Below are 70,931 nucleotides of genomic sequence, written 5' to 3'. Positions count from 1 at the left end.
CGTCATGGTCTAGGGGGCGGTGTGTCACAGCATCATCGGACTGAGCTTGTTGTCATTGCAGGCAATCTCAATGCTGTGCTTTACAGGGAAGAAATGCTCCTCCCTCATGTGGTACCCTTCCTGCAGGCTCATCCTGACATAACCCTCCAGCATGACAATGCCACCAACCATACAACTCGATATGTGCATGATTTCCTGCAAGACAAGAATGTCAGTGTTCTGCCATGGCCAGCGAAGAGCCCGGATCTCAATCCCATTGAACACATCTGGGACCTGTTGCATCGGAGGGTGAGGGCTAGGGCCATTCCCCCCAGCAATGTCCGGGAACTTGCAGGTACCTTGGTGGAAAAGTGGGGTAACATCTCACAGCAAGAACTGGCAAATCTGGTTCATTCCATGAGGAGGAGATGCACTGCAGTACTTAATGCCGCTGGTGGCCAAACCAGATAATGACTGTTACTTTTGATTTTGATCCCCCCTTTGTTCAGGGACATTATTCAATTTCTGTTAGTCACGTGTCTGTGGAACTTGTTCAGTTCATGTGTCAGTTGTTGAATCTTGTTATGTTCATAGAAAAATGTACACATGTTAAGTTTGCTGACAATAAACGCAGTTGACTGTGAGAGGACGTTTCTTTTTTTGCTGAGTTTATATACCTATCATATGGTGAAGCCAGTGGAATAGTTTAGTGTAAAATAATAGGAATCTTACTCATGCAACCTGCATGCTCGTGTTGGGAGGGAATGAACACCCTATCCCCTTACATAATGAGAATGACAGAAAACAGGTTGTACACGACAGAAGCACAAACAAGACTCATACAGTCCCCATGATGGCTCATGAGGCTGCTACAGTCGCATCACTCCAATGGGAACAATTCACTATGACAAGGAAACAGAAACATAATGGCAGCCCACATAGGAGACAGACACCACAGCACCCACGTACCCACGTACATAGATTGGCACACAATAGAGGAGCTATGTGGGCAATGACAGTGATTATAGTGTGGTCTTCTAGCAATGATTTTTTTATTCAGGGGCATCAGTGGTGCCTTTACTGTAGATTCACTGAGGCAGAAGATCAAGAAAACTATGATTGTTTTCGAGATTTCCTTCAAAGAAAGACTAACATAGTTTTAAAGGTAATGTATGCTTGATCCAACATGCGCAGCATTTACCATGAATGTGATCTCTGTGAACGTCTGGGAAAATGTCTTTAAAAAGTGCATTGTCGGCCGCTGCCCCCCAGTGCAATTCTGTCACAGGTGTAATTAGTTGCCTAATTAACTAATGAACGCTCCCATTGGACAATTAATGTGTCATATGGTTTCAGATGTGTGTATTTAAACCCCCTTCTTTTATGTGTTCTAGGTCCATGGGAAGTGCATGCAGTGGATCCCTGTTTGTAAAGAGCACATGTCTACTGAGGCTTTCACTAGGCCATTCCAAGACATTTAAATCAATCAAATGTATTTATAAAGCCCTTCTCACATCAGCTGATGTCAGAAAGTGCTGTACAGAAACCCAGACTAAAACCCCAAACAGCAAATAATGCAGGTGTAGAAGCACTCAAGTGTTGCTTTAGCAGTATGCTTAGGGTCATTGTCCTGCTGGAAGGTGAACCTCCATCCCAGTCTCAAATCTCTTGAAGATTGAAACAAGTTTCCCTCAAGAATTTCCCTGTATTTAGCATCATCCATCATTCCTTCAATTCTGACCAGTTTCACAGTCCCTGCCAATGAAAAACATCCCCACAGCATGATGCTGCCACCACCATGGGGATGGTGTTCTTGGGGTGATGGGAGGTGTTGGGTTTGAGCCAGACGCAGAGTTTTCCTTGATGGCCAAAATGCTAAATTTTTGTCTCATCTGACCAGAGTAGCTTCTTCCTATGTTTGGGAAGTCTCCCACATGCCTTTTGGCGAACACCAAACGTGTTTGCTTATTATTTTCTTTAACGTTTTTGGGATAGGGGGCAACATTTTCACTTTTGGCTGAATAGCGTGCCCAGAGTGAACTGCCTAGAAAGGTTGAACACCTGCCCTAGAAAGGTTAAACAATATTTTTTTTGGCCACTCTTCCATAAAGCCCAGCTCTGTGGAGTGTACGGCTTAGTGGTCCTATGGACAGATACTCCAATCTCCGCTGTGGAGCTTTGCAGCTCCTTCAGGGTTATCTTTGGTCTCTTTGTTGCCTCTCTGATTAATGCCCTCCTTGCCTGGTCCATGAGTTTTGGTGGGCAGCCCTCTCTTGGCAGGTTTGTTGTAGTGCCATATTCTTTCTCTTTTTTAATAATGGATTTAATGGTGCTCCGTGGGATGTTCAAAGTTTTGGATATGTTTTTTATTACCCAACCCTGATCTGTACTTCTCCACAACTTTGTCCCTGACCTGTTTGAAGAGCTCCTTGGTCTTTATAGTGCCGCTTGCTTGGTGGTGCCGCTTGCTTAGTGGTGTTGCAGACTCTGGGGCCTTTCAGAACAGGTGTGTATGTGTGTGTATATATATATATATATATATATGTATGACACTTAGATTGCACACAGGTGGACTTTATTTAACTAATTATGTGAATTCTGAAGGTAATTGGTTGAAACAGATCTTATTTGGGGGCTTCATAGCAAACGGAGTGAATACATATGCAACTACCACTTTTCAACAAGTTATTTTTTTTCACTTCACCAACTTGGACTATTTTGAAGATGTTCATTACATGGAATCCAAATAACAAATATATTTTAATTACAGGCTGTAATGCAACAAAATGGGAAAAACACCAAGGGGAGTGAATACTTTTGCAAGGTACTGTAACTATATTTTCAGACGTTACACGTTTTAAATTTTGACACAGTGGTTTCATTTCAAGTTTGTGTACTGTTAGCTAGCTAACGTTACGTATATGGTCTTATTAATTGTATCTCAGAGCCATTGGCTTGGCTAGTTATAGCCTTATGTTAGCTAGCTAACATTGCACCTGGTTGGTTAGCTACCTGCAAATTCATGCAGGGTAGTGCCGTCATGAGTAGGGATTATGGTTCATTGTTTAGCTAGCTAGTTACATGTCTTAACAAAAGACTCCACTATGCAAGTCACCATTTTGGGTGCGTTCGTAAATTTTGTCTAGCCATCTACTCCAATTTCAGAGCACTCTCGTCTGACTGTGCCTGAGCGCAGAATAGCTGATGAATTTACAAACATTCAACACCCATTGAATAGGGCTAGTGTCAGTAAATGTCTGCAAAAAAAGCGTAATGCAATTCTTGCCAGCAGCACAGTTGTTCACCAACGCTAACATGAAAACAGCCTAACCAGCTCTGCTAGGGTGAGTAAAACGGTCAGTTTGGGTGGGGGCTAAAGCTTAAGAGGGTGTGAATGATGCTGAATGGGTGTAGACCTTGGCTCTCCAACCCTAATCTAGCGCACCTGATTCTAATAAGTAGCTGGTTGATAAACTGAATCAGGTTAGTTACAACTGGGGTTGAAAGGAAAACCTACAGGAGGGTAGCTCTCCAGGAACAGGGTTGGGCAGCCCTGGTGTAGACAAGGAGCCCTCCAGTAGGTACCAAAATATTCAAAGGCCATTTTCTCAAGTGCGTTTACAAGTTTATCAGCTTTCAAAATACTTTCCCATTATTCCTCAAATGCAATGGATGATTTTCCATTTTTGTAGCTGTCTCTGCTTATATCACTTTTTTTTTTTTAAAAGCAAGACTGAAACAAAGCGATTGGTCACAAATATTATTTGTTTGAAATATTTGTTCTCTACTTCACTCTGCCTGCTCAACCCAGATTCCAAAGAACCTGTCAATTTTCCACCTGACAGTTCCATAAAGTAAGCACTAAACCTGGTTTGTTGGTAATGCCCAGAAAGATGCAAATCATACTTAAAGTTTACAACTCAAATGGAAGAGAAGAGACGTGTGTGGGACGTGTGTGGGCTACGCAGTCACGTGTGTGGGAGACGTGTGTGGGCTACGCAGTCAACAGCAACATTCACTGTCATATCCTGCCCTGTTAGGGTTAAGGCTGGGTTATTTATTAGGGTACTATGGCTTGGTATAGACCATTAATTTATGCACATTAGACAGATAGCAGCCTAATCTGAATATTTGCAATAAATCAAGGACCAACATGTAAAAAAGATATTAACAACCTTTTTTTTTCTCTTTTTCACCTTTAATTATACAGGTAAGGCAATTAAGAACCAATTCTGATTTACAATTATGACTTGCCTCTGATGCTTGTCTACTGAGAGCTACTGAAGGTACTTTAAAAAATCCCTGAATGTGTTATCGCCAAAAGAATTGGCATGTACTTGTGTGTGTGTTAACTGTTGTGATTGGTGTGAGAGTGAGACGTGCTCTTACGACGCATGTGTGTTAGCTGTACATTGATGTGCTCTTACCACCAACCGTGCAGCCAGGTAGAGGCTATGTTTACATAGGCAGCCCAATTCCAATAGTTTTTTCCCCAGTAAATGGTCTTTTGACCAATCAGATCTCTCACATCAGATCTTCTTCAAATCTGATCAGATTGGTATTGAGACCAATTATTGAAAGAAATCATCCGAATTGGGCTGCCTGTGTAAACGCAGCCATGGTGAGATCATTTTCTCTGCCCTATTCTATTATCAGGTCTACTGCAGCCAGGTGGTGTATAATTTTAGATGTGATCAAATAAATTGGAGCGACAGTGTCAAATCACAGCTATGCCTTCCTTAAGCATGGCAGCAAAGGCTAGCATACACTGCTATCCCCAAATAAGGAACTCGCAACTGTACATTTACTTCCCCCTTAACACACGTCACACGCTCTCAGGGCTACCTGTGCCTTTGTCTGTACATGCTTGTGTGTATGTGATCATGCCTGATGAGGCATTATCCTCTCGTGTGTGTGTGTGTGTGTGATCATGCTTGATTAGGCATTATCCTCTCCTGTGTGTGTGTGTGTGTGTGTGTGTGTGTGTGTGTGTGTGTGTGTGTGTGTGTGTGTGTGTGTGTGTGTGTGTGTGTGATCATGCTTGATCAGGCATTATCCTCTCCTCTGTGTGTGACTAGTTAACCCTGTGTACCATATCCTACTCCAGGGGAATCCCATAGAGAAACAGAGTAAAAAGTAATAATGTGGTTCTCTATTACAGGATGAGTCCAAATCAATCAAATCATGTTATATTGATATGAATGGCCATCTACAGAGTGTATTACAGTATTACAGCCCTGCCAATGATATTAAACAAGAGGACTGGCCAGACTCACTGTCCCTTTCTCTCTCCTAGTCTTTCTCTCACACAATCTTTCCTCACTCTCTTTTTTTCCCCTTTTCCCCCTCTCCTACATCTTTCTCTATTTCACAAGTTTAATGACCAGACATGAAATGGGTTTAGAATGCTTATTGCGTATATGGAATGGATGTGAGAATGTGGATTCAGAGGGGGAAAGGAGAATGGACTGGATGAAGCCAAGGGTTGCAGATGAAGGATCAAGGAAGGCGGGGTTGACTCTGTAGGGTTTGACTTAGAGCCTCAGGCAGACATCACTGTCAGGCCGAAGTACTTCGGTGAAGGCGACCCCCCCCCCCCCCCCCCACAGTTTTTTATTTCAGCTCATGAAACATGGGACCATGTTGCGTTTATATTTTTGTTCAGTGTAGTTAAGTGTTGCATTCACCAAGTACAGGTAATAGACAAAATAAAGAAAACACCAACATAAAATGTCTTAAATGGGAATTGGGCCTCTACGATCCAGAGAAACGTTCATGTACCTTGGCATATATTCTACAAGTGTCTGGATCTCCATTGGATGGATGCGACACCATTCTTCCACAAAGAAAGACACTTGTCTCTGGCGTCACTCCAGAATCTCCCGTAAATGTTCAATTGGGTTGAGATCTGGTGACTAAGAGAACCATGGCGTACAGGTTATATCATTTCCATGCTCATCAAACCATTCAGTGACCACTTATGCCCTGTGGATGGGAACATTGTCATTGTCAGCTCAATATTTTTATATACATGACCCTAAGCACGATGGGATGTTAATTGCTCAATTAACTCAGCAGCCTGCTTTCAATATAGCACCTGCTTTCAATATACTTTGTATTTCTAGTGTTTCCATTATTTTGACAATTACCTCTCTCTCTTTCCAGTGAACTACCAAGAGAACAGTAAAATGGAATGTCCTGAAGATCTCCATGACATCAGCCATGGGAGATAGTCATCTTCATTCTGCTCCCGACCATTATAATGAATCAGAGTGCATCTCAGTCTGTCTCTTAAGGATCCAATTCTCATAGATGACGTGAGATTACATGGAACCACTTGTCTCGTATTGAGCCTATTCTGAAGCAGCATTATGGCATTCATATTGTAACATCAAAAGAGAGATTGATAATAGGAAGACCTGATAAAACCATGTGTGTCATACGATTTGAGAGGATCAAATGGTAGCGGTCATATGTTTCACTGTAAAACGTTAGACGGATTGTTTACAGATGGTGGAAATCTTCCAACTCTATTCCAAGGATATCTTCCAATATCTGCGTAAAGAGTAGCTGCTGTTTAAGTAGGAACTTTAATCAGAATTAACGTCAGCTCTCAGAACTCGCTGAACTTTTTGGATGAATCATTCTCGACAGTTTGCAGTCACCAAGTTCATCGTGAATTAATTCACTGCACTGAGAACACATGCACACAAATACACACTCAGCCCTCCCTGCTTGAGCTTGGGCCAGTCACGGTGGGGGTCTGTATCTGGGCAGTCCGATTTAAATAGGGTCAGCCACCCCACGGAGATACTGTAGCTCAATAGTAAAAGTGAGATAATGTACAGTAGCATCCTGTTAAATCCGTACCATTAACCCTAACTGCATGGCCTCTAACATGGCTCTAAATGATATAGTGTTGCCTTCCTCTGTGTGATTGTAATACAGCCCATGTGTTTTAGAAATATTTCCACACTATGAAGTTGTACTAATACTAATACTGTGAAAATTGTGACAATACCATTTTAGTGTAAGAGCTGGTTGAAAAGACTGTCTGAAATTCAAGTTACGGTGGGATGGAGTTTTGGTCTGAACATGAACATCCTTTATGCATTGTTTGGTCACTCAAATGACTTTGCCGTGATCTGTCAAAGTTTCTGCGTGCATTTCAGGGAGCAGCTGAGCAAGGAAACCCAGCACTTTTAAATAAGATCGACGCAGAGATCTACGTTACAGACGGTAAAAGTGGAGAGGTCAACGATGAACATCAAGTGAGACAAATTGAGGCAGCATCAAAGAAACCAGCGACACGGGTACTAGTAAAAATGAGCTTTTAAATCCTTACCTAGACAAGACAAACAAATCGGAACTGTGCTGACAAAGGGAGTCGCCGGCATTGGGAAAACTGTGTAGAAGTTAATTCTGGACTGGACAGAAGGAAAAGCCCATTCATTGTTCCACTTCTTTTCTGAGATTAACTTAAAGAAAGGGGGGAAAACACAATTTGATGGGTCTTCTTAAAGGCCCAGTGCAGTCAAAAATGTGATTTTCTTGTGTTTTATGTATATTTCTACACTGAGGCTGGAATAATACTGTGAAATTGTGAAAATGATGATAATGCCCTTTTAGCGTAGGAGCTTTTCAGTCTGTTGTGGTGGGATGGAGTTCTTGCATGCCTGGTGGCGTTAAATTAGTTAATAGACCAATAAGAAAGGACGTTACAAACCTCCCTGCCAATATCAGATCATTTTCAGGTTTCCCCTCCCCACACCCAGACAGTCCTAGTTAAATTCTTGCTTTAGAAATTGCCCTTTGCTAAGATGCTATTTTTTGTTTCTTTTTGATCATTTTAATTCAGAAATGATTTGATTTTGAGATAATTAAAAAAAAATGGCTGCATTCGGCCAGTAATGTTACACCAGCTACTGTAAGACCTGACCTGAGGTTGGGTAAGGACTTTCTGTTAAGTGGGTTTCCCATAGAATGGGCAAGTAAGTCTTAGAAAGGACAGGACAGACCTGCATGGCTTTGAATGAGAATGTCTATTTGATTACACGGACCATTCTACACAGATTTTGATTGATCTATATTGGAATTCAGATGTATTCATGATTTTGATGCTCTTCCTGAGTACTTGCATGCGTGCACTTTGCATGTAGAGGGCAGTCCCAGGCTCCCAGACCTTGTTCTATCCTTCATTAGTTTTCATGGTGATGTGAGTTGACATTTAAACTTATCACAGCGGACCCCGGAGCAGCACTTCCCCTCGATAACCACAGTAACAGGGTAATTTGTTTTAATCAGAAAGAATTGGTTTAGAAACCCAAGCAGACCAGGGCCCTATCGCCTACTCAGGAAAACACCTTCAAGGACGTAGAAGGACAACAGGAATGAACACATGCAAGCGCACACACAGATACAAACACACACACACGCTCACTCACACACACATACACACAAACACACTCATGCACTCATACACGCAACAATTAAGGATGCTCCCTCTCCGAAAGGACAATATGTATACGTGTGTGAGCTTGTGTTTGAGCTTGTGTTTGTGTTACCCATAAAGATTGAGAGTTCTGTGTTGTCATTTTTCTTTGTTTTTCTGATCTTAAAATGTTTGTCTTTGAACCACACACACACGTAGTCACACACAAAGACGTGCCATTCTCGTGTTTTGTGCTCAGACACCACACAACGTTGACATCGTTCCGTAGAGAGAGGAAAAGAGGGGACTATCACGACGTAATAGAAACGTGAAACTGGGATGAGAAGAAAGACAAAGCTAAAAGCAATAGAAATAAACAGGAACGTACTCATGTTCAAAACGAAAACAAATACAGTCTTCAAAGTGAGCAACATAACTGGCTCTAGTGCTGTTCTTGTGTGGACCAAAAAATGATTGAGTCTTCATTTTGAGCTCTTGGTCTCGAGACCACACACACCAAGGACTCTATTCAATCTGTAACGCCGATGCGTTACAGCGGACCCCGGAGCAGGTCCGCTGTAAATGCAGTCTCGCTAACGGGGGAACATTGTCTTTAAATTTCAATCACGCTGAAACGCTGAACTTTCACGATATGGATTGAATAGAGCCCTAAATGCGGCCTTGGACAGGATCCTGAGGGATCTAGTCACAGAGGAAATTTCAGGAGAGCTTGGTTAGAGGGCCCACACACACAACCTCCTGTGCCATAAAGGTCCAGACCACTTGGCAGTCTGGTGGCTTCCGTCTAATACACTTAGAAAGCAGGAGGCTACAGAAAGTTGTCGACTCACATGGCATGTGTTGATGTGATGAATAACATAGAAGTGTGCTTAGCGAGTTGTGTTTCAGGCAACATTAAAGAGATCCTTACCTCAGCTGTGTTTAGTACGTGACAGCAGCAACAGAACCTAGTGAAAGTGTGCAAGGGGGTGTGTAGAGTCTTCACATTTTGCTGCTAAAAATGTCATCTAAAAAGGGATTACATTGTTTTTTCCCCCTATAGATGTACACAATCTCCTCCACGTTTTCAAACTGATGATAATATATGTATATAAATAATTTCGTTATTAATAAGAAAAAAGAACATGCCTTGATTGCGAATATCTTCACACCCCAGAGTTAACACTAGGTGGAAGCACCTTTGGCAGCCATTACAGCTGTGGAAATGTTTGCATAAGATTCTACCAACTTTGCACAACTTATAGCAACATACCATTTATCTATGTTTTTTTTTCTTCAAAATTGCTCAGTAAATTTGGTTGGGAGTCATTTGTGGACAGCAATATCCTAACCACTCGGGAACACTTAACACCTCTTGGAAAGTCATTCTGGTGTGTCTTTGCCATTCAAATGTGGAATTGTCCTGCTGAAAATGTTTAATTCCATCCCAAGGTTAGGTTTTTGTCTAACTTTTTGCCGAGGCTTTGATCCTTTCATTTTTATTTTCATCCTGACAAACACCTCAGTCCCTGCCGGTGACAAGCATACCGATAACAAAATAGTGCCACCACAAAACTTGAAAATACAGAGGGTTTCACTCTGTGTTGTGTTGTATTGGATTTGACCTATACCTGTAGTGTTTAATTTAGGCCAAAAAGTACATTGATTGGCCATGTTGTCTTCTAGTATTGCTTAACGGCCTTGTTGCAAACAGATTGTATGATTTGGAGTGGATTGTTTTTTAAACACAAGATTCCTTCTTTTAACTTTGCCATACAGGCCAGTAATGTGGAGTGAATCTAATGTTCTTGATTCTCTGTATTTTCAAGTATTGTGGCGGCAGCACCATGGTATGGGTATGCTTGTTACTGGCAGGGACTTGGGAGTTTGTCATGATCAGAAGAAATTTGAAAGCAGCAAAGTTAGAGGAAAACCCCCCATGGTCTCCTGAAAATCTAACCCTGGGATATAGTTTTATTTTTCAGGGGGACATTTAGACACATTTAAATGACAAAAGCATACCAGTTACTTTCCAAGAGGTGTTGAGTGTTCCTGAATGGTCCAGTCTCAGTCCTGACTTAAATCTGCTTAAAATCAAAAACAAGGTTTGAATTTTGCTGTCATCAATGATTCCCAACCAAATTTGGTAAATACCTAACTAATCACAAATAATTACATATACACAGAATGGATCATACATTGATTACTAATTATGTCCTACAAGAAAACATCCCTGGGGACGGAACCTGTATGAAGGCTGTTTACACAAAGAGAGGGGGTTGGGCTTGAATGAAAGCGCGGGAGCAAAGGGAGAAGCTATGCTATCGTAAATACAGCATCTTATGCATTCTAAATAACCACCCATTTGGAAAAGGAAAATGCAATAAATATTTACTCTGAGCTGTGCCTCAATAGGTTGGTTGTAGATGGAAGGCCGTGTTGCCCAACAGAGATCTTCCTGTCCTCGGAAGAATGTCTCTGTTGGTAAATTGTATACTTTGGCAGTGTTGTTTGTTAGAAGAGATCCTTTGTCTCTCCTTTCCTAGCCCACGTTTACGGCGGCTGCTGCTCAACGGCTAGGAGGTATCACTTCTGTAGTGAATAAGAGTTCAAAGTTCATACCATTCGCAACCAAAGCTCGCGCTGAGGTTGGCTTAGTTCTGTAGTTATTATCTGAGTCCTTCTGACATTGGACCGTCGCCCTAATGTACCCAGAACAGCTTATTATCTGAACACTTTCAACATAGGACTGTCGCCCTAATGTCATCGGAACAGCAAGTTATTCACCCTTTTAACACAGAGGCTGCAGGCCTTGCGTACTCGGAACAGGAAGTTATATTTTCGTAAAAGGGCTTATATAGTGGACGGAGAGAAGGGTGTGTTTCATAGTTTATAAACAATGTTTCTTCACATGGGCAGGCCACTGAGTGAGCAGAGCTCTAACCTTATGAATACCCAATTCTCTCATTTGGAAGCTAAAATTCCATTTAATCTTTTAACAAATGGTTTCATATTTAAACATTTAAATTGCACAACAATTCCATGTAAATCTGGTAACTATAATATGTAGACTTTCCACGATACAGTTTATGTCATCCTATCATTAATAAGAATGTCTCAGATGACAACCGAAGTGACATCACATTCATTAAGTACCAACGCATATTTTCAACTGGTTGGATTACCAAAATATGGTTCCTTTCCCTCCAACTTTTGATGTTCCCCGACTCTCTATGTTTAACAAAGGCTTTTCAAGAGTTCTTCAGTAGAGTCAAGAGAGGAAAGGGAGAAAGGTATTTATGGGGGGGTCTTAAACCTTACCCACAGGCCAACGTCATGACACTATCACATACTAATTGTGTATGTAAACTTCTGACCCACTGGGAATGTGATGAAAGAAATAAAAGCTGAAATCAATCATTCTCTCTACTATTATTCTGACATTTCACCATCTTAAAATAAAGGGGTGATCCTAATTAACCTAAAACAGGGAATTGTTTCTTGGATTACATGTCAGGAATTATGAAGAACTGAGTATAAAGGTATTTGGCTATGGTGTATGTACATTTCTGACTTCAACTGTATCTGTATTCCTAGTCATATTCCTAGTCATGTGATGTCCATAGATTAGGGCCCAATGATGTGATTAGGGCCCAATGAATTTATTTCCTTACATGAACTGTCACTCAGTAAAATCGTATTAATTGTTGCATGGTGCATTTATATTTTTGTTCAGCGTAGGACTGGATTAGAACACCCTTTGCCTCCAGAACAGCCTGAATTATTTAGGTCATTCTACAAGGTGTCGGAAAGGGTCCACAGGGATGTTGGTCCAAGCTGACTCGATGGCATCACAGAGTTGCTGCAGATTGGATGGCGGTACATTCATGCTGAGAACAGCCAGTTCCATCTCATCCAAATGATGCTCTGTTGGGTTGAGCTCTGGGGACTGAGCAGGCCACTCAAGTAAACTGAACTCACTGTCATGTTCCAAGCAATGTTTTTCCACTCCTCAAGTGTCCATTGTTGGTGATTGCGTGCCCACTGGAGCCACTTCTTCTTGTTTGTAGCTGATAGGAATGGAACCCGGTGTGATGCAATCACTGTGAGAAGGATCGACGAGTTGTGCATTCCAAGATGTCGTTCTGCGCACCACTGTTGTACTGCAACGATATTTGTCTGTTTGTGGCCCGCCTGTTAGCTTGCACGATTCTTGCCATTCTCCTTTGACCTCTCTCAACAACGAGCTGTGTTCACCCAGAGGAATGCCTCTGACTGGATGTTAGTTGCATCATTCTCAGTAAACCCTAGACACTGTCGTGCACGAAAAGCCCAGGATGGCGGTTGTTTCTGAGATAGTGGATCCGCGCCTGGCGCCGATGATCATACCACGCTCAAGGTCGCTTAGAATGGGCAAAACAAGTGACCTAACGTTCAATCAAACAGTAACTGAATGCCTCGATGCCTGTCTGCCTGTTTTATATAGCAAGTCACTGCCACGTGACTCACTGTCTGTAGGAGCGATCCATTTTCGTGAACAGAGTGATGTACCTAATAAACTGTCTGGTGAGTGTATGTTGCCCCAAGAGTTGTGCAAGATTGGTAGAATCATTCAAAATGATTCACAGCTGTAATAGCTCACAAATTTCCTTCCACCAAGTGTTAACTCTGTGATGTGAAGACCTACGGAATCAACACATCTCTATATTTTTCTTTCACTTTGAAAATGTGGAGAAAGTTGTGTAGATTGTCAGGAAAGAAATATAATGTAATCCCTTTAGACGATTTTTTTTTTTTTATCTCAGCAAATTGTGGTGACTATACATTATTTAAACTGGTTTAATAATAAAAAACCCATCCTGTGAGATACACACTTTGAACTGGCAAGGCAATGAAAGGACTGTGTCCATACACACACACACACACATACACACACACACACACACACACACACTTTGCCATCTGGTACATTCACACACACATAACATTGAGGCAATCTTGGGCTTGTCCTCATACCCTAGCATCTAGGTCACTGATGCCAAACAACCATCATGTTGCTGGCCCGGCCTCCTTTTTAACCACACAATTGAATATACTAAGTATTGAAGCAGTAGAGAGTACTGTGTACAAACCAGCAGCGGAAGAGAGAGAGTGATGCTCCTCACGTTCTCATCCCTTCAGCACAATTATTAATATTACAGCCAAATGAAGCCTATACATCCTGTTTCCACAGCACTGCCAAGACTGAGACGACCATATACCCATGTTCCTAAAAACATGCGCGCGCGCACACACACACACACACAAACACACGCCTATCCCAAAACACACACACACATGTCCCTGAAAATAAACATACATGCCCTTGTCCCAAAACACACACACCATTTCACACACATCTCACAGACACTTCCCACTGGGCACAGACGTCAATTCAACATCTATTCCACGTTGGTTCAGTGTACTTTCATTGAAATTATTTGGAAACAACATCGATTCAACCAGTGTGTGCCTAGTGGGTGTCAGTAACCCACACACTCACCTACCATTTCAGTCTTAGTGTAACATACCCATACTAACGGATTCATGGAAATAGTCCATAGATCTTAACCTAAAGCAGAGAGATTTGTAAAGATGCACTGAAGCATGGTACTGCATGACACACACTTAGTGAAACACATCAAATAAACACCTTCGGTGCATTCATTTCTACAATAATCTGAAAGGCCACACACATCAAAAACAGGACAGTCCAGATACCCTTCCTGGCCTATGTCTGAGGGTCGAGAGAGAAAGAGGAGAAAAGAGAGAGTGAAATAAAAATGACCAAGATCCTTTTTTTTTTAAAGCACACAACAGTCAGTCAACATGTGGCGAAATCCTGCACGGCGCCTTCACCATGCGCTGCCACTTTAAGAGCGCATCAGCAGTAAGGAAGGAGGAAATAAAGACAGCTCTTTCAGCTCTCTGGGGAGGAGCTCTTGGTTGGCGCGACAGTTTGATTGTGTGTGCAATGCTGCAGATGTCCTTGTTTATTTTCAGCATGTGTAGTTTATAAAGTGTTTAACTCAATCATCGGTTTGACATACAAACCAACCAACTATTGGACGGTCAGACAGGACAACTGCAAGCCTGAAGGCCACAGCTAAGATCTCTCTTGCGCTCTCCCTCTCTTTCTTCCCTCTATCATTCCAGTGCTATACACTGCAGCAGACGTTCTATTTTTCAAATGCACTTCCCGTTTATGTTCATTAGAGCTGGACTATTATTGCCCAGACAGAATTATTTGGGTGGACATTATAGTTAAAAGGGAGGTTGCTTGCAAGTTGTGTATTGTTATTTGAACTGTATTGAGGTGGGCTGTACTAATGACATGTGGCCGAGAAGATTTTTTATCTTTTCTTATGAAGTTGCTGTTCAATTGCTCTGCCATTATTATTATTATTGTAGGAGGTATTCTTGGTGGGGTTACCCCTGTGCTGTGATGTGGGTTTTATAGGGTGTGTATTCTCTTTTCTCTCTCCTGGCTATCTGGTAAACAGGCTGGTAGTGGTACTCTCTCTCTATTCTACTCTTTTTCCTTTCGGCATGGTTAATACCTGCCTGGCGCCCTAACAAAATCTTTCTTTACCCCTCGCTAATAAATACCGCTACAAACATAATGCTTTTCTACAAACAGTGCATTCGTAAAGTATTGGGACCCCTTCCCCTTTTCCACATTTTGTTACATTTCAGCCTTATTCTAAAATTGATTAAATTAACTTTTCCTCATTGATCTACAGACATACCCCATAACAACAAAAGAGAACAGGTTTTCAGACATTTTTGCACATTTATTAAAAATTAAAAGAGAACCTATTTACATAAGTATTCAAACCCTTTGCTATGAGACTTGAAATTGAGCTAAGGCGCATCCTGTTTCCAATGATCATCCTTGAGATGTTTCTACAACTTGATTGGAGTCCACCTGTGGTAAATTCAATTGATTGGACATGATTTGGAAAGGCACACACCTGTCTATATAAGGTCCCACAGTTGACAGTGCACGTCAAAGCAAAACCAAGCCATGAGGTCGAAGGACTTGTCTATAGAGCTCCGAGACAAGATTTTGTCGAGGCACAGATCTGGGGAAGGGTACCAAAACATTTCTGCAGCATTGAAGGTCCCCGAGAACACAGTGGCCTCCATCATTCTTAAATGGAAGATGTTTGGAACTTCCACTCTTTCTGCAGCTGTTCGCCTGGCCAAACTGAGCAGTCAGGGGGAAAGGACCTTGGTCAGGGAAGGGACCAAGAACCCAATGGTCACGCTGACAGAGCTACAGAGTTCCTCTGTGGAGATGGCAGAACCTTCCAGAATGACAACATCTCTGCAGCACTCCACCAATTATGCCTTTATGGTAAAGTGTCCAGATGGAAGCCACTCATCAGTAAAATGCACCTAACAGCCCACTTGGAGTTTGCCAAAAGGCACCTTAAATGAAAAACAAGATTCTCTGGTCTGATAAAACCAAAATGTTACTCTTTGGCCTGAATGCCAAGCGTCATGTCTGGAGGAAACCTGGCACCATCCCTACGGTTAAGCATGGTGGTGGCATATGTTTTTTAGCGTCCTGGAATAGGGGTGTCATGACTGTCCTTGTAAGGATCCGAATGGGTGAGATCAGCTTGGCAGTAACCAGATTTTCTCTCACCTACAGAAAATGGGAGGAGGGATCTGCCGTGGGGGTTGACACCTCAGGAACGGAGATCCAGAGAACTTCCCTCTCCAATTCGCTATTCATCTTTGTCTCCAGAGTTTCCCGCCAAAAATAAATATGACGCAGTCCACGCAAAACTAGATAAATCTGACGAGTTATCTACAAACAGGGGCGCACAACTTAACATGCATGTTGCTTTGATGAACAACTCTCAAAGCAATAATGTTCTAGTCCAAATGCTGCCGAGCAAAGACGATCAGTTAATGAACTCAATTACCAAGTTGGGTGACAAAACAGTGGAACTCATTGAAGTCGCTGACCAAATGATTGATGAGAGAACCGAAGTGAGAGACGGAAAAATTGATCTCCAAGCAAGCAGAGGAAATCTCATTGCTGAATCTCTTGCTCCTCTCTCGCTCCTCACTCAACCTCTATCTGTAAACCATGACATATAAGTATGAGGCTGAACGGAGCCAGTGCAACACTCACGTGTCTAAACTAAGTACTCTAAGCACCCAAGTGGACTCTGCGATGAAGTAGAATACTTCCCTTAGGTACCATCTGGAGGAATTCCAGAATGGTCACGCGCTACAACGTGACTACCCAAACAAGCAACCAAGTTCACAAACGGAGCTCAGTACACAAAGGAGTGAAGACGACAGAAGGTTTCAGACTTTGCCTCTCAGGTGTCCCCCAGTCTTCTCCTCTTGGCCATTCGGCACAGAGTAATATGGCATCTTCTCGCCAACAAAACCAAAGCTTGGCTTCTCCTCTTGGCCTTTCAGCCCAAGTTTCCCCACAGGATGAAGCCAACCTTCTCCGCGCTCTTGGCACGGAATGCCTTGACAAAATTGTCAAAAACTTCTGCACCTTTGACCCCGTTCCAGGGAAGCCAAACGACACTCGGCAGACATAGACAACGCCTTGGATGGCTACCCGAACACTACGGGTACTGACAGGTTTTGCCTGCTGAAGCGAACATCGACTAGACACGTAAGAAGGTTCATCCGTCTACAACAGCAACACATGCAAAACAACTACACAACTTTCCACGGCTTTGAAAATAGAATTCAGGGCCTCCCGGGTGGTGCAGTGGTTAAGGGCGCTGTACTGCAGCGCCAGCTGTGCCATCAGAGTCCCTGGGTTCGCGCCCAGGCTCTGTCGTAACCGGCCGTGACCGGGAGGTCCGTGGGGCGACTCACAATTGGCCTAGCGTCGTCCGGGTTAGGGAGGGCTTGGTCGGTAGGGATGTCCTTGTCTCATCGCGCACCAGCGACTCCTGTGGCGGGCCGGGCGCAGTGCGCGCTAACCAAGGTTGACAAGTGCACGATGTAGCCTCCGACACATTGGTGCGGCTGGCTTCCGGGTTGGATGCGCGCTGTTAAGAAGCAGTGCGGCTGGTTGGGTTGTGTATCAGAGGACGCATGACATTCAACCTTCGTCTCTCCCGAGCCCGTACGGGAGTTGTAGCGATGAGACAAGATAGTAGCTACTACAACAATTGGATACCACGAAATTGGGGAGAAAAAGTTTGAATTTTTTTTAAAAATAAAACAAAAAACAAAAAAAAACAAAATAGAATTCAGTGGTTCTGCAACTCACAAACACAGCTCGGAATTTTGACTTTAATTTATTTTGGGCAACAGACATACAACAAAGTGCACAGTGTGGACCCAGAGGATATCATTTGAAAGTATTCATTTAAACGCATGTCCCAAAGTGGTCCTCGATGGAATGAAGACCCACAAGCATAGGCTTCATTCAGCTTACTTTGGCCTACGTCGTTACAATCCAGATTAGTTTGCCAATCTCAGAACTCAGAGAGCTTGTGAGCACAGCTTTTAAGGCATCAAAAGTGGATCGTTTGGTCCCACTGATTTATTGGGAAAAACAACCAATAAGTAACCGTGCTGTCTCCACTGACCACACTGTCTTCTAATGCTGTCTGCAACACTATCATCCACAAGGAGTATCTGTTGACAGGACCCCTTGGGAAAAAATGTATTTCGACACCTCTTGATTACTCGTAACATCCAATCGGCAAACCTGATAGACTATCCTTTTCATGTTTTCGCAGAAAGATATCCTTGGCTCAGTTCACATGTACTGGAACGGTTTCCACACGTGGACGTTGTGGTGACTGGCAGGCCACGACAGCCACTGAGAGTTTTGAAGCACAAACACCAGGAGATTTGGTTGAAAGGTTTATAGCCAATTGACTAACGCGGCTGCTGGCAACTTGTACAAAGGGTCCAACCTATTCGCTGGTGGATGGGTCCCAAGACACAAAGGGGGGAATACTAGCCCAGACCCATGATGAGCCTCGTCGAGGCCAGTGGGAAAGTTGAGACTGCATGCAACACTGTACGAGGCCGCCTGATCAGGAAACAAATCAAGTTGTAAAATTCCCCATGAGATCAGAGAGGAGCATCTGAGATATCACTGAGGTGTCCACACTGGTCATAACAGTCCAGTGGACTCTGATGACGTCAGACTCATTCTGAACAGGTTGCGGCCTACCAGGATATTTGGTACTTCTTTCCCTTGCATATGAGCTTGTGTAAGCATAAATGCACTTGTACAATGGGACATTTAGTGAGGATTTATACTAGGATCATTTAAGGGCCCGAGCAAAATACCAGCCTTGGTAAAGTTGTAAATAGACCCTGAACCCCGAAGCCCCTTTGACTCTACAGCTACAGCTCACCAGTTTCTCCCCAGAGGTACATAGGTCATCTCTGTAGACTGTCCGAAGCTAGTGCCTTACAGCTGTAGACTTATCATGTAGTTATCAATTTAGGATAGTGCCTTTAGCACACACCGCTAATAAGGATCGCCCCCCCAGATTAGACAAAATGCCATGCTAGTAATTTAGCCAAGACCGTGGACGTTTATAGATGATTAAGGTGTGGAAACTATATTTTGTTTATCTTTTGTTTGTGTTCATTTTTCTTTCATTTTCTTTTACACTTAGGAAGTGATACTGCCACAAACAAGTTCCCCATACAACCACTAGTTAGTGTCACATGTAATGATGTATTGCATGAGTGTTGTGCGTTATTAATGTCTGTCTAAGTTGATGCCTGGACAACTGGACGACGGATCAGGAACGACGATCCAAAACCAGGAGATCCCCTGGCCAATCTTGTGGTGGTGTGCAGCTTGCAGGAATCCTACCAGGGTAAACCACCAGAGGGGTTCATGGAGCCCCAGGCCGAGGGAGATTGACAGTTATTTTGTATTTCTTCCATTTGCGAATAATCGCACCAACTGTTGTCACCTTCTCACCAAGCTGCTTCGCGATGATCTTGTAGCCCATTCCAGGTCTACAATCTTGTCCCTGACATCCTTGGAGAGCTCTTTGGTCTTGGTCATGGTGGAGAGTTTGGAATCTGATTTATTGCTTCTGTGGACAGGTGTCTTTTATACAGGTTACAAACCGAGATTAGGAGCACTCCCTTTAAGTGTGCTCCTAATCTCAGCTCGTTTCCTGTATAAAAGACACCTGGGAGCCAGACATTTTTCTGATTGAGAGGGGGTCAAATACTTATTTCCCTCATTAAAATGCAAATCAATTTATAACATTTCTGACATGCGTTTTTCTGGATTTTTTTGTTGTTATTCTGTCTCACTGTTCAAATAAACCTACCATTAAAATGATAGACTGATCATTTCTTTGTCAGTGTGAAAACGTACAAAATCAGCAGGGGATCAAATCGTTTTTTCCCCATCACTGTACACTATATGTACAAAGTCGCCATCCACATTTAATTGTCAGCCATAGTGCTAGTTTGACCACCAGAAGGCATCTTTGAGAAGCATTTGATAGTCTTCAATATTGGCTGTACTAGAGAATTTATATCCTTTTTTGTAAGAACTCAGTATTTGGGATTGATTTTAAGTACCACCGCATATGTTCAATTGGTCAGATTATCAGAATATAGTTCATTTCTCCCACATACTGATGTTCCCAGAATCTCTATGTTAACCAACGGGGTTTCAAATGTAACATCAGTAGGGTAGAGAGAGGAAAAAGGGGGGAAAAGGTATTTATGAGTGTCATAAACCTACCCCCAGGCCAACGTCATGACACGTCCCTTCTCGGAGTTCAATCTAGTCTACTATATCAAATTGTTTCCTGCAAACCCACACAGACTTGTTCCCTCCTATGGTTGTCAATATTTCTCTAACTTACTTTGAAGCACACACACATATTAGATGTTTCCTTTCAATTATTTAGCATTACCTCAATGAATGAATGCTTTGTACAAGTCTTCTCCAAATTGTTATTGCTTATCATATTCTGCAACATGTTTCATAATCTTCTACAACCCTAGCGGTTTCTCGCCTCCCTTGGTGGGGAAACCTCCTTCCTTTTATCAGTTTCACAGTTGTCACAATACATTGAGTGGTTGTTTTAACTTCTTAATTTCTCTTTCACTATTCAAGCGATCAACTCACTAATGGATGAAGATGCGCTCGGCAAAGGCCATCAGAATTGCTACAGAAAAAAGGAAGAAGACCAAGCATCCCATCGAAGCGGTTGGATAGCCTTTCTTTAAAGGAGCATCGTACAGAGGGGGCAACAGTAGAAGAGACGGGTCCGGATCCCTTTCAGACAATCAGAGCCTTACCGACGTACCGCTGAAACGCCCATCACCCTTCCTATGGAGCGCTGTTTCTGACAGAGATCCACGTCAAACGAAGGCATTTAAACATAAATACATTCATGATTTCTAAGTCCAAATGGGCTGCACTTCATGTGCAAAGTCTATGATTACTGTGAGAATAGTTTCTAAAATGTATCAATGGTAAAGTCTCTTTTTCTCGCTCTCTCTCTCTCTCTCCCACTCCATGTCGTTGTGTAAAAAGCCACCATATTGTGTCAGTCCACTAGGGACCTTTTCCTAATGTATTAAGTGTGTATGTTTATTCTGTGTTATTATTTAGTTTGCTAGTAAATAAATACTTACATCTATTTGTGTAGTACTGAATAATAAGTAAGGCTGGGGTTTTTGAAGATGCAGGAGGTTACGACTGTTACGAATGAGGTTATGATTAATACATTGACTGTTTTATGGATGTCAAATCAAATGTATTTATATAGCCCTTCGTACATCAGCTGGTATCTCAAAGTGCTGTACAGAAACCCAGCCTAAAACCCCAAACAGCAAGCAATGCAGGTGTAGAAGCACGATGGCTAGGAAAAACTCCCTAGAAAGGCCAAAACCTAGGAAGAAACCTAGAGAGGAACCAGGCTATGTGGGGTGGCCAGTCCTCTTCTGGCTGTGCCGGGTGGAGATTATAACAGAACATGGCCAAGATGTTCAAATGTTCATAAATGACCAGCATGGTCAAATAATAATAATCACAGGCAGAACAGTTGAAACTGGAGCAGCAGCACGGCCAGGTGGACTGGGGACAGCAAGGAGTCATCATGTCAGGTAGTCCTGAGGCATGGTCCTAGGGCTCAGGTCATCCGAGAGAGAGAAAGAAAGAGAGAATTAAAGAGAGCATACTTCAATTCACACAGGACACCAGATAGGACAGGAGAAGTACTCCAGATATAACAAACTGACCCTAGCCCCCCGACACATAAACTACTGCAGCATAAATACTGGAGGCTGAGACAGGAGGGGTCAGGAGACACTGTGGCCCCATCCGATGACACCCCCGGACAGGGCCAAACAGGAAGGATATAACCCCATCCACTTTGCCAAAGCACAGCCCCCACACCACTAGAGGGATATCTTCAGCCACCAACTTACCATCCTGAGACAAGGCCGAGTATAGCCCACAAAGATCTCTGCCACGGCACAACCCAAGGGGGTGCGCCAACCCAGACAGGAAGATCACATCAATGACTCAACCCACTCAAGTGACGCACCCCTCCTAAGGACGGTATGAAAGAGCCCTAGTAAGCCAGTGACTCAGCCCCTGTAATAGGGTTAGAGGCAGAAAATCCCAGTGGAAAGAGGGGAACCGGCCAGGCAGAGACAGCAAGGGCGGTTTGTTGCTCCAGAGCCTTTCCGTTCACCTTCACACTCTTGGGCCAGACTACACTCAATCATATGACCCACTGAAGAGATGAGTCTTCAGTAAAGACTTAAAGGTTAAGACCGAGTTTGCGTCTCTCACATGGGTAGACAGACCATTCCATAAAAATGGAGCTCTATAGGAGAAAGCCCTGCCTCCAGCTGTTTGCTTAGAAATTCTAGGGACAATTAGGAGGCCTGCGTCTTGTGACCGTAGCGTGCGTGATAGGTAAAGACCTTTTAGAGTTTAATTCGGGAGATGGTAACTCTTTAAACAACCACTCTCGTTGTGCCCCAAATTCCTAATTGTTACATGATTAATTTAATCGGGTAACAATTTAGGCACAGTTAGTTGATTAGATAAATTACAGTCATAAGATTAATGAAAGTAAAGTCACGACAAGAGACCTGAAAATAGCTGTGCAGCGACGCTCCCCATCCAACCTGACAGAGCTTGAGAGGATCTGCAGAGAAGAATGGGAGAAACTCCCCAAATACAGGTGTGCAACGCTTGTAGTGTCATACGCAAGACGTTTCGAGGCTGTAATCGCTGCCGAAGCTGCTTCAGCAAAGTACTGAGTAAAGGGTCTGAATACTTAGGTAAATGTCGTAAAATTCTACAAATCAGTTTTTGCTTTGTCATTATGGGGTCCTTCAACAAAGTACTGACTAAATGGTCTGAATAATGTGATATTTAAGTGTTTTATCTTTAATATGTGAGAAAACAACAACAGTTTTTGCTTTGTCATTAGAGGTTATTGCGTTTGGATTGATGAGGGAGAACATGTTTTTTTTTTAAATCCATTTCAGAATAAGGCTGTAATGTAACAATGTGGAAAAAGTCAAGGGGGTCTGAATACTTTCCAAATGCACTGTAAATACCGTAGAAGTTTTATTTATTGAATTTTGTACAATACACCAGCTTGTTCAGTCATGGACATTTATGAAAACACATAAATAAAGATAATATTATGGGTTTGTTGGTTCACACGGAATTAGAGAATATGCATTCATAGGCATGCATTCTGTAAAACATGCAACCACATACACACAAACACACACACACACAGAGACAGAGAGGATTCAGCATTGTCTTGTCTCCAGGTAGTGCCTGGGCAATTAGAGTCTGTTTTGTGTCTTTCATCCATTTCACAGAATAGCTTTAATATTTTTTCCTGCTGTAGTATTCCCATTCCGGTTTTCCCGTTGTAGCCCTAGGTGTGCACAGCGCTACCATGCTTTTCCCAGGAGGAGGTAGAATGTTCCTGGGATCACAGCAGAGGATACACTCCTCCTCATTGCTCTGGGTGGTGGTTAACTCCACAGGGAATATTGAGAGGAGAGGACACTCCATACATCACAACACAGAACACACACCCCAGGCTAGAGAGAGAGAGAGAGAGAGAGAGAGAGAGAGAGAGTGTGTGTGTGTGTGTGTGTGTGTGTGTGTGTGTGTGTGTGTGTGCGTGCGTGCGTGCGTGCGTGCGTGTGTGTGTGGTCTTGTGAGTTCCTCATGCTCTCATCTTTATCTCAGATATAAAAAAAAAACACCATTAGAGATTTCCTCTGTTCCAGTAAAACCCGTAGGCCATCACACAACGAACACACACTGTATTTAATAACTACTACTGCAGATCCTCTCTAAACCCAACATATTACATTACTGAGGCATTGGTCATATCAAAAACCCATATTTCACTTTTCATGTGTTTACATTAATTTCATACTTATATTAAACCATAAAGGTGCATTTCTGACACTGAACACAAGACACAAATACAGCTGGGTTGTCCCCTTTAAAACATGTCCGTCACAGTGTATGAGTTCACGACAGAGGCCAATCGTCATCCAAGGTGTAAAGCAACGCTTCCCAAACTCGGTCCTCGGGACCCCAAGGGGTGCACATTTTGGTTTTTGCCCTAACACTACACAGCTGATTCAAATGATCAAAGCGTGATGATTAGTTGATGACTTGAATCAGCTGTGTAGTGATAGGGCAACAACAACAAAAACGACACCCCTTGGGGTCCCGAGGACCGAGTTTGGGAAACACTGGTGTAAAGGATGTAATGTTCTTTGTCTGTCCTTGGACACCTGGACAAACTCCCTTCACACACTACAAGTTCTTGAACACAGAGAACTCCAGGAACACATTCTACTGCACACGTTCTACCACACATTCTCCTTCCCAATCTCTGTCCTTGCGGTGGACAGTACCTGGTAATGTCTAAGAACACTCTCCTGATACTGCATCCTTGTAGTTCAGAGTGGCCAGTCACAAGGCTAGAGGTAATGGCTGTGGGAATCCAGATATACAGACAGACAAATTATTCAACAGAGAGCAGCCTTGGTTTGCTTATAGAGAGAAAGATGCAAGCAGTGATATACTTAAGCAATAAGGCACGAGGAGGTTTGATATATGGCCGATATATCATGGCTAAAGGATGTTCTTATGCAAGACGCAACGCGGAGTGCCTGGATACAGCCCTTAGCCGTGGTATATTGGCGATATATCACAAACCCCCAAGGTGCCTTATTGCTATTATAAACTGGTTACCAACATAATTACAGCAGTGCAAATAAATGTTTTGTCATAACCATGATATACCACGGCTGTCAGCCAATCAGCATTCAGGGTTCGAACCACCCAGTTTATAATGTAAATTGAGCAACATGTCCTCATGACTGATGGCCCTGTTTTGTTCCGATCACTAAACAAGCTGTAACAGAGTTTTTTTTTTCAGGTATATTGCGTCTCTCCCTCCCCTCCTCTCCCACTGCCCCCAATGGGAAAATCAGAGCATCTTGATCTACTCCAGCATTCCATAGTTCAGCCTTTTGTTAATCTGATCTAACGGAATGTTCAGCAAAGGATGGACTCAGCAGATTGTCTGTGGTTTCTTACACAAGAAAGCTAAAATCTATCCTTACAGTATATCCACTCTGGAAGTCATTGTCCTTAGTGTCCTTACACAGCATATACTCTAAAATAAGGTGTCCCTTCTACAGTATCCACTCTAGAAGTTTGTCCCCTTGGTGTCCCTACAGAGGATCTTCTTGAAGGCCTTCCTGAAGTCCTGGTTGAAGATGGTGTATATGACAGGGTTCAGACAGGAGTTGCAGTAGCCAATCCAGAAGAAGAACTTGAAGAGGGGATCTGGGAGAGTGCAGGTCTCAGGACAGATGGCCTGCAGCGAGTATGAGAAGAAGAAAGGGAACCAGCAGATGACAAACACCCCGATTACCACAGCCAGGACAAACGTGAAGCGCTTCTCGCGATTCACCATGGCCTTGCGCCGAGACATTGGCGTGACCTGAGCCTTCCCTGGCCTGTCAAAGGCCAGCTCTGTGCTGGTGGGTGTGGCAACAGTATTTTTGAACTTGTGAGAGGTCAGAGAAGAGAGAGGTTGAATTTTTAACCCTGCACCTCCAGACTTTGACCCTCCATTATTCTTAACTGTCCTGTTCCCTCCCCACCCCTTTCTTTTTCCACTCATCTCTGCCTCTGCCTCGGAGCCAGAGCTGAAGCTGTCATCATTGGTGGTGTTTCTCTGTCTCTTCTCCTGTCTCTCACCCTGTCTGTGGGTCTCCCCAGGTTGGGTGTCTGCAAGGGGGAGTGTGGGGGAGAGAGCTATGGTGGGTGAGGGAGGCTGGGGTGAGGTGGGGACAGAGGTTGGTGAAGAAGGCTGGGTCTGGGGTTGTGGTTCAATCTGTGGGCCGGTAGGGGTCTTGGCCTGGGTCTCGCTCTGGGGAGGAGGAGATGAGGGGGAGGAGACAGGGAGACTCTTCGAAGGTACGGCATTCTTGGATTGTCCGTCTGCTTTCCCTCCCTCCCCTCTGTTGTGCTGTAGTTGGCTGAGAGGCTTGGGCTGGGGGCTAATGACAGGTCCAGGTTCGTGGGCTGTTGGAGTGTTGCTAGACGCGTTGCCGGGAGTTGTGTTAAGGTTGGGTTTTTCCCCTGGCGGACATCTTGTGTGTTGCTTGGCAATCTGGTAGATCTTGATGTAGACCCCGATCATGATGAGACACGGGGCGAAGAACGAGCCGATGGTGGAGTAGAGAATATACCAACGCTCGTTGTTCAGCTCACACACCTCCACCCCTCCCTCGCTCTTATCCAGGGAGAGGAGGGGAGGGAAGGAGATGGCGGCCGAGAGAAGCCAGACCACCACAATGGCCGCCTTGATGCGCGCGGGGGTCCGTTGGGCGCCATAGGACACGGGCCGGGAGATGGACAGGTAGCGGTCCAATGAGATGGCACAGAGGTGAGCGATGGAGGACGTGCAGAAGAGGACGTCCAACGCCAGGTAGATCTCACACCACAGTGAGCGGAACGCCCAGTATCCCTGGAGCTCATTGGCCAGCGAGAAGGGGATGATGAGGGTAGCCACCAGGATGTCGGCTGCGGCCAGCGAGACCAGGAAGAGGTTCTGTGGGCCGCGGAGCGAGCGCGAGGTCAGTACGGCGATGATGACCAGGATGTTGCCCACGATGGTGAGGATCATCATGAGGGTGATCGCGGTGGCGAACAACGCAGTGGCCTCTGGGGAATAGGGTGCGGTTCGCAGTACTGTCTGGTTGCAGGGGGTGGGCCCGAAGGTGAAGCTGATGTTCAAGTTCACCCTTGGCCCTGACAGGCATGTAATATCTGGGATCATGGCCATGGCGATGCCAGCTGAAGCTAGAATTTTGGAGAAAACTCAAACTCACAGGGACAGGGAATTCTGTTTAGAGTGAGTGAAGGCGAAAGAAGAGATAGGTTTCTGTTATCTGCTAGCTTAATCCCTTGAGGAAGACTTGTTGTCCAGTGAGAGTGCAGTAAATGGAGGGGCTCTGACGCAGAAACAGAGACATGGCTGTTGGGCTCAAGAGGCGTCCACTTGGAACTTTATGCACTAGATGATTGAATTAAAATGAGAGAGAAAAAAAAGATTGTACCGCTTTGCCCAAGGCATCACCGAGACTAACAACTTTTCCCGTGTGAAAATATAATTTTGTTCCTCCAGTCACGCACTTTCTCTTTCATGTCTCTTTTCAACATCCAGGTGCGGATATATCCACTAAATTGTTATTGGATATTCAAATAAATAATTACTTTATTAATCTCATTTAATCAGGCAATTAAATGACTAAGTATCTATTAACTAACACACACACCGCTGATGCTTGGATAGTTATTCTTCTGGGGAAAATTATTAAATTGCTTGAACAAGCGCTAGAAAAATGTGTCATCCAAACGTAGTGCTTGAAGCAGTAAAGGTCCTTCAGGCAATCCATAGACCGTGTTCTATTTAAATTAAATGCATTGAAGTAAAACGTCCTTAATTATAGCCTACCATGAAATCGGAACACTCCCCGAATCTCACCAGCGCAATGAAGCGCACCAGGACGCAGAGACGCATGGAATGATACTTGGGCTGATGAAATGCCTTTTAAAAAGTTGCTATTCATTCACATTCGTAGTGAAACCATATCACGCAGTAGAGACAGTTTGAAGATGTAAAAAGTCACCCAACAATCTGCGCTCCTCAGCTTCCATCTGTCCAAAAGGACTAGGTGCCGAAACGAGACCCGCACTGAGCCGTCATCGTCAATAAATAAGGAATGAGTCCGAGAAGACTTCAGCCACAAATATCAGATCAGTTAATTAAATTGTAGGGAGAGAAAAAACAAACATATTCCTTTATCTTTCGATTGTTTGATATAGAGTATAGGCCTATGCTTTATAGTTCCTCTGAGCGCTGTGAAAGACTGGAATAAAAAGGGTGATGACAACACCTCACTGATTACATGATGATAATGTAATCATATTTATCCCCATTATACTGAATTATTCCTCTCTTTTTTCCCGGTCTTTGATTATGCGCAACTCGACCAGGTCCACTTTCTGTCAATGACGCACCGATAACAATAAAGACGCACTTATTTCTGATTCAACTTAATTTTTCCTTCAATAGTGGTTGAATAATAAGCATCTCTTGCGTATCCAGTTTGATGTTACTTTTTCTTTCACAAAGACGCACCGGCTTCGTGCCCCGTCCAACTGAGCCCCGTTAACTGCCCGAGCCGGGTTAATAACCGCGCCTCGATCTCCGCCCGTCTAACAGAAATGATGTCACGCAGCGTCAGGCAGTGGACCCTGTGACCATCACTGAGACATACACTCTACACAAACACACGCTACACACACACGCCTACGATGCCAATGCAACCAGTGCGACACAGCCTGTTGAGGTGCAGAGTTGAGATAGCTGTATTGATCTGGCTGGTAGTGTGGTTTTAGATGGGATGGCAGCAGTGGAGGCTGCTGAGGGGAGGAAGGCTCATGATAATGGATGGAATAGAATGGCTGGAATGGAGTGAATGGAATAATATCAAGCATGTGTAGGATGCCAGTCCACGGACTCCATTCCAGCTATTCTTATGAGCCGTCCTCCCCTCAGCAGCCTCCACTGGAGGGCAGAGGGCATGAGAAAAAACATCATATCTTCCTCTCTGAGACAGAGGAGAGAGAGAGAGAGAGAGAGAGAGAGAGAGAGAGAGAGAGAGAGAGAGAGAGAGAGAGAGAGAGAGAGAGAGAGAGAGAGAGAGAGAGTGTGTGTGTGTGATGGGCAGAGAGTAGAGGGCAGACAGAACCATTCGTCAAACCCAGCAAACACTCAAAACCACCTAGTGTCTTTACTGGACCAGGAAATGAGCAACTGACAGAAAACTCACACACAAGGTCTCAGGTAAGGAAGGATTATATTCAATGATACAGCGTAGTGCCGAGAAACTTCTTAACCATGAAGCACGAAGACATGGCCATGCTCCATTTCACCAAAGGTACAAAATAATAATGGCTAATAATCATTTGAATTATACAAAAATTGTTGGCCCAAGTTCTACGTCCAGTCTCTCCTCTACTCAAATTTCCCAATGGCTGAGAATAATATAGGATGTTATGCTAATTACAGTCCATCCCCAAAGCAGCCGTTCAGCTTTCCTTCAGTCCGTTTTTTAGGCTGGTGCTCCTCTGTCTCCTAGTGGTGGCGGCAGGCTCCTGCAGCCTGAGAGACAGGGTGGAAGACGTGGGATTCCCATGGACGTTAAAGCTCAATTCCGTTGTTGCTACAAACATTTTAGACTTAGAAGTTAATGATAAACAGTATGCCCATAGATTCTTACACAATAAAAACGTGTAAATACCTCATGAGCTTAGTTCAACTGTTGTACCCTATCAGAGCCCAAGAAATATGTTTGCTTTGCTCCAATGTTTGTCAGTAATGTAAACAAACACTGTATAGCCTCAAGACATGGTTAAAACTACACTGAACAAAAATGTAAAATGCAACAATTTCAAATATTTTACTGAGTTACAGTTAAGGAAATCCATAATTTGAAATAAATAAACTAGGCCCTAATCTGTGGATTTCACATGACTGGGCAGGAGCTCAGCCATGGGTGGTGATGGGCCCACCCACTGGGTAGCCAGGCCCAGGGCTTTATTACAGACAGAAATACTCCTCAGTTTCATCAGCTGTCCAAGTGGCTGATCTCAGAAGATCCCGCAGGTGAAGAAGCCGGATGTGGAGGTCCTGGGCTGGCGTGGTTACACGTGTTCTGCAGCTGTGAGGCCAGTTTGACGTACAGCCAAATTCTCTAAAATGACGTTGGAGGTGGCTTAAGGTAGAGAAATTAACATTAAATTCTCTGGCAACAGCTCCAGTGGACATTCCTGCAGTCAAAATGGCAATTGCATGCTCCTTCAAAACGTGTGACCAAATTAACTTTTAAGAAGGCACACCTGTTAATGTAAATGCATTCCAAGTGACTACCTCATGAAGCTGGTTGAGAGAATGCAAAGAGTGTGCAAAGCTGTCATCAAGGCACAGGTTGGCTATTTTGAAGAATCTCAAATCTAAAATACATTTTGATTTGTTTAACAATTTTTTGGGTTACTACATGATTCCATACGTGTTATTTCATAGTTTTGATGTCTTCACTATTATTCTACAATGTAGAAAATAGTCCAAATAAAGACAAACCCTGGAATGACTAGGTGTGTCCAAACTTTTGACTGGTACTGTCTATATCCATTGATTCTGGAATAATATAACTTATACATGCCTCATGAGCTTAGTTAGTTCAACTGTCACACTCCATGAGAACCCAAAATAGAAGCTTGTTTTTCTCCAATGTTTGTAAACATTGTACATGTAAACAAACACTGTATTTCCTCATAACATGGTTAAAACAATACTTTTGATATCGTGGATGGTCGGTCCTTGCATCCATAGCTCTGTCTATTAATCTGAGTGGGTACATTTCTCCAGGCCCATCCCTCAGATATTAACCAAAACAAAGGAGTGCCCACCATTTTGTTTTTGTTTCATCTGTGGATTTGCCTTTTAAACAGCTGCATATTATCAAGATATCAAAGTGTCACCAACAAAAAGGTAAACAACAGGCCGATAGCAAATGCAGCATATGGCATTCATTTTTCATATGTAAATATCACTTTTCAGTAGTTCTCAAAGCATGCCATTCCATGAGCACAGCATTTATTTTTCAACTGAAATCAATGATCCCAATCAGTCCTCCATGACAACACAATCATAAACAACAGAGTAGGGCTGGCTAATAAGTCCTTAGTTCTGGGGTTATGCTCAGGTTAAACAATTTGGCTAATCTATACTTCCATATTTCCAAATCCTATTCTTGAAGATTAAGGGGTATAACATTTATTGGAATTCTGATAGACTTTGGTTATTAATATAAAGATATAATTTAATAATTTATTATTATTATATGAAGGAGAAAGTTAACATGTTAACATGCAGATGTTTGCAAATGATACAGTTCTGTATGTACACTAAAAAAATAGACAGCTAGTTAAGCTATGGTACAGTGCCTTGCGAAAGTATTCGGCCCCCTTGAACTTTGCAACCTTTTGCCACATTTCAGGCTTCAAACATAAAGATATAAAACTGTATTTTTTTGTGAAGAATCAACAACAAGTGGGACACAATCATGAAGTGGAACGACATTTATTGGATATTTCAAACTTTTTTAACAAATCAAAAACTGAAAAATTGGGTGTGCAAAATTATTCAGCCCCCTTAAGTTAATACTTTGTAGCGCCACCTTTTGCTGCGATTACAGCTGTAAGTCGCTTGGGGTATGTCTCTATCAGTTTTGCACATCGAGAGACTGACATTTTTCCCATTCCTCCTTGCAAAACAGCTCGAGCTCAGTGAGGTTGGATGGAGAGCATTTGTGAAAAGCAGTTTTCAGTTCTTTCCACAGATTCTCGATTGGATTCAGGTCTGGACTTTGACTTGGCCATTCTAACACCTGGATATGTTTATTTTTGAACCATTCCATTGTAGATTTTGCTTTATGTTTTGGATCATTGTCTTGTTGGAAGACAAATCTCCGTCCCAGTCTCAGGTCTTTTGCAGACTACATCAGGTTTTCTTCCAGAATGGTCCTGTATTTGGCTCCATCCATCTTCCCATCAATTTTAACCATATTCCCTGTCCCTGCTGAAGAAAAGCAGGCCCAAACCATGATGCTGCCACCACCATGTTTGACAGTGGGGATGGTGTGTTCAGGGTGATGAGCTGTGTTGCTTTTACGCCAAACATAACGTTTTGCATTGTTGCCAAAAAGTTCAATTTTGGTTTCATCTGACCAGAGCACCTTCTTCCACATGTTTGGTGTGTCTCCCAGGTGGCTTGTGGCAAACTTTAAACAACACTTTTTATGGATATCTTTAAGAAATGGCTTTCTTCTTGCCACTCTTCCATAAAGGCCAGACTTGTGCAATATACGATTGATTGTTGTCCTATGGACAGAGTCTCCCACCTCAGCTGTAGATCTCTGCAGTTCATCCAGAGTGATCATGGGCCTCTTGACTGCATCTCTGATCAGTCTTCTCCTTGTATGAGCTGAAAGTTTAGAGGGACGGCCAGGTCTTGGTAGATTTGCAGTGGTCTGATACTCCTTCCATTTCAATATTATCGCTTGCACAGTGCTCCTTGGGATGTTTAAAGCTTGGGAAATCTTGTTGTATCCAAATTCGGCTTTAAACTTCTTTACAACAGTATCTCGGACCTGCCTGGTGTGTTCCTTGTTCTTCATGATGCTCTCTGCGCTTTTGACGGACCTCTGAGACTATCACATTTATACGGAGACTTGATTACACACAGGTGGATTGTATTTATCATCATTAGTCATTTAGGTATTTAGGTCAACATTGGATCATTCAGAGATCCTCACTGAACTTCTGGAGAGAGTTTGCTGCACTTAAAGTAAAGGGGCTGAATAATTTTGCACGCCCAATTTTTCAGTTTTTGATTTGTTAAAAAAGTTTGAAATATCCAATAAATGTCGTTCCACTTCATGATTGTGTCCCACTTGTTGTTGATTCTTCACAAAAAAATACAGTTTTATATGTTTATGTTTGAAGCCTGAAATGTGGCAAAAGGTCGCAAAGTTCAAGGGGGCCGAATACTTTCGCAAGGCACTGTACATGTTTCTCAATGGATTACTAATTCTTGCCTGCATTTAAATATCGACAAGACTGTTTGTATGTACTCCTCTAAGAAATACATTGATTCTTCTTAATGAGCTGTTCTTGTTCATGGGGAGAATCTGAAAGTTGTGTCTAACTTCGGGTATCTCGGTGTCATTTTGGACTCCAACTCGACATTTAAGGAACATGTGAAGAAGGTGGTTAACACGGTCAAGTTTGGATTTTCCAACTTTAGGTTTATAAGACCTTTCCTTCCTCTGGAGGCCACCAAACCATATATGCATGCTATGATCTTCTCACATCTGGGATATTGCCTCACATGCTGGTCACAAGCAGGAGCTACTATTTGGAAACCAATTGAATCACTATACAAACAAACACTTAAGATTTTTGATAACAAACCAAACAGTTACCACCATTGTCACATCATATACAAACACAATTCATATAGTTTGGATAGCTTTAAGCAGTATGTAGATGCAAGCCTTGTCTTTAAGATCCTGCAATGTCTTGCCCCTCCGCCTCTATGCCGGCATATCATGCTCAAGGAAAGCACCTCCAGGATAACAGGGAAGTAAACTAGAGGGGATTGCATTGTCCCTTTTCGACAGAGTAAAATCGGTCAATCGGTCTTCTCTGTTAGAGCTACAATATACTGGAATGCAATGCCCATGGACTGAATAGTGTACGTTTCATGTTGAATTGAAAACATGGCTAAAATCTATCCAAACCTGTACACATGAGTTATCTCTAGTTCCTCATATGTAAGACAACAGTTGATGATAGTGTTGTTGTTAGAATGATATGTTATTGGATTTAATGTATTTGTATTTTGTATTGCTTTCGTGAGTAGTTGTATTGTGGTTGTGTAACTGTCCTTAGCTGCCCTGGGACTACGGGTGCAAATTAGCTTTTGGCTAACCCCGGCACATTTACATGGATGTTGCATTATTGTAATATTGATGTTGATTAATGTGCATTGTCCCCTATAAATATATTTTTTAAAGATGTCGTTCAATTGGTAACATACATTTGTGTCTTCTAATGCCTCTTAAGGGGAAAGTAATCTAAAAAAGTAACTTAAAGTAATCCGAAATACATTACTGAGTTTGGGTAATCCAAAAGTTACATTACTGATTACAATTTGACAGGTAACGAGTAACTAACGGATTACATTTAGAAAGTAACCTACCCAACCCAGTCTCTGGCATATTTTTGTATACTTCATTCAAGACTACATTTAAGATGTGTGCAGAACAATGGACATACACTGAGTGTACAAAACACTAGGAACAACTGCTCTTTCCATGACAGACTGACCAGGTGAATCCAGGAGAAAGCTATGATCTGTAATTTATGTCACTTGTTAAATACACTTCAATCAGTGTAGATGAAGGGAAGGAGACAGGTTAAAGACGGATTTTTAAGCCTTGAGACAATTCAGACATTGATTTTGTTTTTGTGCCATTCAGAGGGTGAATGGGGAAGACAACAGATTGCAGTGCCCTTGAACGGGGTATGGTAGTAGATGCCAGACTCACAGTTTGTGTGTAAAGAACTGCAAAGCTGCTGTGTTTTTCACGCTCAACAGTTTCCAGTGTGTATCACCACTGAAAGGTTCCTGCCTTCCTAGGTTCCTGCCTTTCTAGGGAGTTTTTCCTAGCCATCGTGCTTCTACATCTGCATTGCTTGCTGTTTGGGATTTTAGGCTGGGTTTCAGTATAGCACTTTGTGACATCTGCTGTAAGTACATTTGATTGATTGTAGAGTCCATGCCTCAACAAATTGAGGCTTTTGAGGGCAAAAGGGGGTGCAACTCAATATATTAAATGTTTTGTCTACAATGTCTCAGGAAAGACTCTCTGGGTTGTAAACGCTTAGTATAGAAAACAGGCGGTACCGCATCATAGGCTGTGGTGAAAAAATATACACAAAAGCAAGGCGACGCAGTCGGATGCTGTAGCTACTATAGCCGGATGCTGTAGCTACTATAGCCCTTTAAGTAGAAAAAAGAGACAAGCGCAGATACAGAAACGTCTTTCCAAGAGAAGGAAAACGAAAGGCACAGAGACACAGCAAGGAAGACTTCAGGAGAATTGTTAGGCTAATTGATGTGTAATTTTTTATTTAAAAAAAAACGGACTGAATTTGGCATTAATAGGTTTTATGCACAACAACTTTCTATCCAAGCTGGGAGAGAGTGAGAACGGCTCATGCCGTCCAGGACAGTTGTATGTTTAACCTACGGGTAGACGTAACATAATACATGTGAATCCGGGACACTCCAATTAGTATTTGTTTCGTTTGGTATGTATTCATTTGTGGAGGTCCGTCATCCATTTCGTATGGTATGTTAAGAATGACTATTTGTGTGATATGTTACGAATTACAATTTGTTGTGGCTAACGTTAGCTAGGTGGCTGGGGCTGAACTGACTGATTTATCCTCATTAGGAAATGAGACTGAGAACGAGATTTGAGTCTTGGAGGCGTGCTCTGATGTGGGTGTCTCGTGTTCGCACGTGCAAAGCATTTGTATATTCACTCTGACAAAACAGTACAGTTTCAGTCACTCACTCCTCTACATAACTTGAAACAGTCTAACCAGGTCTTTTGTCTAGAAGTAGAATAGAAATCTAGCCAAGATCTTTTGCCAATTAGCTTCTGCGGACTATGTGCGACCATGGCAATATTGGTTTAGCTTTGGATAGCCCATCTCTATGGGGATAGTTAGGGACGTCATTAAATGATGCAATGTAAATGGGACAATATTTCATGTTGCACACCTTTTAGTTCTCATGAAATGCTTTCAGAATTAGTTTATGAATTTCTACAAATTATACTGTAGTTTAGGTTAAGTCATTGAAATTTGGAGCTATTGAAATGGTTTAATACTGTCCCATGTACCTAGTGTAATTTACTGACGGGGCCCAAATAGCCCCATAGTGATATCCAAGTGAAACCAAATTTATCACGTTCAGTGTGTTCCCCAGCCACGTGTTTAGTGGGCATTACAATCGGGCTGCATGCAGCTGCGCTCCGAAATCGATGATTACTTGGATGCTGTCAGCTGTGGGCATGTGGGCAGGGTTGACAGAAACACAACCTAAGGAAAGCAGTTACATACTATGTACAGTAGATTACTTACAGCAGTTACATACTATGTCAAGTAGATTACTTACAGCCGTTACATACTATGTACAGTAGATTACTTACATCTCGCAAATCTCCGTTTTGGACGATACTGACATTATGGCCAAAATTATCCCATTTAAACACTGTAGTCAATTTTGACCCCCAGAATAAATGTTTCTGACTCATAGCGACGCCACAGACTGACGAGACAAGCAGTCTAATTCTGACAAAAACAATTGAGTTCAGTTGCGCTTTAACAGTCCCTAAGACGACATTTCCACAGGCAGTCCAATTCTGATCTTTTCACTCCAACCCCAGGCGTAACTAACCTAATTCTGCTGATTAACCAGCTAAACCATAAAAATAGCCCCAGACCATTATTCCTCCACCAAACCTTACAGTTGGCACTAGGTATTTGGGAAAGTAGCATTCTCCTGGCATCCGCTAAACCCAGATTCATCCATCGGACTGCCAGATGGTGAAGCGTGATTCATCACTCCAGAGAACACGTTTACACTGCTCCAGAGTCCAATGTTGGCGAGCTTACAACACTCCAGCCGACGCTTGGCATTGCGCATGCTGATCTTAGGCTGGTGTGTGGCTGCTTGGCCATGGAAACCCATTTCATGAAGCTCCCGTGCTGCTGTTGCTTCCAGAGGCAGTTTGGAACTCAGTAGTGAGTATTGCAACCGAGGACAGACGATTTTGATGCCAAGTGCTGAAGCACGTAGCGCAGTCTCATTCTGTGAGCTTGTGTGGCCTACCACTTCTCAGCTGAGCCTGGCTGCTCCTAGACATTTCCACTTCACAATAGCAGCACTTATAGTTGACCGGGGCAGCTCTAGCAGGGCCGAAATTTGACAAACTGACTTGTGGAAAGGTGGCATCCTATGACGGTGCCACATTGAAAGTCTTTAGTAAGGCCATTCTACTGCCAATGTGTATCTATGGAGATTGCATGGCTGTATGCTCAATTTAATACACCTGTCAGCAACGGAAGGGGCTGAAATAGTGGAATCCACTAAGGGATTTCTACATACTTTTGTATATACAGTGAAAATAGATTTTTTTTTACGATCTCAGTCGGTGTCTGATAAAATAATTTATGTCTAAAGATAATGATTAAATAATTCCACTCTGAAACGATATAATTGTATGAAATGTATTACACTCATAAAACTATAATCTGATAATGTGTGTAGCTTTAGTCAGAATTAGAACAAGGACCTTTTGTTCCTTCTTAGTATGTAAGCAGGGTACAAGTGTGAAACAAATGATAAGAGGAGCTATCGACAGACAAGCTGTACCACTGTGTTTCTTACAGAACATTCTGTCTCCGCCCGTGGAGGGGAGAAACTGTTAGGCTGGCAGAAAATTATGAAACATGTTGTAGATTAAACAATGTATCTATGTAGTGGAAAAACACAGACTGTCTAAGCAAGGCGTAGCTTAAGATTTGAACTTGTTTGTGTGTGTTATAAAGACTGGGTTTGCATTTTTGATGTTAGAACGTTCTCGTGAATAAACACTTTGACTTTTGTAAGCTGGGAGGGACTCTTGTCTGTTTCATTCAACCAGAATCTTACAAACTCTGGGTTGCAGACTGAGTAGATTAATTGAAGTTTATGAACATTGATCACAAAATTCTCATAACATGTCTCAACTTACTGTTGAGAGTTAGTAGAATACACAAGGTGCAAGTTCGAAATGTGTTTGTGCATCAGCAATTTTTTCCATCTGACAGATTTTCATGCATCTATTCATAAATACAATATTCACATGTTCCCACCAGTGGTGTTTCCACCAAACGGACTTGGTGTGGGTCAAAATCAGTGCGTGATGACGTAGAACACACAAATATACATTTCTGTTAAGTACCGAATACAAATATAAAGTTCAATGTGTTTTCATCGCATTCCACTCCACCGATAGTTTTGCCACAAAAAGTGTTGCATTACATAGCAAATGTGCCCTCTCTGGTCTTGACACCTGTGGTCTAGCCAACAGCTCACAGATACACTGCGGGTAGGCTGTGCGGGTAGGCTACACTACATGAGGGGATTTTTATGGATAAGAGCGATAATATTTGTATTTGTCAAGCAGCATTCCTGTCACCAGAATAAGACCCTCCATATTTATTGTAAAGTAGTACCAAGCTCATCACCTTGCACTTTCACCACCCTGTAAAGTTCACAAGTTATTTCCTCTGTAGCCAAATAAATTGCATGGTTTCCCGAGTTGTAGTGGGAGGACCACAAGTCATATCATTGCGGGACTCCAAGTTGACTTCGAATCATGGTTATTATATCAATATACATATCAATAAGGCACTTCCACCGACATTTCTTGCATAATTAATTTTACAGACACAAAAAGATCCCACCATGTTGAACAAACAAATGATCTGTCTGCATTTATGAAATTGTACCGAAAGTTATTTTTTCCCATCACACATTACATCCCCCTTGATTCTCCTGCCCACATACAGTAATATCTGAAACAATTTATGCAGCAAAAACTCTTTCTACTCAGAGATAATGGTCAAATTTAAGAAAATACTGATATCCAGATAAAACATTTTTGGTAATTTAGAAACTGATTATACTTGCATTGAGTGTTGTTTTACCACCTTTACTTAAAGCTAGAATCCTTAATGAAACAATAACAACGCGGTCCCCATTATGGATAATAATCTCAAATGCCGCCAGGATAGTTTTCTTTCTGCCTGCTGTGTGGCTCAACAGACAATCTACCATTAAATGGTGCATATCTTTCCCCACTGTGTCCACTGTGTTATAAAATATGTCGTTCATCTCTCCTACTGTAGTAGACACTCACGCAGAATGTATGGGACAGAGGTGACGCCATCCATTTTCGGCCAGTACGACTGTACAAACTAATCTCTCTTCCTGCAGGACAAATAAAAATCTTGTTTTAAATCCAGCTGTCGCTATAGTATAGGCATCACACAAATTAAATTGTCGTTCTACTCTCCCGATTTCATTCTATGATAGTCCTTCTCAGTTATGCTCATCGTACAACCAGAGGTGAGATCAAAAGATGCAGTATGGCAAGGGAGGGACCACTTAAATGAATGTCGATTTATACATTTAACTTGGCCAAATAGCTAGGCAGCAGAGAGCCGAGGCAACAAATGATATGGTATTTAAAAACAACGAAGTAGTAGCACAGTGTAGTATCTGGGATCTACATCTGTTTATATTAGTTACTATGCTGTTACTAAGCAGTAATGTATTACGGCAGTGTTACGTTACTACACCTAATAGGAAATGCACATGCGCCCTAGGGTGCCGGGAACTGTAGAGCACGAGGGGTTTTGACTAAACGAAAACTAACTGTACTCCCGTATCCTGCCTGGTCATTTCTCCACAACACAAATATTACACACAGGACCCAGACAGCGGGGATCATAGACTCCCCAAAATCAGAACGTCTCCCTCCCGGATAGTCTCAAAAACGTGGCGACACCTTCAATCACATAGAAAAAATATATAAACGCCCCTCGTCTGTCACGAATGCTGAATAAAATGATATTTGAACTTACTCCGCCGATTGTCTGTGCTGTTGGTCTTTCAGCTGATTGAAATTTGAGAAAACCTCCACGGGAAAGTATTAAACAGACTTCAAAACGCGGGTCTGTGTGCGTGGCAATCAAGATGTTTGCTCATGACAACATGCATGCACAAGATGGTAGAACATGCATGCATAATAGCAGGCGTTTAACATGGTGTTGTGCATGTGCCAGGTGATACATTTTAACTTCAGCTCAGGCTCTAACAAGTTGGGTCAACAACACTTTCCTGTGGATGTTTTTTCTCAACTTTCAAGCAGCAGAAGACACAGACAACATGTAGAGTAAGTTCAAGTGTAATTTTAAGACTATATAATAATTGGTATCAGTCTGATTTATTAGGTAACCTTCTGGACAGCATGGTCAAAAATCCTCTAACAGGAAGAGTAGGTCTATAACCACAGACACTACAATGTGCAGGGGCTGTTTTTTCTAAACATTTGAGGATCAGAATGATCCAGATTCTGTCACCCTCTTTTGCTATCCAGGACCAGATCGATCTGGCTGATTGAGATGGCTTTTCAGAAAATAAATCAGATAGGATCATTCTGATCTAGACACACAATGTCAAGATCACAGAATCCAGATGTTGTGCTTTGGGTAGGTCGCTATATTGCCATCTACTGGGCGAGTTATGTAACATTTTGTTTAGCGAATAAGACCTCCGGGTTTTTCAAAACTTGCTATCTGAATCTGAATGAGCCGGATTCTGTAATCTAGGATCAGATCTATCTTGCTGTTTTTGAGCAGTTTTTTCCCAGAAAATAATCAGGTAGGATACCACAATCCAGATCCAGATACCACAATATCAAGATCACATAATCCAGTTTCAGTGTCTTGAACAGGCCTCCACCTTGCAGCTAATGGACAAGTTGTGGTAATACTTCTGTACGGTCAGAAAAACAGATTTGCGTAAATTACATTAATAAAGGTACCTTGTTTAAAAAATAAAGTCTGCATATCACTTATATTCAGTGGGGTCAGTTCAGCTAAACCTATGCATGCAATCCTTTATTATAAAGGTGAAATTGAGGGTCCCCCCCAAAAAAATTGATTCCCCAAACATGACTCACACCCCCGCCTATGGATGTCGGCACTCAGGTGACGCCACAGACGGGTGAGTGTCGGGACTCAGGTGACGCCACAGACGGGTGAGTGTCGGGGCTCAGGTGACGCCACAGACGGGCGAGTGTCGGGGCTCAGGTGACGCCACAGACGGGTGAGTGTCGGGACTCAGGTGACGCCACAGACGGGTGAGTGTCGGGGCTCAGGTGACGCCACAGACGGGTGAGTGTATGTGTTTTCATGATGAGCCACTTTGGGGTGGACAACCACCGGTCTCATCAATGAGAGAAGGTTTGAAAGAGACAAGATGGCAGCATACATTGTTGGACAACCTTATGGGGCAAAACACATGTAATTTAATAACCACGCATTTGATAAATTCAAACAAACCGCCTGCAACTAGACATTGAAGTTTGACTTCCAAGTCAGGAATTGAGGAAGTATTGACAAGTTCAGGTTGGTCAAAAATGCTCTGTAGTATGTCAAACAGTAACGTTACTTATCTAATAACACCCATCAGCCAGCTGGAACAGTGTAATGTCTGACTAGGCAATATTGTGTGTAGCTAATTACAGACCTAACTGTGGCAGAGAGTAGTGTTTGTAGAACTGTCCACTGAAATAAAGAAATGTACAATAACATGGTTTTACAGTGGGGTTGGCTACATAAAATGGAAAACTGATAATAGGCCTAGCTATCACATAACGAGATGACTGGTCCCCAAAGCAGACCTACAGGGAAAGTAATGGTGGAATTGTAGATGGGAATTCCGCCCACTGAAATACTGAAGGGAAACGTTACATAAACAGGGACAGCACAATAACATGGTGAACCAGTGTGCGTTTGCAGGGCTGGCTTACATCAACTCGAAAACTGTCAAAAGAGAGGATGTATAACAAATGAATCTGGTCCTACTTTGTACAATCCAGATCAGACGCCAACGCATGGTGCAACGACGATTGCACACCAGGATTTGGGAGAAAAGAACCAAAGCAACTGCACAAACACATTCGTGCACTCGCTTTACTTCCAGTCAAAGAGCAGGCGTGCAGCAAGCACGAAACAAAAGTGCATGTGTGATCACTTGTTATTATAAATTCTCAACCTCAACAACAGATGGCGGTACGAGTCTATCGAGTCATTTTCCTGTCATTTCCACCCAAGGAAGAAGAAGAAGAACGTGGCTTCCGGCTAAACAGTAAACACATGTGGCAGCGATAGTTTTACACTTTAGGTGAGTTTATAACAGGTAAATATATTCTGATCACATTATTTAACTGAATTTATCAGTTTCTGAATTTCTGCGAATATATCTCGCTCCAGATTTAGTTCACAACTCCGCTGAAAAGGACTCTTAGAGTAATGCTAGCAACTCTTCACGTTATCTAGCTAGCAAGTTTATTTGTAGCCTCTATCCTAACCGTTGTTTTTATAGCTGAGCAGTTAATGTGTATATAGTTAGTATGAAGTTAGTTTTTAGATACATATTTATATACCACTTTGTATTTTGAGATGAATGACCGCTGCTTTTGCTAGATCAGTCTAGGGGAACATTCACCATACTCCCGAATCCCTAATGGTTTTTTCCATCTCTCTCTCATCCGTCTCCCTCATCTCTCTTTATATGTGTACCCCAGGTGTTCCAGCAATGACGCGATGGGCCAGAGCCAACAACGTCCACAAACACAAACCTGCTGAGGCAACACCCTGGAGCCAGCTTAGAACCAGAGGGGGAGGAGTAGGGAGGGGTCGTCCAGGCCCTTTTGGAGGTTCAGGAGGTGCTAGCTCTAGCCATGGTCCTGGGGGTTGGGGAAGAGGTAGGGGAGGAGGGGGAGACCCTCTGAGGCGAACGCAGCTCGGCGATGCTGGGATTAAGAAGCCCTGTCGGAAGAAGAAAGACTACGACAATGATGATGTGAACGGCTTCATGGAATACCTTCAGAGTGGCGGGGCTGGGACGTCCAGGGGAGGTGGAGGGGCAGGGATGGGGGGACTCAGGGAAGAGGTAGAGACAGCCCTGAAGAAAGACAGGAGGAGAGAGGACAGGAGGATTAAGAGACAGGATGACAAGAAGAGCAGCATGGTGAGTAAGATGGGCAGAGATCAAGCGTAGAGTGACTAAGTTTCCAATGTTGCTACTAATAGTGACACTCAACCTTGTGATGTTGTCTTACTCTCTTACCTCTTCCTTCTTTCTTACCTCTCTCTCCCTGTCTCCCCCTCTCCAGGTGTGTTTTAACTGTAGGAAGCCTGGCCATGGGTTGGCTGACTGTCCGGAGGCGGACCGAGACGAGGAGATGGGAAGGGAAATCTGCTACCGCTGTGGATCCACAGAACATGAGATCCAACGCTGCCGTGCTAAAATAGATCCTGCTCTAGGTGTGTGTGTGTGTTGTCCTGATTCCTGGTTGTGTTCTATAATTCAATTTAGATTTGTTCCGTTTGTTATTCTTTCTATGCTGAACAAAAATATAAACGCAACATAGAACAATGTGGCTGGTCTCAGACGATCACGCCGGGGAAGATGCCGGATGTGGAGGTCCTTCTTCCCCTTCTATTTTTGTGTGTATGGAACATTTCTGGGATCTTTTATTTCAGCTCATGAAACATGGGACCAACACTTTCACATTTTGTTACGTTACAGCCTAATTCTAAAATTGATTAAATTGTTTTTTTCACCCTCTCATCAATCTACACACTACCTCATAATGACAAATCACACCTTTGACAGTGACTACAGCCTTGAGTTTTCTTGGATATGACGCTATAAGCTTGGCACACCTGTATTTGGGGAGTTTCTCCCATTTTTCTCTGCAAATCCTCTAGCTCTGTCAGGTTGGATGGGAAGCATCGCTGCACAGCTATTTTCAGGTCTCTCCGGAGATGTTCGATCGGGTTCAAGTGCGGGCTCTGGCTGGGCCAATCAGACATTCAGAGACTTGTCCCGAAGGCACTCCTGCGTTGTCTTAGCTCTGTGCTTAGGGTCGTTGTCCTGCTGGAAGGTGAACCTTCGCCCCAGTCCTGGTCCTGAGGTCTTTGGAGTGCTCTGGAGCAGATTTTCATCAAGGATCTCTCTGTACTTTGTTCCATTCATCTTTCCTTCGATCCTGACAAGTCTCCCCGTCCCTGCCACCGAAAAACATCCCCACAGCAGGATGCTGCCACCACCATGTTTCACCGTAGGGATGGTGCCAAGTTTCCTCCAGACGTGACGCTTGGCATTCAGGCCAACGAGTTCAAGCTTGGTTTCATCAGACCAGAGAATGTTGTTTCTCATGGTCTGAGAGTCTTTAGCTGCCTTTTGGCAAACTGCAAGCGGGCTGTCATGTGCCTTTTACTGAGGAGTGTCTTCTGTCTGGCCACTCTACCATAAAGGCCTGATTGGTGGAGTGCTGCAGAAATTGTTGTCCTTCTGGAAGGTTCTCCCATCTCCACAGAGGAACTCTGGAGCTCATTGGGTTCTTTGTCACCTCCCTGAATAAAGCCCTTCTCCCCTGATTGCTCAGTTTGGCCGGGCAGCCAGCTCTAGGAACACTCTTGGTGGTTCCAAACTTCTTCCATTTAAGAATGATGGACACCACTGTGTTCTTGGGGACCTTCAATGCTGCAGACATTTTTTTGTTACCCTTCCCCAGATCTGTGCCTTGACACACTCCTGTCTTGGAGGTCTATGGACAATTCCTTCGACCTCATGGCTAGGTTTTTTGCTCTGACATGTAGTATCAACTGTGGGACCTGACATAGACAGTTGTGTGCCTTTCCAAATCATGTCTAATCAATTGAATTTACCACAGCTGGCCTCCAATCAAGTTGTAGAAACATCAAGGATGATCAATGGATTTGATTGAATGTGTGTTTGTTTCTCTCTCTCTCTCTCTCGCTCAGGGGAATACCCGTATGCCAAGTGTTTCATCTGTAGTAAGACTGGCCACCTGTCCAGGTCCTGCCCAGATAACCCCAAAGGACTGTATGCTGCAGGTACAACACATGCACTCTCACAGTACTAAACTGGGCTGATAAATCAAACCGTGAATCCATAACATTGTCTCCTCCCTTTCTGTCCATCTGCAGGAGGTTGTTGCCGTGTGTGTGGTTCAGTAGAGCACTTCCAGAAGGATTGTCCTGAGCACCAGGCCGCGTGTGAGTAACCAGGCTCCCGTCTCTCTCTACCCTGCGTCAGGATTGTCTGTTCGACAGACCCATTTTCCCCTGCCCGCGTCACGGGAATGTTGCGCTCGCACGACAGATTCAGAACAAAGCTTTACCCGACAGGTAAACCCGGCGGGTTCGATCGCATGCAACTTCAAACGCAGCTCATGCAAGTTGACAAATAAGTCACCGAGGCGGTTATCGTTTGCAGCGTCGCTAATGTCATCAGAGGATTTGACTAACTAACGTTAGCAAGCCGGCGAGGCATGGTAAAATATCACAGATTGAGCTCGAAAAAGCCAGAAGGATTATGAACGTTAGCTGTAGCCATCTGTTTTGCCTGTTCCCGTTGTCATCATTCACTCACTGTTAAGTTCGCCACGGTCCTGACTTTAGCGTTAGCGATCCTGCTACGGCGCTTTTTGGCCGGGCATCACTCGAACGTGACGCCTGTTTGTAAACCAAAAATGGGTCTATATACGCTACATTTCTCTCTGAACATTCCCTTTGTATATATATATATATATATCTGAACGTCGTTTGTGTTCTGTTTCATCTATCTGAACGCTCTGTACAGTTAGTCCTCTTTATACGCTCCCGAGATGTTGTGTGACTGACGTGTTTGTCCAATTCTCCCCGTAGCTAACCAAGTGACCTTGGGCTGGCTATCCAATAACATGAGTGCCGACCACGAGGAAGTGCATGTGCCTGTGAAGAAAGCCCCGCCCAAACGGGCCAAGGTAGTGGTCTTCTGACCTGCCAATCCACGCAGAGGACTCGCCAGATTGGACAGGACTGACATCGACACATCCCAAGACTGAAATCCACGAAGGGCGTTCGTTCTGTCACCGTTCTCACTCTCTCTCTCTGAGCTTTGACAAACAACATCCATAGTCAGGGAAAATGGAGAGCTGCTCTTGACTGCCATATTGGAAAGCGCCCTCTGTGGTCTCACACCCTGGACTCTTGTGTATAGGATTGGAAGTGATTTGTATGGATGGGACGAGACTGGAGCCTGTAGTGTATGCTAGCTAGCGGGTCGCTCCTGTATCTAAAGATGTTTTTTTTATATCTCGGTAGCCATCTATCCTGTGTGTCTCATGTTTGGTGGTGTGTTCTCTAATCTATCCCCAGGTGTCTGAGAAACAAAAAGGTTAAAAATATAGGTTTTTATTTGCATTTCACAGAATTTTGTTTTGTCACCGAGTATCACTATTACTGCACGTTCACTCACATCAACATCTGAAATATTTCTTGCAAAATTCAATAAATTAGACTTATATTACATACATGACCTACATTTGCTGTGACCAAGACATTTTGGCTAATTCGGAAACACCGTCCGTTGTAAATTGGACACCTGTATTAGCAGCCGCTCGACTAGAGACTAGAGGTGTCTCGTTAGAATCATGAGTCTCCCGATAGTATCAATTCCAAAATCAGACTCAGGTTTAGTGTGTGTGGTGTCTCTCTCCGGGAAGGTGGTACGTGTGCTAGCCGTCTCCTCCCTAGACTTAGACCAGCCTGCCAGGTTACATGCGGCAACACGCCTGACATCACCTGGTTGTGGTAACACACCTGGAACACATGGTTTTAACACATTGTCTCTGAATTGTGAGGGCTAACGATCGTCAAGGACAACAACCACCCGAGCCACTGCTTGTTCACCCCGCTATCGTCCAGAAGGCGAGGTCAGGGGGGGAGATGTTTCCACGGTTACAGACCTCAGGCCTAGCACATAGGGGTCCCTGTAGAAGACAAAACACACATATGGCTAACAGGAATCAGAACGATCCCATAACCATCTCCACTCAAGAAGACGGGAACACACACATTCTTCTGAAGCGGGGTTGCCAGACGTATTCCACGCAGGGCCGAATCTCTGCGGGTCTTTTTGTGTTTCCTTTCAGTTACGACCTAGAAAGCCAGAGGTGAGGGGAGTTCCTTACTAATTAGTGACCTTAATTCATCAAGTACAAGGGTGGAGCAAAAACCCGCAGACACTTTGCACCTCCGTGGAATGAGTTTGACGCGTTCTAAAGGAAACCTTTACTTGTCGTCGCAGGGCTGTCTCCTTGACAATGGGAACACGAAGTCTCGGCTCTTGCCTCCGTTGATGGGGGGTGGGCATTTAATGTGGTACACTGTCTCCTCCTCATCGGCCCCATCTACCTCCTCACAGCTACAGGGAGAAGGGGGTGTGATAGGTTAAAGGTCAACTTAGTTTAATGAACACGAAGCTCTGTGTCGCTCATACTTTCAGCAAAATGTGGCTGGTGGCACCTTAACCGGGGAGGACAGGCTCAGTAATGGAATGGTAACGAATTTACAGGTGACTTACAGATAGTGTCCCCCAAAGAGGTCACAGTGTGAGGTCAGCCAATAGGGTGAAGGCATGGAGGGCAGAGGTCATGACCATCTGAACTTGGGACACAAAGCAGCTCCTCCTCATGGACAAACACACCGATCTGGGAACATACAACATGTTAAGGAAACCAAAAGCAAAAAAGGACAAAGAATCCCCTTTAGAAAATTGCCATATAGTGTCTCCATTCATGCATTAGTGTGTGTTTCTCACCCTGTCATTGATGCTGCTGGCTTCCCCAGTCTTGTAGTGATATGCGGGTTGACTCTTAACCTGCAGTGGATGGGTTTCGGGTCATGAAATATTGTTTGGATGAAGGTGCGGGCGGGTCGAGTAAAGAGCAAACAAATAATAATGCAATCCGTAGTTCTTCTGTAATTCATATCTTTAAGGCTACATTGAGTTCTTTCATTCTTTTTTAAAATCTGGCATTTGGCGCATAAGTCTAAGCTTTAGGGGCCGACTTTGCTGCGTGCCAAATCGGCCTACACACCAATCGCCAAATGCTTTCGGGAACTTGGCCGGAGAACGTTAAAACTTCTTGAATCTACTTGAGACGCACATGTCCCAAGTAGGCACCTGGAAATGCAAATGCGCTACGCTAAATGCTAAATGTACTCGTTAAAACTCAAACCTTGATCAAAATTCACAAGCAGGGTATTAAATTAAAGCTACACTCGTTGTGAACCTAGCCAGCAAGTCAGATTTTTAAAATGCTTTTCGGCGAAAGCATCAGAAGCTATTATCTGATAGCATGCACCCCCCAAAATGCCAGCTCGACACGTAAACAACAGATTTTGCGATAGACGGCGCTACCCAAAACGCAGAAATAAAATATAAAACATTCATTACCTTAGACGAGCTTCTTTCTTGGCACTCCTATATGCCCCATAAACATCACTATTGGGTCTTTTTTTCGTTTAAATCGGTCCATATATACCCAAAATAGCTTTGTATTGAAGTAGTGTCATTCAGAAAAATTCATCGTTTTTAAACGCTGCGTAATTTTTTAAAATTAAAAAAGTCGACGATAAACTTTCACAAAACACTTCGAAATCCTTTTGTAATCCAACTTTAGGTATTAGTAAACGTTTATAATCTATCAAAACGATTACAGGGCGATGTCTCTTCAATAGGTCCTCACTTCAAAAACAATGCAATCTGATCTCTCCTTGAACTGCATCCGGGTGAAGACTGGAAAACTTGGGGTCAGACAGATGGATTTTCCAACAATTAATTCGATTGAAAATTAGTACAATGGCGCCATCGTGCGGAATTTGTATGAAGTGCAGGCAAATTTCCATTAAATTCTGTTCTCCTTTAACAACTGGTGGAAGTGACTTATGGAAATTATTTTTTGCTTTCAGAGAGCAGTTTTTCTTGCGTTTTTCAATGAAACACACGCTCTGTTATAGTCACAGCCGTGATTTAACCAGTTTTATAAACTTCAGAGTGTTTTCTATCCACACATACTAATCATATGCATATACTATATTCCTGGCATGAGTAGCAGGACGCTGAAAAGTTGCGCGATTTTTAACAGAATTTTCAAAAAAGGTGGGGGTAGATTTAACAGGTTCATCGATCCACTGAGGCAAAAAGGACAAGGTCAGAGTTCAATTCGGTAAGAGAAGAGCTGCAAAATAAAGATAAACGACGGCCAGAAAAGCAACGTTTCAGAAAGATGTGGTCAAGCTGGTAAAAGAGGATGATGACTGAGGTGCTATACAAATTCGTAAAGTCAGGAGACGCGGACCACAACACCGGCACGTCATAAAAAGGAAACTGTACAGCGCATTTTCTACATTTGCTGGTTAGGCTCGGGTGCTGGCCTCAGACGTTCACTTTATCACAAGTCGGGGGTTGCAAATGGGTTATTAGCAATTGCGAGTGGCTACGGGTGAACAAATAGCTGTGATGTGGTTGAAGACAAAAACAGTCAGGTACAAGGCTAGCTTAGCTAGAATGATGGGTGCTGGTAGTGTCATGTTCATTACATGGTTGTGGTACCTGGTTCCTTTTATCCCAGGGGACAGAGATAGGAGCCTCCTCCTTACAGGACAGGGTGTGCTTTCTAGCCATCAATAATTATCTTCCTTACGATGGCAGACAGGTATCTCCTCTCCCAGTCCTTGTTGGTGTATGTGACTTGAGGGACAGGAAGGTACGTCTCCAGGTGTGTTAGACAGCTGGTAGATGAGGAAGGCGCTGTTGATGTGACACACTTTGTTCGCGGTCCACTCCTCACAGTTACAGGCCTCCACTCAGGACACCTACCTCAATACTACACACACGGGCACACACACATTTTAAATACTGTGCCAATTACATTTCCACAGGATCCCATTATCTGAACGGGAATTCATATGACGAGACATGTTACCTGTTGTTAAATGTGTTGTTGACCACAGCCTTAAAGACCAGTCTGTTGCCTACAGAGGAGGGCCCTCTGAAGCGGAACATGTCTACAGACCTCAGAAGGGAAGCGGCCACACAAATGACTGGAGAGAGAGAGAGGATTAGTAGGGTGTGCGTGTGTACCTACACTCTTAGAAAAAAGGGTTCCAAAAGGGTTCTTCGGCTGTCCCCACAGGACAGGGGTAGGCAACCCTGGTCCTGGAGTGACACAGTGTTTTTTGATTTAACCAACCTGGGAGACCGGGTGTGTTGAGTTTAGGCAATCACTCAACTGATCAATTAGCTCGATCTGGTGTGGTGCCTAGTTGGAACAAAAATCCTGCAGTACCTGCAGCACTCCAGGAACAAGGTTGCCTTCCCCTGGCATAGGAGAACCCTTTTATGGGTTCTACATGGAACCAAAAAGGGCTATCCTATGGGGACAGCCATAGAACCCTGTTAGATAGAGGGTACCTGGCTGCCACTGTGGCTGCGTTCTCCATCCAAGCCAAGATTTGTCGTCCGGAGGTGTTGCCGTGGTGATTAGCGTGTGGAGGCAGGACCAGCTCGACGCTCTCCACATGCGTGAACGCTGTGGACACGGCAGACTGTGGGTCTCTCCTGCTACACCCACCTGGAGAGGAACAGGTACAGACATGGGTTATTAAAAAGAGAGGCAATTACACATCTAGTACATCTAATCACCAACTCAGCCATAGCCCTCAGACAGAGATGTAGATAGCCTCATCATGTGCATCTGACAAAGAGCATTACACGCCAGAGAGCTGTACCAAACAGACTCTCTCCATCTCTCCTCCATCTCAGCTACAAAAGGTATTTATTTGTTTAGAATTGCCCCTTGAACATGTGTCAATATGACAAAGTTTCATTCAGGGCAAGATAAATCAAGTAAATCTACAGATTAGGACACTTAATCCCAGGCTGACACCTACACACACACGAAAGACGAGAGAGAGAATGAGACAGAGAGACAGACTGACCGTTGGCTAGTGGGCGGTAGTCTTGTAGCAGGGTACTGAACGTCTGTTCGTTGTAGAGTCTTCGTCTCTCTGAGGCCAGAGAATGAAGCAGCTGCTCCTCTGCAGAACCCAGGTTTTCCACCGGCCGCAACACCACCTTTTCTGGTCCCGCTGGCTTTCCAACAAAGGTGGAGTCAGCCACACATACCGACATCTCCACACGTTCCCTCACATCCTGCACCGACACACGGATTCCCTTCTCCACACACACACACATATTGTTATGTTAAAAATGTGAAATAATCATTGTGTACAAGCATGCGTGCATGCATGTGTAAATGCGTGTGTGTGTTTGTATGTGTGCGTAGTCTTACCTCCATGCTTGTGGTGAATGTTCTATTACCGTGATGGTGATCACCTGACCAACCCTGCAAACAACATTCAAAATATTTTAAATGTTAAATACGCATTTGATTGATTGATGTATCGATTGATTGATGCGTACCTGTCAGTCTCCTCAAACTGGATGTCGTCCATGGAGAGTGTCACACGCCGTCCCAGCATGACGTTCAGCTAAGGGACAAACACACACACACGTGAGGCATGCGATGGTGTCCATCCATTTGAGTAGCTGCCCAGTACTCAGGTCTCCTTGGTGATCTGCATGGCGTGGCTGGATAGACTGGCACATCTGGACATCTATAGGAGCAGGGATCTGCCCAAGACCTGAGCCCAGAAGAGAAGCACCCTGACCGGTTACAGTGCCAGACCGATGCCTCTGAATCTCTTGGTCCTTATGGGGCTCCACAGGGCCTGACCCCCGGCGTACACCCAGGATCTGTGCACCCTGAGCAGGCGGAGGGACAGACAGAGGCCCCTTCAGATCCTGGAGGTAGCGGTTCTCCAGACTGAAGCCATTCTGGAGGCTCTGGGTCATCATTACCCTATTGCTTCTGTGTGCAGAGAGTGTAGAGAAAACGAGCAGCCCGTGTACGAGCCTCGTTCAGTCCCTAAGTGTGAGCAAGTGAGTGAAAGGGCAGTGACAATCACATACCCTTTAAGTAAAAGTAACCCTGCCTTGTCCCACCCTCCTCTCTATCTGTAAACCTTATCTGTGGCTTGGAGCCCTATAATGAAGTAACACAAACACTGGTTCACAGTGTGGCAATGAGTTCCAATAACAACCTCTGTCTGTTTGATGACACACCCACGTGTGGCGCGCATACACACACACACCCCGGCATTGGGGGGGAAAACTGGACAAGACACTTGTCACCAAACAACAACAACAACAAACAACAACAAACTCAGTAATATGATATGACATACAATCCTCTATATTCCTGAGACTTGGCTGGTACACACACACATACACACACACGCACTGCAGGTGGACTCTGACTGGCCAGTGTGATGATAGTACTCTCGACCCCAGAATAGACCAATAATATCTATCTGGAGACTGAAGTAACTACAAGAGATTTTTAAACAGTATCAAAAGCGTTTTTAGGAGCGATAGATAAAAAAATGTTATCATAAAATACCATACAGCGTCACAAACATGTTTTAATTTACATACAACTTTGAAAGCTAGCTAGCAAACAAATCTCCTTGAGGGTTTTGCTATCTGGTTTGCGAGTGGTGTTTTTCTGCATTCATACACATTCAAAAATCTCAAGCCTAACCCAGCTACAGACAGAAGTGACTTTACGTAGCAGGTTACTTAGGAAACTAACACAGCAGGCTAGGAGAATGAACATAGCAGATTAGGAAAATCAAAAACAAGACTGTTGACATCTAGTGGAAGCCCTAGGAACTGCAATCTGGAAGGATTTCGCCTTATAATAAAAATGACAGCCATTGAAAACAGTGGTAGGCCTGAGTAACAGGCAGCTTACTTTGGGCACGCTTTTCGTCCGGACGTCAAACTACTGCCCCCTAGCCCAAAGAGGTTAGGAGAATGAGGTTAACCCTCCTGTTGTGTTCGTTTCATGTTAATTAATTCTGTGTTCCCGGTCCAAAATGACCGCCTCATTATAGCTGATTATAAATCCATAATATTACATATACTATAGATCTTTTTATCAACTTAAGTTCTTGTGAACATTACAAGTTCTAACTTCTATTTACTATTTATGACCTGTAGGCCTCATTGACCTGAGCTCATACAACTAGTTTTTGAGTAAAAAAAGCACAATGTATGGATTATTTTGATTATAACAAATACTCAGATGAAACATATTGTACTATTTATCAGATTACTTTGTGTCAAAGTTTAACAAGGACTCTCCTCCTCATCAGCGTCATGATCAAAGATATGATCAAGAGCCTCACATTCAGTATATCGTTTGGTCATTGTGCTGCCACAGAATGAATTCTGAGTAAGGCCTCAAAAAAGCTTTATATACAGTGCCTTGCGAAAGTATTCGGCCCCCTTGAACTTTGCGACCTTTTGCCACATTTCAGGCTTCAAACATAAAGATATAAAACTGTATTTTTTTGTGAAGAATCAACAAGTGGGACACAATCATGAAGTGGAACGACATTTATTGGATATTTCAAACTTTTTTAACAAATCAAAAACTGAAATATTATCGCTTGCACAGTGCTCCTTGGGATGTTTAAAGCTTGGGAAATCTTTTTGTATCCAAATCCGGCTTTAAACTTCTTCACAACAGTATCTCGGACCTGCCTGGTGTGTTCCTTGTTCTTCATGATGCTCTCTGCGCTTTTAACGGACCTCTGAGACTATCACAGTGCAGGTGCATTTATACAGAGACTTGATTACACACAGGTGGATTGTATTTATCATCATTAGTCATTTAGGTCAACATTGGATCATTCAGAGATCCTCACTGAACTTCTGGAGAGAGTTTGCTGCACTGAAAGTAAAGGGGCTGAATAATTTTGCACGCCCAATTTTTCAGTTTTTGATTTGTTAAAAAAGTTTGAAATATCCAATAAATGTCGTTCCACTTCATGATTGTGTCCCACTTGTTGTTGATTCTTCACAAAAAAATACAGTTTTATATCTTTATGTTTGAAGCCTGAAATGTGGCAAAAGGTCGCAAAGTTCAAGGGGGCCGAATACTTTCGCAAGGCACTGTACCAGAGCTGCGAGAAATGTTCTATATATTATTGAAACAGTGTTGCGATTGTTTGTGAGAATGGCAACAGGTGTGGTTCCAGTGGGGGAAAGGTTCCCGTGGGGGTTGCCATGGAAACCAAGAAGGGGAGTGAGGTGTGTGTGCGTGTGTGTGTGCTCAAACACACATGCATGTGGGGGTCTGGGAGAGGAAGTGTGTCCATCTGATGAATGGGCATGTGCCTGAACTCAATTTTATACAATAATTGTAGTCTCACCCATTCATTTGTAATGACCGGTCAAATGACCGGGAACAGCACAGGTGTACAAAAGTTAAATAAAACACCCAAAATGTAATGAAAATCAGCCAAATGTATTTTGTGTGTTCAGATGCCCTGTGTGGACAAAGTCATGGAACCTTATGACAATCAGATTAAATGAACTACATTTTTCAGAGAGAAAACTTGTAAATCGGTCCAATCCGACCAGAAACACTGCAGGAGGGTTAAGGTTAGGATCCAAGGTTAGGGTTATGCTTAGCTAAAATGCTACAGTTGTCAACTGTTATCCCCAATGCAACAACTAGATGGACATGTACCGGTAGCAACAACTGGTCAAACCATCAGTATAACCACTGAGGTGTAATAAGAATGGTTTGAGCCCTGAATACGTCTTTGCATCGTGCCTAAGAACAGCCCTTATTCTATATACCTCACCTCCTCGGTTCTTCATTATAAACTGGGTAGTTTGGCTCCTGGATGCTGATTGGCTGACAGCCATGGTATATCACTCCAGTGTTAATTGCTAAATTGTAATTACTTCACCACTACGGCGTATTTATTACCTTGCTTCCCTAATCTTACCTCATTTGCACACACTGGATATAGATTTTTTCTGTTGTATTATTGACTGTACATTTGATTAGTCCATGTGTAACTCTGTGTTGCTGTTTGTATCTCACTGCTTTGCTTTATCTTGGCCAGGTCGCAGTTGTAAATGAGAACTTGTTCTCAACTGGCCTACCTGGTTAAATAAAGGTGAAATAAATCAAATAAGAACAGCCCTTAGCCGTGGTATATTTGCCATATACCACACTCCCTCATTGCTTAACTAGAGACTGGCTCCAAGATGGCCAATCTTTGTTTTTAACTTAATCTACTCACGTCCGCATGCGCCATTTCTTACTGGGCTTCCTCCGGATGCACACTAGCGCTCAGTGCGCACTGCGAATATGCTCCGAGAACTCTGTCAGAGCACGTGGACAGTTTAACAAGCCAACCGGCACTTCCCCTATCTAGCTGGGGTCATGACCTCAGAGCGTGAATATAATAATTGTATATCTTCGGCTGTGAGTGATGAAAAAAACACAAAACGGCCTCTGTGACAATAATTAGTAAAATTCAATGGATGTTTTGTGGACAAAGGTGATGACTAAAGTGTCTCATTCTGAGTTTTCAATTTTGACTTGTCTATGGGGGGGGGGGGGGGGGCATTCAAAAATAATTGTCTTTCTAAGCCATGAATCAGTTAAACTGCAGTACCGAAGCAATACTGTAGGTGCAGTCAAAAGCGTGCTTCCAGACTGGAACCCTGGCCCGATGAAGCCGAAAGAACAGCGACCGAGAGTCAGGGTCTTGGAGAAGATGGCGGGAAGGCCTACGCCCGGATGTCTGTCAGATTTGGAGATGGAGTCAGAGGAACCCACAGAGGTTGGTAAGAAGGCGGGCAGAAAAAAAGGAAGAAAGTGGAACATATTGAAAGTGAGTAGGGATTGTTGCAGGAGGAAATTGAACATGACGAGAATGAGGATAAATTAACTGCGGTGGCAGGCGCGGTGAAGACAGCCGAGTTTGAGCCACATCCCGACGGTGATAAAGATGATTTTGGCTCAGTGGGAGAGGTTATTGGAGAGAAGCCTTCTGGCTGATCCATATGGGGTGTCAGGTTGGGTGGAGAGGAGGTTGGGGAATATTGGGTTGGTGAAATTGACTCAAAGTGGAATCGTGTCGATTTTTTTTCATTTCTGCCATCCAGAGGGAGGGAGCGTGCACTCCGCACAACGTGACTGGGGACAAGAACTGTCATTTGCCTTCCTCTCCGGAGCAGGGCGCCGTCAAAAGGAGTGATAACTGGAGTGGGCATTAAGTGTTGAAGAGGATCAACTAAAGTCGAAGATTCCCGGTGTCTTTGACGCCCGCCGTTCGCCATCGGGACGCAGACCCGGTGGAGAGCGTGGTGAAACAGAGATGACACTGTCTGTACTACTGAGTTTTGATGCGGCGTCTTTACCAGACAAAGTCAAATTGGGATGTGTCAGTTATGCCGTGCGAAACCTTGTCCCGAATCCATTTCAGTGTTTCAGATGTCACGCTTATGGTCATGTGGCAGCAGTGTGTAGGTGGGAGATTCCTAGATGTGAAAAGTGTGCAGGAGGAGATGAGACAAAGGAGTGTGTAGTACCGGTGTGTAAACTGTAGGGCACATGAGGTTGGTGGCACCTTAATTGGGGAGGACATGTCTGTGGCAATGGCTGGAGCAGAATCAGTGGAATGGTATCAAATACATCAAACACATGCTGTGATGCCATTCCATTTGCTCTGTTCCAGCCATTATATGAGTCGCCCTCCCCTCAGCAGCCTCCACTGCTGTAGCGGTACCCGTGGTGCTGAAGATCAGAGGTGTCCGGTGAGAGAAAGGCAGTGAAAAAAAAGTTGTAGAGGAAGATGGGTGAGGGATCCTAAGATCCTGTGAGTAAGCGGAGGCCAATAGAGTTATAGGTGTAACGTGTGCTTCGGTAGAGTACTCCCCCCCCCCCCTCCTCACAGTTACAGGCCTCCACTCAGGACACCTACCTCAATACTACACACACGGGCACACACACATTTTAAATACTGTGCCAATTACATTTCCACAGGATCCCATTATCTGAACGGGAATTCATATGACGAGACATGTTACCTGTTGTTAAATGTGTTGTTGACCACAGCCTTAAAGACCAGTCTGTTGCCTACAGAGGAGGGCCCTCTGAAGCGGAACATGTCTACAGACCTCAGAAGGGAAGCGGCCACACAAATGACTGGAGAGAGAGAGAGGATTAGTAGGGTGTGCGTGTGTACCTACACTCTTAGAAAAAAGGGTTCCAATAGGGTTCTTCGGCTGTCCCCACAGGACAGGGGTAGGCAACCCTGGTCCTGGAGTGACACAGTGTTTTTTGATTTAACCAACCTGGGAGACCGGGTGTGTTGAGTTTAGGCAATCACTCAACTGATCAATTAGCTCGATCTGGTGTGGTGCCTAGTTGGAACAAAAATCCTGCAGTACCTGCAGCACTCCAGGAACAAGGTTGCCTTCCCCTGGCATAGGAGAACCCTTTTATGGGTTCTACATGGAACCAAAAAGGGCTATCCTATGGGGACAGCCATAGAACCCTGTTAGATAGAGGGTACCTGGCTGCCACTGTGGCTGCGTTCTCCATCCAAGCCAAGATTTGTCGTCCGGAGGTGTTGCCGTGGTGATTAGCGTGTGGAGGCAGGACCAGCTCGACGCTCTCCACATGCGTGAACGCTGTGGACACGGCAGACTGTGGGTCTCTCCTGCTACACCCACCTGGAGAGGAACAGGTACAGACATGGGTTATTAAAAAGAGAGGCAATTACACATCTAGTACATCTAATCACCAACTCAGCCATAGCCCTCAGACAGAGATGTAGATAGCCTCATCATGTGCATCTGACAAAGAGCATTACACGCCAGAGAGCTGTACCAAACAGACTCTCTCCATCTCTCCTCCATCTCAGCTACAAAAGGTATTTATTTGTTTAGAATTGCCCCTTGAACATGTGTCAATATGACAAAGTTTCATTCAGGGCAAGATAAATCAAGTAAATCTACAGATTAGGACACTTAATCCCAGGCTGACACCTACACACACACGAAAGACGAGAGAGAGAATGAGACAGAGAGACAGACTGACCGTTGGCTAGTGGGCGGTAGTCTTGTAGCAGGGTACTGAACGTCTGTTCGTTGTAGAGTCTTCGTCTCTCTGAGGCCAGAGAATGAAGCAGCTGCTCCTCTGCAGAACCCAGGTTTTCCACCGGCCGCAACACCACCTTTTCTGGTCCCGCTGGCTTTCCAACAAAGGTGGAGTCAGCCACACATACCAACATCTCCACACGTTCCCTCACATCCTGCACCGACACACGGATTCCCTTCTCCACACACACACACATATTGTTATGTTAAAAATGTGAAATAATCATTGTGTACAGGCATGCGTGCATGCATGTGTAAATGCGTGTGTGTGTTTGTATGTGTGCGTAGTCTTACCTCCATGCTTGTGGTGAATGTTCTATTACCGTGATGGTGATCACCTGACCAACCCTGCAAACAACATTCAAAATATTTTAAATGTTAAATACGCATTTGATTGATTGATGTATCGATTGATTGATGCGTACCTGTCAGTCTCCTCAAACTGGATGTCGTCCATGGAGAGTGTCACACGCCGTCCCAGCATGACGTTCAGCTAAGGGACAAACACACACACACGTGAGGCATGCGATGGTGTCCATCCATTTGAGTAGCTGCCCAGTACTCAGGTCTCCTTGGTGATCTGCATGGCGTGGCTGGATAGACTGGCACATCTGGACATCTATAGGAGCAGGGATCTGCCCAAGACCTGAGCCCAGAAGAGAAGCACCCTGACCGGTTACAGTGCCAGACCGATGCCTCTGAATCTCTTGGTCCTTATGGGGCTCCACAGGGCCTGACCCCCGGCGTACACCCAGGATCTGTGCACCCTGAGCAGGCGGAGGGACAGACAGAGGCCCCTTCAGATCCTGGAGGTAGCGGTTCTCCAGACTGAAGCCATTCTGGAGGCTCTGGGTCATCATTACCCTATTGCTTCTGTGTGCAGAGAGTGTAGAGAAAACGAGCAGCCCGTGTACGAGCCTCGTTCAGTCCCTAAGTGTGAGCAAGTGAGTGAAAGGGCAGTGACAATCACATACCCTTTAAGTAAAAGTAACCCAGCCTTGTCCCACCCTCCTCTCTATCTGTAAACCTTATCTGTGGCTTGGAGCCCTATAATGAAGTAACACAAACACTGGTTCACAGTGTGGCAATGAGTTCCAATAACAACCTCTGTCTGTTTGATGACACACCCACGTGTGGCGCGCATACACACACACCCCGGCATTGGGGGGGAAAACTGGACAAGACACTTGTCACCAAACAACAACAACAACAAACAACAACAAACTCAGTAATATGATATGACATACAATCCTCTATATTCCTGAGACTTGGCTGGTACACACACACATACACACACACGCACTGCAGGTGGACTCTGACTGGCCAGTGTGATGATAGTACTCTCGACCCCAGAATAGACCAATAATATCTATCTGGAGACTGAAGTAACTACAAGAGATTTTTAAACAGTATCAAAAGCGTTTTTAGGAGCGATAGATAAAAAAATGTTATCATAAAATACCATACAGCGTCACAAACATGTTTTAATTTACATACAACTTTGAAAGCTAGCTAGCAAACAAATCTCCTTGAGGGTTTTGCTATCTGGTTTGCGAGTGGTGTTTTTCTGCATTCATACACATTCAAAAATCTCAAGCCTAACCCAGCTACAGACAGAAGTGACTTTACGTAGCAGGTTACTTAGGAAACTAACACAGCAGGCTAGGAGAATGAACATAGCAGATTAGGAAAATCAAAAACAAGACTGTTGACATCTAGTGGAAGCCCTAGGAACTGCAATCTGGAAGGATTTCGCCTTATAATAAAAATGACAGCCATTGAAAACAGTGGTAGGCCTGAGTAACAGGCAGCTTACTTTGGGCACGCTTTTCGTCCGGACGTCAAACTACTGCCCCCTAGCCCAAAGAGGTTAGGAGAATGAGGTTAACCCTCCTGTTGTGTTCGTTTCATGTTAATTAATTCTGTGTTCCCGGTCCAAAATGACCGCCTCATTATAGCTGATTATAAATCCATAATATTACATATACTATAGATCTTTTTATCAACTTAAGTTCTTGTGAACATTACAAGTTCTAACTTCTATTTACTATTTATGACCTGTAGGCCTCATTGACCTGAGCTCATACAACTAGTTTTTGAGTAAAAAAAGCACAATGTATGGATTATTTTGATTATAACAAATACTCAGATGAAACATATTGTACTATTTATCAGATTACTTTGTGTCAAAGTTTAACAAGGACTCTCCTCCTCATCAGCGTCATGATCAAAGATATGATCAAGAGCCTCACATTCAGTATATCGTTTGGTCATTGTGCTGCCACAGAATGAATTCTGAGTAAGGCCTCAAAAAAGCTTTATATACAGTGCCTTGCGAAAGTATTCGGCCCCCTTGAACTTTGCGACCTTTTGCCACATTTCAGGCTTCAAACATAAAGATATAAAACTGTATTTTTTTGTGAAGAATCAACAAGTGGGACACAATCATGAAGTGGAACGACATTTATTGGATATTTCAAACTTTTTTAACAAATCAAAAACTGAAATATTATCGCTTGCACAGTGCTCCTTGGGATGTTTAAAGCTTGGGAAATCTTTTTGTATCCAAATCCGGCTTTAAACTTCTTCACAACAGTATCTCGGACCTGCCTGGTGTGTTCCTTGTTCTTCATGATGCTCTCTGCGCTTTTAACGGACCTCTGAGACTATCACAGTGCAGGTGCATTTATACAGAGACTTGATTACACACAGGTGGATTGTATTTATCATCATTAGTCATTTAGGTCAACATTGGATCATTCAGAGATCCTCACTGAACTTCTGGAGAGAGTTTGCTGCACTGAAAGTAAAGGGGCTGAATAATTTTGCACGCCCAATTTTTCAGTTTTTGATTTGTTAAAAAAGTTTGAAATATCCAATAAATGTCGTTCCACTTCATGATTGTGTCCCACTTGTTGTTGATTCTTCACAAAAAAATACAGTTTTATATCTTTATGTTTGAAGCCTGAAATGTGGCAAAAGGTCGCAAAGTTCAAGGGGGCCGAATACTTTCGCAAGGCACTGTACCAGAGCTGCGAGAAATGTTCTATATATTATTGAAACAGTGTTGCGATTGTTTGTGAGAATGGCAACAGGTGTGGTTCCAGTGGGGGAAAGGTTCCCGTGGGGGTTGCCATGGAAACCAAGAAGGGGAGTGAGGTGTGTGTGCGTGTGTGTGTGCTCAAACACACATGCATGTGGGGGTCTGGGAGAGGAAGTGTGTCCATCTGATGAATGGGCATGTGCCTGAACTCAATTTTATACAATAATTGTAGTCTCACCCATTCATTTGTAATGACCGGTCAAATGACCGGGAACAGCACAGGTGTACAAAAGTTAAATAAAACACCCAAAATGTAATGAAAATCAGCCAAATGTATTTTGTGTGTTCAGATGCCCTGTGTGGACAAAGTCATGGAACCTTATGACAATCAGATTAAATGAACTACATTTTTCAGAGAGAAAACTTGTAAATCGGTCCAATCCGACCAGAAACACTGCAGGAGGGTTAAGGTTAGGATCCAAGGTTAGGGTTATGCTTAGCTAAAATGCTACAGTTGTCAACTGTTATCCCCAATGCAACAACTAGATGGACATGTACCGGTAGCAACAACTGGTCAAACCATCAGTATAACCACTGAGGTGTAATAAGAATGGTTTGAGCCCTGAATACGTCTTTGCATCGTGCCTAAGAACAGCCCTTATTCTATATACCTCACCTCCTCGGTTCTTCATTATAAACTGGGTAGTTTGGCTCCTGGATGCTGATTGGCTGACAGCCATGGTATATCACTCCAGTGTTAATTGCTAAATTGTAATTACTTCACCACTACGGCGTATTTATTACCTTGCTTCCCTAATCTTACCTCATTTGCACACACTGGATATAGATTTTTTCTGTTGTATTATTGACTGTACATTTGATTAGTCCATGTGTAACTCTGTGTTGCTGTTTGTATCTCACTGCTTTGCTTTATCTTGGCCAGGTCGCAGTTGTAAATGAGAACTTGTTCTCAACTGGCCTACCTGGTTAAATAAAGGTGAAATAAATCAAATAAGAACAGCCCTTAGCCGTGGTATATTTGCCATATACCACACTCCCTCATTGCTTAACTAGAGACTGGCTCCAAGATGGCCAATCTTTGTTTTTAACTTAATCTACTCACGTCCGCATGCGCCATTTCTTACTGGGCTTCCTCCGGATGCACACTAGCGCTCAGTGCGCACTGCGAATATGCTCCGAGAACTCTGTCAGAGCACGTGGACAGTTTAACAAGCCAACCGGCACTTCCCCTATCTAGCTGGGGTCATGACCTCAGAGCGTGAATATAATAATTGTATATCTTCGGCTGTGAGTGATGAAAAAAACACAAAACGGCCTCTGTGACAATAATTAGTAAAATTCAATGGATGTTTTGTGGACAAAGGTGATGACTAAAGTGTCTCATTCTGAGTTTTCAATTTTGACTTGTCTATGGGGGGGGGGGGGGGGGGGGGGGCATTCAAAAATAATTGTCTTTCTAAGCCATGAATCAGTTAAACTGCAGTACCGAAGCAATACTGTAGGTGCAGTCAAAAGCGTGCTTCCAGACTGGAACCCTGGCCCGATGAAGCCGAAAGAACAGCGACCGAGAGTCAGGGTCTTGGAGAAGATGGCGGGAAGGCCTACGCCCGGATGTCTGTCAGATTTGGAGATGGAGTCAGAGGAACCCACAGAGGTTGGTAAGAAGGCGGGCAGAAAAAAAGGAAGAAAGTGGAACATATTGAAAGTGAGTAGGGATTGTTGCAGGAGGAAATTGAACATGACGAGAATGAGGATAAATTAACTGCGGTGGCAGGCGCGGTGAAGACAGCCGAGTTTGAGCCACATCCCGACGGTGATAAAGATGATTTTGGCTCAGTGGGAGAGGTTATTGGAGAGAAGCCTTCTGGCTGATCCATATGGGGTGTCAGGTTGGGTGGAGAGGAGGTTGGGGAATATTGGGTTGGTGAAATTGACTCAAAGTGGAATCGTGTCGATTTTTTTTCATTTCTGCCATCCAGAGGGAGGGAGCGTGCACTCCGCACAACGTGACTGGGGACAAGAACTGTCATTTGCCTTCCTCTCCGGAGCAGGGCGCCGTCAAAAGGAGTGATAACTGGAGTGGGCATTAAGTGTTGAAGAGGATCAACTAAAGTCGAAGATTCCCGGTGTCTTTGACGCCCGCCGTTCGCCATCGGGACGCAGACCCGGTGGAGAGCGTGGTGAAACAGAGATGACACTGTCTGTACTACTGAGTTTTGATGCGGCGTCTTTACCAGACAAAGTCAAATTGGGATGTGTCAGTTATGCCGTGCGAAACCTTGTCCCGAATCCATTTCAGTGTTTCAGATGTCACGCTTATGGTCATGTGGCAGCAGTGTGTAGGTGGGAGATTCCTAGATGTGAAAAGTGTGCAGGAGGAGATGAGACAAAGGAGTGTGTAGTACCGGTGTGTAAACTGTAGGGCACATGAGGTTGGTGGCACCTTAATTGGGGAGGACATGTCTGTGGCAATGGCTGGAGCAGAATCAGTGGAATGGTATCAAATACATCAAACACATGCTGTGATGCCATTCCATTTGCTCTGTTCCAGCCATTATATGAGTCGCCCTCCCCTCAGCAGCCTCCACTGCTGTAGCGGTACCCGTGGTGCTGAAGATCAGAGGTGTCCGGTGAGAGAAAGGCAGTGAAAAAAAAGTTGTAGAGGAAGATGGGTGAGGGATCCTAAGATCCTGTGAGTAAGCCGAGGCCAATAGAGTTATAGGTGTAACGTGTGCTTCGGTAGAGTACTCCCCCCCCCCCCCCCCCCCCCCCCCCCCCCGCCCCCATCAGTGCTTCGGTAGAGTACTTCCCCCCCATCAGATAGGACCTAAGTGGTGGGATAGTGGGGTGGTTTTGGGAGCAGGGTTAGCTGGTAGGGACATTTAGGCTGAAACACAGCCCATACGGTAGGTGGCGACATGCACCTATAACATTTGTTTGTGAACCGCCATAATACCGAAAGAGATGGAGAAGAAGAACAACAAAACAGCTGCACTGGAATCACAGCAAACTACGTGTGACATAATAACCATCAATATTTCTTATACTTAAAATGATCTAGACAAATAATTCAATGAATAATTAAATTAATTCACTAGAAACCACCTGTGAGGAACATACAGTTACTGGTAAGGGATCGTGGAATTCAGTCAGTTTAGCACAAGCGCCAAATCTGATTGGCTCTTTCCTCATTCTCCATCCGCAAACGAGATCCCGGAAGTTGCCCCGGTAAGGAACGTGTTTTGTTTTTAGAGTGCGCTTTTAGCGTGTTGTACATTTCCTCGGGAACATTAAAGACTGAAAACCTTGAACAGTATGGGCCTATTGCATTCATCGATGGCCACCAGATTATCGTCCGCTGATCTCTCGTTTAATGCATAAATTGGCACTAAAATCACCCGCACATCTGATGTGAATTGCAATCATTGGCCATACCGCACCCTAATGCTGATTTCGGTGTTTTAGTCCTGCTTTCAACCAAAATCAGCGCGATAAACCAAACTTGCAAAAAAAAAAAAAAAACTTGATCTCGTGTTGTTACCGCGTCAAACAAGGCTATTGCGTTGCAGCTTTCATGTACAAATATCGCATTCTCACTTCCAGAAACGTTGATCAAACATTCGAATGTTACATGTCTAACTATCTACAACACTGTATAACTGCAACCTGAATATACGTGTGTTAGTTAGACGTGTGTTAGTTAGCTAGTTTCAGTAAGCTACCTGCCAGTAGATCTGTGTGCATTGAGACAGACTTATTTCCACGAATCTGGTTTAACATATGGTGCTCTCTTGTCCTCTTCCTCATCTCCGCCTATTCCCCAATTTCCTTCATATCTCCTCCTCCAGAGATGAGTAGCTGTTTTCTGGATGAGGAGACGTTCTGTCAGTGCTGTCAGCTTCTCCTCCAACACTCCCACTCCCTCTGTGACGGCTGGAGCTGGGAACAAGTGAAGGTATGGGGTGGAGGAGGGAGAGTGTTTTTAGGATAGAGAAGGGTAGAGTTTTATTTGCGGTAGGCCTACACTATTTAGGGGAAAGGAAAGGTTAGTCAGCATTGAAGAGTATAGTTGGGCTAGTTTGGGTTACACAGAATTAGGGTTAAGGAAAGGTTAGAAAGGTCCTTTTTTTTTTAGGGTGCTTAACTATCCCAGTCGCCTGAAGAAGCTGAGTGAGGAATGTTTGGCTGTCTGAATGGAATCGGGTGCGTGTGACTCTGTAGAGCAGGGGTATGCAACTAGATTAAGCCACGGGATGATTTTTGTCAGAGTGGATGTAACTTGACCACAACTAAGCCCAAAAATAGATGGTATTTGAACATAACAATCATTTATACCTTTTTATTATATTGATACAAGCACTTATTTTTTATATATATATTTTTTAATTAGTTGTGGGAATACTTGAGCAGATTTTAGCGGAATTCTGGTAATTGTAGTCATTTTTTGACCACCCCCCCAAAAATCTTGTCATAAAAAAATGAAGATTGGAGCCACCGCTAAACCGGCTTCCTCTCTCGGTTTCTTCTTAGGTTTCTTCCATCTGTGTTTTTCCTGGCCACTGTGCTTTCACTTCTGCTTTGCTCTTTGGGGTTGAGGCCAGGAAACTGTAAAGCACTTTGTGACTACTAATGTGGAAAGGTATTTTTATAAAATGCGATTGATTAATAATATTGTTTCCATTCAAGGGTTCTGAGGGCTACCTGAGGAAGACTGCCCTGGGGACCGGCAGAACCAGATGTATCCTGGACCAGCAAGGAAACAGTTCAGACCAGCACCAGGAGAGGACCTTCTCCCTCTCTTTCCATAATGATGAAGATGATGAAGATGATGGCGCAGTGTGTTGTATACAGGAGGAGAGCAGTAGTAGCAGTGTCGTTCAGTATGAATACCATATCCTCTACTCCTGCAGCTACCAAACTCCTGTCCTCTACTTCAGAGCCTCAACCCTGGGTATGTAGCCAGACAGTACTGGCTGAATGGTTATTTGAAGTAATACATTGCAAATACAGGACTTGCATTGTCTTCAGCCGTCCACTTCATTATACACTTACTGGTCCCTGTCTCGCTCTCTCTCCCTGTGTCTCGCTCTCTCTCCCTGTGTCTCGCTCTCTCTCCCTGTGTCTCTCTCGCTCTCTCTCCCTGTGTCTCGCTCTCTGTGTCTCTCTCGCTCCCTGTGTCTCGCTCTCTGTGTCTCTCTCGCTCCCTGTGTCTCGCTCTCGCTCCCTGTGTCTCGCTCTCGCTCCTTGTGTCTCGCTCTCGCTCCTTGTCTCGCTCTCGCTCCTTGTGTCTCGCTCTCGCTCCCTGTGTCTCGCTCTCTCTCTCTGTCAGAGGGTAGGAGTCTCTGTCTCGAGGAGGTATGGGACAGTGTTCATCCTAACTACAGACAGAGACTACAGCACAGACCCTGGGACACCATCACACAACAGGTTGGTACCACTCTCCTCTCTCTTTTCCCGGTAAGATTGTATCCCTCTCTTGATCTCTTTTTCCTCCATAAAACTCCCACTTCCACTCGACACCACGCTCAATCTTCTGTCTATCTCTCTCTAGGAACACCCGTTGCTAGGCCAGTCGTTCTTTGTGCTCCACCCCTGCAGGACAGAAGAGTTCATGATGCCTGTTCTAAAAGCTGCCCTGGAAGAACACCGGTGAGTTTGAGACTCAACATGTGTCTTCTATCTGAAAGTATTACACCTGTGTGTGTTCTCCTGTGTGATCTTTGCTCTCTGACCGCTGTGCAGACAGGTGAACTACATTGTGACCTGGCTCAGTGTGGTGGGTCCTGTTGTGGGACTGGACGTTCCTCTGAGCTACTGTACACAGGTACCTGAACCCCCGCACACCCCCTCCAGCTCTCCACAGCCCCCCTCCAGCTCTCCACAGCCCCCCTCCAGCTCGCCACAGCCCCCCTCCAGCTCTCCACAGCCCCCCTCCAGCTCTCCACAGCCCCCCTCCAGCTCTCCACAGCCCCCCTCCAGCTCTCCACAGCCCCCCTCCAGCTCTCCACAGCCCCCAGCCCTAGGGACAAAGCCAGGCTGAATGGTTCTCCCATCTAGCGTGGACAACACATCATTCCAAAGCGAATTTCCATTGGAGCCAGATTTGACATCAGCTTGAGATGTGTTGATGAGGTCTGTCCAGTGGGCATGAGATGGAGGACATGGCAGCTGCTTTTCACAGCAAGTCTCTAGAGAACTGTTACATGAAGCACTCTGCTGGCACCTAGTGGTGAGAAACATTACTGCAACTCTACAGGCCTGTCAGAACTGCTAGGTTGAATGAGATCAGGTGATGGATCTGAGAAGAGGGAGCGGGGATGACGTATAGATCTGGGACAGGGTCATACTATGGGCTTCAGTGCTGATATCTGTGAAAGGATAAAACATGACACTTCTCCTTTTGTCAGAGCAGACCTGGTCTTAGGAGGTTAGACAACCACGGCGCAACGAAAGAGATGTCTATTGATTTCTATGGGAGCTACTCTGTCCTTGACAAAGTTGTTTTGGAACAAGACAAATGAACGTCTTTTGTCCCTGGATAGGGGACTGAAAATGACGTCAGATGTAACTTGTGTTCCCTATGACTTCAAACCTGAACTTTTTAAGTACACCTCTCATTATCACCTAACATGTCCAACAATCATGTCGGAACTTTTTGATTTCTTTGCAATAAAGTTGATGACAAACACACTGTTTTTGGCCTGCATTGTGAAGATTTTTTAAAACAGAAACTCCATATTTTTTTCAGTTCCAGATTCGGTAAGATTCCTGTTTGTCTCTGACAGACTGGTCGTATCTGAAGGGGCTTCTTCTAACCGTGTGAGTGGCATTGTGATTCATGATAGTTTGTACTTTGGCCAGACCCTTGTCTGTTGGCAGAAGACTCAGGAATTCATTTATTGGTCAACTGGGAGAAAAGTTTGTTCGTGTGTATTCTTGCAGTAGAATAGATTACCTTTTCGCCCTAATTTGTCTAACATCCTGTCTCCGTTGACCAAGAGCGTGGGGAGAGTTTCATACCTCCTCCTCATACGATTTAACACGGTCGATTTGCTTTTGAATTGGAAACGGTTGCATGTTGACTGTAACACCAATGTTGGCTTTTAATAATGGCAACTCTTCTGCCTTAGTACTGATACAACACATGTATATGACTGTATCGCATCTATATTGAACCTACGTGTCAATGAACACACACAGTATGGTCATTATACCTAATGTAGAGACACAATTCTACTGTATGATTTAAGGGGGGGGGGGGGGGGGAACAGTTCAATACAAACTGTATACATCAGCCACGCTTATGGTAATGACTATGGGGACCATACGTACGATCTGTTCGCACGAGCAACCCTAACAGAAATGCTGATATAAATGTCCCAAGGGAGAGCTCTGACAATGTCAGATTAAAGTGTGTATGTGTAATCAGTTAACCCTGTTTTTAAAAGAAAGCATTGTGTTCGCTGACGTTCCTCAATGCCAACCCTGGATAAACGACAATTGGAAACACATGGCTGTTTATGGCACACACACAAGACACACACATACAAGTATGAATGTAGCGAGAGGTCCCCCCCCCCCCCCCCGCGGGAAACAAACTACGGGGGATGATAGCACTGCTTCTGCTGATTGCACACCCAGGCGCAGACTACAGTGTGCGTTACTCCCCTGTGTGCGATCCGTGTGCGTTACTCCCCTGGAGAGCCATAAAATAGTCCCACGTAACTGGTTATGTCAGAGCTTTTATACAGGGCACACTGCCAGTGGAACACTCGCCCTCTCTTTCTCTCCCTCATTTCTGTCCCCATTTCTCTCTCGATTTCCCCCTATTTCTTTGTCTTTCTCTCTTGGTCACAACATATACACACGCACACACAGTGGTTTACAGGAGGTTGGGAGTCACGCTGGTCATGTTAACATGCCTCCCTCTGATCTAGATCCTAACACACGGAAGAGAGCCATCTGGAGAACGTTACTGACACACACACACTCTGCTGGCTGGCACTGACGACCTTATCCACGGATGGTACTTTCACAAGTTTGTGACACTTCTTCATTTTGCTCCTTCACTTCCTTCCTTGTGGCCATATCATCTCTCCCTTTGTCTCTCTCTTTCACCGGAGTCTCTCAGAAACACCAACGGCTTTGTTAGAAGACTGATTGACTGCAAACAACACAAACAGATATCAGGCCAGACTGATACTGGTTTATGCCCTGTGAGCAGGCTGGATGTCAGAGACGGATGTTACCTCAGTGTATGTGAATGTCAAGGCAGAATGATTTACCTAATGTAGCCATTCATGCAGCTCTGCTTCCAGGCAACATTTCGCAAAGTCCAATGTAGAATTCAGTCAGTGTGAGTGACCTAGTGGGTATTACAATTGAAAACTGAATTGACCCTCAACCCTGTTATAATGGCTTCAGGTGACTTCAACAAGCAGTAGAGGTGTGAGCTGTTCAGTTTTGACCAAATGATACATCTTACCTCCCCCAGCAGCTGGCAGAATCACCCTTTGTAGGGAAAAGCGACTGGTGAACTCAAAGGCCAGGTGACCTGAGAATTCTTCAGACCCCTCAGTTTCAATTGTGTGTTTCTTTGTTGTTAGAATACAAGCTACAGTTTAAAGCTCTTTTCCATTGCTCTCTCTCTCTCTCTCTCTCTCTCTCTCTCTCTCTCTCTCTCTCTCTCAGCCATTGTCCCCATCATCAAACAAACTATTGGTTCGCAGTCAAGACGGAGTCCTGGAGTGCACTCTCAATACGTACCACACTGTTGAGTTTCATTAGGCCTGGAGCCAAGCCAGAGGTCCCTGCCAGCTCAAATCTCTGATGTTGATTTCGCAACTCACCCAAATGTTTTATCCAGGGGGTGATGGGGAGGGTCCAGAGGGGGTGAGGAGTTTGGGGGTGGGGGGGGGGGGGGGGGGGGGGGGGGGGGGGCTCATAACAAAAGCACAGAGGGTCCATTCACTGAGGAGGAGGCCATTTCAGGTCTCCTGGTTCCAATTTCAGAGACGCTGCAGTACCCCCAGATGTCTCCCCAAAGCCATCGTCTTTCCCTCCTTTCTATTCCTCCATCCATCCATCTCTCTGATATTTCTTTATCATGGTGAAAACGTACCACATGCTTTTTTTAGTCTAGAAACGAGGCCCGTCTCAAACTCCACCGCTTCAGTTTATAGACTCTGGTTTAACTAGTTTCCCCCTGAGAGGGAGAGAGAGAGAGAGAAGACTGGCGAGCTTATGATGGAGATGATCATCTGCCAGGTAGGCCAAACTTCACAGCTTAGCCACCTTGAGTTAGAGTTTTTACAGGGACAGTGCACATTAATCAACGTTTCAGTGAAAGTGCCATTTTAGCAAGCCAGCTCATTTTCAACTGCAGGCCCTGGGCAGGTAATTCAAAACAATTACAATAACAAAACAGTCAAACAGTGAGCACATGCAGAGCAACATAGAGCAAGCAGAATGTAGCACGCAGGCAGAGCAACATAGAGCAAGCAGAATGTAGCACGCAGGCAGAGCAACATAGAGCAAGCAGAATGTAGCACGCAGGCAGAGCAACATAGAGCAAGCAGAATGTAGCACGCAGGCAGAGCAACATAGAGCAAGCAGAATGTAGCACGCAGGCAGAGCAACATAGAGCAAGCAGAATGTAGCACGCAGGCAGAGCAACATAGAGCAAGCAGAATGTAGCACGCAGGCAGAGCAACATAGAGCAAGCAGAATGTAGCACGCAGGCAGAGCAACAGAGCAAGCAGAATGTAGCACGCAGGCAGAGCAACAGAGCAAGCAGAATGTAGCACGCAGGCAGAGCAACATAGAGCAAGCAGAATGTAGCACGCAGGCAGAGCAACATAGAGCAAGCAGAATGTAGCACGCAGGCAGAGCAACATAGAGCAAGCAGAATGTAGCACGCAGGCAGAGCAACATAGAGCAAGCAGAATGTAGCACGCAGGCAGAGCAACATAGAGCAAGCAGAATGTAGCACGCAGGCAGAGCAACATAGAGCAAGCAGAATGTAGCACGCAGGCAGAGCAACATAGAGCAAGCAGAATGTAGCACGCAGGCAGAGCAACATAGAGCAAGCAGAATGTAGCACGCAGGCAGAGCAACATAGAGCAAGCAGAATGTAGCACGCAGGCAGAGCAACATAGAGCAAGCAGAATGTAGCACGCAGGCAGAGCAACATAGAGCAAGCAGAATGTAGCACGCAGGCAGAGCAACATAGAGCAAGCAGAATGTAGCACGCAGGCAGAGCAACATAGAGCAAGCAGAATGTAGCACGCAGGCAGAGCAACATAGAGCAAGCAGAATGTAGCACGCAGGCAGAGCAACATAACACAAAAAGTAACAAAAAAAATATATAAAAGCAAGTGTTTCCACACCTCACAAGCTACAGACA

The 70,931-nt window shown here is 44.1% G+C and overlaps 5 protein-coding genes across 12 annotated transcripts; 2 read left to right on the top strand and 3 right to left on the bottom strand.

Annotated features, from left to right (window-relative positions):
• Positions 1-23,012: 23,012 nt before the first annotated feature.
• Positions 23,013-28,410, bottom strand: LOC110509640 (alpha-2B adrenergic receptor). Its single transcript, XM_021590648.2, has one exon. The coding sequence runs from the start codon at positions 26,806-26,808 to the stop codon at positions 25,162-25,164; it is 1,647 nt and encodes a 548-aa protein (XP_021446323.2). The 5' UTR covers positions 26,809-28,410; the 3' UTR covers positions 23,013-25,161.
• Positions 28,411-41,546: 13,136 nt separating this feature from the next.
• zcchc9 (zinc finger, CCHC domain containing 9) lies at positions 41,547-45,888 on the top strand. Of its 2 annotated transcripts, none has more exons than XM_036967790.1 (6): positions 41,547-41,688; positions 42,092-42,537; positions 42,683-42,833; positions 44,340-44,432; positions 44,526-44,594; positions 45,246-45,888. In XM_036967790.1, the coding sequence occupies exons 2-6, from the start codon at positions 42,103-42,105 to the stop codon at positions 45,356-45,358; spliced, it is 861 nt and encodes a 286-aa protein (XP_036823685.1). In that variant the 5' UTR covers positions 41,547-41,688; positions 42,092-42,102; the 3' UTR covers positions 45,359-45,888. The 2 variants fall into 2 exon arrangements, with proteins under 2 accessions (XP_036823685.1, XP_036823686.1); XM_036967791.1 differs by having other exon boundaries at positions 41,559-41,703.
• An 87-nt stretch (positions 45,889-45,975) lies between these two features.
• On the bottom strand, positions 45,976-52,227 carry LOC110509639 (acetyl-coenzyme A thioesterase). Its single transcript, XM_036967788.1, is given in 14 exon segments — positions 45,976-46,351; positions 46,657-46,785; positions 46,945-47,071; positions 47,182-47,241; positions 48,979-49,062; positions 49,064-49,135; positions 49,137-49,232; positions 49,234-49,252; positions 49,352-49,447; positions 49,449-49,469; positions 49,840-49,999; positions 50,367-50,520; positions 50,720-50,773; positions 50,851-52,227. Coding segments are annotated over 11 exon segments (861 nt in total). The 5' UTR covers positions 50,726-50,773; positions 50,851-52,227; the 3' UTR covers positions 45,976-46,351; positions 46,657-46,785; positions 46,945-46,978.
• A 4,027-nt stretch (positions 52,228-56,254) lies between these two features.
• Positions 56,255-59,262, bottom strand: LOC110509638 (acetyl-coenzyme A thioesterase). 2 transcript variants are annotated; one of them, XM_036967916.1, is made up of 5 exons: positions 57,888-59,262; positions 57,757-57,810; positions 57,404-57,557; positions 56,877-57,036; positions 56,255-56,506 (listed from the first exon to the last, which is right to left on the bottom strand). In XM_036967916.1, the coding sequence occupies exons 2-5, from the start codon at positions 57,760-57,762 to the stop codon at positions 56,419-56,421; spliced, it is 408 nt and encodes a 135-aa protein (XP_036823811.1). In that variant the 5' UTR covers positions 57,763-57,810; positions 57,888-59,262; the 3' UTR covers positions 56,255-56,418. The 2 variants fall into 2 exon arrangements, with proteins under 2 accessions (XP_036823811.1, XP_036823810.1); XM_036967915.1 differs by lacking the exons at positions 57,757-57,810; positions 57,888-59,262 and having other exon boundaries at positions 57,404-57,703.
• Positions 59,263-62,025: 2,763 nt separating this feature from the next.
• On the top strand, positions 62,026-67,221 carry atg10 (ATG10 autophagy related 10 homolog (S. cerevisiae)). 6 transcript variants are annotated; one of them, XM_036968096.1, is made up of 6 exons: positions 62,026-62,180; positions 64,375-64,481; positions 65,213-65,477; positions 65,856-65,953; positions 66,078-66,175; positions 66,269-67,221. In XM_036968096.1, the coding sequence occupies exons 1-6, from the start codon at positions 62,138-62,140 to the stop codon at positions 66,564-66,566; spliced, it is 909 nt and encodes a 302-aa protein (XP_036823991.1). In that variant the 5' UTR covers positions 62,026-62,137; the 3' UTR covers positions 66,567-67,221. The 6 variants fall into 6 exon arrangements, with proteins under 6 accessions (XP_036823991.1, XP_036823990.1, XP_036823995.1 ...); XM_036968095.1 differs by having other exon boundaries at positions 62,083-62,184; XM_036968100.1 differs by lacking the exon at positions 62,026-62,180 and adding an exon at positions 62,188-62,231.
• The last annotated feature ends 3,710 nt before the right edge of the window (positions 67,222-70,931 follow it).

Source organism: Oncorhynchus mykiss, chromosome Y (assembly GCF_013265735.2).
Source record: "Oncorhynchus mykiss isolate Arlee chromosome Y, USDA_OmykA_1.1, whole genome shotgun sequence".
Classification (NCBI taxonomy): Eukaryota; Metazoa; Chordata; class Actinopteri; order Salmoniformes; family Salmonidae; genus Oncorhynchus; species Oncorhynchus mykiss.
The sequence above is the reverse complement of the archived record's forward strand: the minus strand, read 5'-3'. Positions and strand labels throughout refer to the sequence as shown.

Excerpts from the sequence above, each read along its gene's own strand:
- atg10 (XM_036968095.1), top strand. The coding sequence starts at position 62,115 with ATGGCGGGAAGGCCTACGCCCGGATGTCTGTCAGATTTGGAGATGGAG. Across the intron at positions 65,478-65,855 it reads CTTCAGAGCCTCAACCCTGG|AGGGTAGGAGTCTCTGTCTC; the intron begins GTATGTAGCCAG and ends TCTCTCTGTCAG. Across the intron at positions 65,954-66,077 it reads GGGACACCATCACACAACAG|GAACACCCGTTGCTAGGCCA; the intron begins GTTGGTACCACT and ends ATCTCTCTCTAG.
- LOC110509638 (XM_036967915.1), bottom strand. The coding sequence starts at position 57,659 with ATGTGTGTGTGTGTGGAGAAGGGAATCCGTGTGTCGGTGCAGGATGTG. Across the intron at positions 57,037-57,403 it reads CTACCGCCCACTAGCCAACG|GTGGGTGTAGCAGGAGAGAC; the intron begins GTCAGTCTGTCT and ends GTTCCTCTCCAG. Across the intron at positions 56,507-56,876 it reads GCAGCCACAGTGGCAGCCAG|TCATTTGTGTGGCCGCTTCC; the intron begins GTACCCTCTATC and ends CTCTCTCTCCAG.
- LOC110509640 (XM_021590648.2), bottom strand. The coding sequence starts at position 26,808 with ATGGCCATGATCCCAGATATTACATGCCTGTCAGGGCCAAGGGTGAAC.
- zcchc9 (XM_036967790.1), top strand. The coding sequence starts at position 42,103 with ATGACGCGATGGGCCAGAGCCAACAACGTCCACAAACACAAACCTGCT. Across the intron at positions 42,538-42,682 it reads ATGACAAGAAGAGCAGCATG|GTGTGTTTTAACTGTAGGAA; the intron begins GTGAGTAAGATG and ends CCCCCTCTCCAG. Across the intron at positions 44,595-45,245 it reads TCCTGAGCACCAGGCCGCGT|CTAACCAAGTGACCTTGGGC; the intron begins GTGAGTAACCAG and ends TTCTCCCCGTAG.